Here is a 72,089-nt window from a genome sequence, read left to right as displayed (position 1 = left end):
AAGCAGGCACAGGAATTTAAGACCTCCGTTAAAAAGTGCACCACTTCTTCTTACAGTTCCTCATGCACAGCTGTGAGCGAAGGGGGCTTCGCCCATGCTTCAGTGCACGGACCAGTCATTTCCCCAAACTTCTTTTGCAAAGTAAGTATTAAATTTGGGACAGCTCAACTTCTCCTTTGGCCCCACAGTAAAGTGATCAAGTCCCTCCCCTTCTACCATCAGCACGCTACCTTACAGAGAAAGGCCATGTCACAGCCACATTATTGCGTTGCTGTGGGGTGAGGGTGTGGGGAGAAGATTGGTGAGAGAGACTCAATTTTTTTTTGAACTACTCACAAATCTTTGATAATTAAGAGATACAATGCTCGAAATGGATGTATTGGTAGTTTGAAGGCTACCTCCAGTGTGAAAACTCCTGGTAAAAGCTGTTGAAATGTGGTATTTGAACCACACATGTTCAGTGGGGGCTGGGATTAAAAATGGCAAGAGCACATGAAAAGTGACAGACCGCTCAACAATAAGCGTCAGGGACTGATGGAGATACTAGCATTGGGCTGATGAAGAGAGAGAGAAAAAAAGGACTTGTAGAGAAACAAAGCCTTAATTACATGGAACTTCTGCATAATGAGACTGAAAAGTGCTGCTGGCAGGTGTACATTGCGGCAGGATGTGATTCTGTAACCACTACGGATCAGATTGAGTCTCATATGCACAGCTCCATGGTGGACAGTGGGACCGAGCAGCACTGCACCAGGGAGAATGGCAGGTGGTATGTGGCCTCAAGAATTGCCAACCCTCCAGGATTGTCCTGGAGTCACCAGGAATTAAAGATTTATCTTTAATTAAAGATAATGTCTTGTGATGAAACCTTCAGGAATTCATCCAAAGTTGGCAATCCTATTGGCCTCCCTGGCATGCTGGGGAATATATGCCACACTCCACAGGCAAGATCAGCATACTCTTTCTGCAGCTGGGCAAATTAGTTTATCAGCAGGCGGGGGAAGGGCAGGAGAAAACAGACCAATGGACTTGTTTCCTCTGAGCCCCTTCTGGGCTGCTGCACAATATCTCCCACCCTCGTACAGAGGTTAGGCACAGTCCAGCCCCTGGCAGCTGATTTATTAGAAACACTAAGATCTGCAAATAGTCTGAGTGAAATCATCCATCTACATTTTCTTGTAAAATGCCAAAACCAAGGCCCTCAGCCTTGATTTTAATGATCAAATAGGTCTTTCCATGTATAAAGCAAGTATGAGATACAAATAGGCAAGTGTCTTGGTAGTCTGTGTTTGATTTAACGGCATAGTGTAAAAAACATGCCCAATGACTCCCAGGGGAGAGCAGTAGAGATACATGGAACAGGAAGCACACAGGTCTCTGTTAAACAGTGCTCAGCAGCAGTTCAGCTGTTCAGTTACTAATACCTGTCATCACAATGGGCAATTCTCCTGGACAAGGCTACTCTGCTCCGTGTACAAGTAGGAACATGTGGGTGGCTCCATTTGTTTGTTGTCCAATACATGCTTTGTTTGCTGTGACCCAGGGTAATCACAAAACATCCTAGCCTGAGACAGGGACTGCAGTGGGGAAAGAGGAATATTTTTAAAGCTCTGTACTCTTAAAGGGAATTTTAAATACGAAAGGCTTATTTCTAGGGAAAAGTAAATATTAAGAGGTCAGTTATGCACTATACAGCGAGAGGGGTGAACTAAAAATTGATTATTAAAAGCTACTGTACCGTGTCGTTTGCTACACAGTGACTGAATGTTTGTTTGTGTCATAGCATGGCCCTTGAGAGCTAGAGTAATTTTCTTGCTCTGGCAGTCGTCCTTGTGTTTAGGAGCTCCCCGTAACAGACGCAGAGGCTGAAATGTTCTATACCTAAGGGTATGTCAAAGTACCCGCCGGATTGGCAGGTAGTGATCAATCTATCGGGGATTGATTGTGTTTTGTCTAGATGCGATAAATCGATCCCCAAATGCGCTCCCGTTGACTCCAGAACTCCACCAGGGCAAGAGGCAGAAGCAGAGTCAACGGGGGAGCCACGGCCGTCGATCCTGCACCGTGAGGACGGGAGGTAAGTCGATCTAAGATATGTCGACTTCAGCTACGCTATTCTCATAGCTAAAGTTGTGTATCTTAGATCAATCTCCCCACCCCCTAGTGTAGACCATGCCCATGGAGGCAATATCCACCCCAACCCTACACTTGTTGGGTTCTGATAGTCAGGAGTTGGCCTATCATTTTGTTGCCTCTTCGCTTATGAATAGGAAAACTGAAGACTGTGGGTTTCAGAATTATTTTTACATTAACTCAAACATAGTTGCTTAATGGGAGGTAATTGGAGTTGCTTTTTTTTTTAAATAAAGGAGAAAGATTTTAATTTGTTTGTGTGGGGAGAGTCTGACCAATCTTCCAGGTTTTGGTCTTGCATGATGAGCTCCATGTGGGCAAACCCCTGCATAGCTCACTGCAGGATCACGGCCGCAGAAAGAGAACTAATCAGAACAGGCCCAGAGCCCTCTGAAAGGAAGGCTTAGGCACAGCTAGAGATATCACAAGTATGGCTCCAGTATTGAACTTCAGGCTGCCAGCTTTCCTGATAGGCTGTGATACATTTTAGCAGATTATTACTTTAATTAGGGAGAGGGGAACTGTTTGTTTTGGTGCCATGCCACTTATCTTTAAATAAAGTGATTTTACCTAAGCCTTGCCTGGCTCTTCAATGAGGTATCGGAGTCGCTCACAAATACTAAGCCAAACTGGTTAATAGTATTATGACCATCAATGCTGAATTAAAACAACAACCTGGAAGTAACTCAGTCTTATTTCCGGATTCATTTAGAATAAAAAGCATAATTGGTTTTCCAAGTAACTTCATTAAATGGGGTCAGTTGTTAAAAGTAGGGCTCATACTAGGGATCAGTCATACACAATATGATTTTCTCTGGTCTCCAAAATACAGTACAATTATTGCCAATCCCTGGAAGGAATGCTTCCAGCTCCAGAAAGAGAAGATAGAACTTTGTTCATAGAAAAAATTGGTGTAGATGGGAGATTCCATTTATTTTTATACCAGTAATAAGACATTTGCCTTCTTATCCTTTTGTGCAAGGATAAACATTTCAAAGTATTTTTAAAAACATTAATTCACACGTTATTTCCAAACGTGTATTCTAAGACACTAAGTTGGCTGTTTTGACTTGAGCACCCTTTTTGTTACCTCTACAGTACATGCTTTTGAAATGAATGGGTAGCTGTCAACTCCTGTGTTGTAAAGATTTCAGGAAGAACCATTTACAAAGGTGAGACTGCAGTTTTAACCATTTACAAGCACTAATTAGCCTTCTAAGATGGGAGTCTGAGACTTGTACAGCTTGACCCATGAATGGTTCCTGTTTTATCCCCCTTTCTGCAGAGTGAAGAGTTGTAACACATCCAGCTAAAGCCACACATCTGAGTAAAGCACAGTCTGAAATTTGTAAAGGGTGATGGTGGCTAGTTCTATTTCTGTCACTAGTAAGCAGATGGTTAAACAAAGAAAGGGGATGCATCATGCTCTAAGCATCGGGTTTGAAATACACAGACTCTCTGGAACCACGAGCATGTATCCGTAAAAGGCCAACTCTTTCAGACAGAAGTACTGTCTTCTCTACACATGTCTACCAAACCCATATAATCTTATGTAAAGTAAGTGTTTGCCACAGTAGCCTTAGCCAAAAATTTCATTTCCTGCTGTCTATACAGTTTTGTACCTCGAAAAGCGTATTTCAGTGACAAAGTGATGCTTGTTTGTATCTAATTTGCATATCATTCCAGCATGAAAGATACTATTATAAACACACTCTCAAACATTATGCAGATAAACCTGAAAGAGCACAGTGATCAAAAGGTGACAGCTGCTTTTTACAATCTAGACTAAGAAATGAGAACTTTGTATGATGTATAAAGACATGAAAAGGTTTAGCTCATATTTGTTTGGCTTTTCTAAGGAAAGTGGGAAGGACAGAGAAGACGAGGTGATTGTCAGGCTGATGTCTTAAAACTGGGCTAGATCAGGAGTACCAAGGCCACGTCTCCACTACGGGCACTACAGTGGTACAGTTACAGCACTGCAGCTATGCCACCATAGTGCCTTAGAGTAGGCACTTCCTACAGCAAGAAATGGGATTGTTCCACTGCTGTAAGTAATCCACAACCCCACGTCACAGTAGCTAGGTCAATGGAAGAATTCTTTAGTTGACCTAGCGATATCTAAGTCGGCTTAACTACAACACTCAGGGCGGTGAATTTCTCATACCTCTGAGCATGGTACTTGTGTCAACCTAATTTTTAAGTATAAACCAGGTCCAAGTCTGATTTTTGCTGGAGTAGCTCTTGGGATCTTACAGATGGGTGTCAAACGTGTAACAATGACAACATTTCTCCCAAACACTGACAGGTGTTAAAAATTTCAAATAGTCCAATTAAAAATCCCTTCCTTCTCAGCGCTCAACCTTAAGTCTCTTCTGAAACCACATTTTCACTCTTCGTCTCATCAACATAATGGCTTTTAAAGCAGAAAAGACTTGAATTTAAGTGAATGCAGGTTTTCAAAAAATCATATAGGTCTCCTTTCTACATAATAAAAACCCAAGAAAAATAAGGGGAGTGCATTAAGGAAAAGGGGGCACAAGCTCAATGCTCCCCCTCTGCAACTCACAGTGATCTTAACTCTATAAAAGCAGGTGTCAATTTCAGTGTGGAGTTATTTATTGTTCTTTAAAAGCAAAATGTTAGCCACTAGATGGCAGCAGGAGGCTATTAGTTAAAATAGTCTGCAAGTGTGTGGGATATTTCGACTGCTTTTTTTCCCTTTCTTTCCCCCCCCTCAATTCTGAAGAATATTAGGGGATTATCTTTGTTACAAAAATGACCTGGTGCTTAGCGTGGCAGAATCACTGCTGAACAGAGACAAACAGTTTTTGGAAATAGTGCTGCACGTGGTTTGACCTTGTCTACAGTTGCTGCTAAATAGTCCTCATCATAGGTTCAGCTACACCCATCGTTAACATCCACCATTTGCAATAGGTCATGCTCTGTCAAGCAGACAAACCCTGTTGATGGGGAGCTTCTCTCTTCCAAGTTCCCCCAATTTGAGTTTCCCTTTGAGCAGATGCAGAAGTGCAAGACATGCAATGAACGCAGTCTGAAGGGAAGCAGTAGGGAATGCAGTGTTTTTCTGTGACGAATTCAGAAGTGATGAACAGGACCAGCAAAAAAAATGGCAGTAAGTTCCCATCAATGGGCGAAGGGAAGAACTACGTCTGGAAACAGTCTTCAACTACTCTTTAGCTTTACTCCAACAGCAGCAGAGTGTTTCTGTAAGTGTAGTGAAAAAAACGTCTTTGGGCAGATTCTGGAGGTCTGGGTGTGCTCACCCTTTGCTGCACCAATATAAACACACCCGCATTAACCCCTGTTTAATGGAGTTTCTTTTCCCTAATCTGGCACACACCATGCTGTGTATAAGCAGGAGGTAGAGGGAATTTCTATGGCTCAGTGCCACCTCCAACTCAATCTGATCAAAACAGAGCTCTATTTTCCTACTCAGCCCTCCACTCTTCCTCCTTCAACCATCCACCTCGTCATCTCTCAGGTTTACATTCTGTGCCTTCTCTGACAACTCCTCACCGCCCCTCCAGGCTGTCATGAAATCAAGACACTTCTATGCATTTTGGACATCTGATCTTACCTTTCCACCCCAACATTCAAAACTTGTTCCCAATCTAATCTCCCACCTTGGGTTCTCTTACCACCCCTCTGTTCTCACTCTGATACCGTCCCTCCAAGCTGTCCAAAGTGTCTTAGCCAAAATTATCTTCCCCCCAGTGAGCATTGTTCTGTCTGTTTCCCACAGGGTTAACATTCCTCAGAAGACTGTCCCAGTAGCTGATTCTTGTACAGCACAGAACACAACACGGGTTCTTTAAACAAAAATAAAAAATAAAATTCCCCAGCTATGTTTTCAGATAACTTCTGTGTAGCCAAAATATATGTAAGAAATAAACAATTTATCATGCTGTGCAAATGCCTTGGAAAAACCAAAATTTGAAGACTTCAATAACTCAGACATAGGTTAGGGGGTTGTTATATAAGTGGATGGATAAGATTCTGTGGCCTGCATTGTGCAGAAGGTCAGACTAGATGATCATAATGGTCCCTTCTGACCTTAAAGTCTATGAGTGAGACCACCTACTTTTTCAATAGCAAAGTTTGGATGGATGATCGAGAGCTTTCTGCAAAGCCGATTCATAGATTTTTAAGGCCAAATGGGGACCATTGTGACAGTGCAGTGGGCTTTCTTGCATAATATAGGCCAGTGAACTTTGTTATATAATTCCTGCATCAAGTCCAGTAGTTGTGCTTGCACTAAAGCATTTCTTTAAAAAAAAAAAAAATCTTGATGAAAAAATTTCCAGTGATCTGCCAGAAACCACATCTTCATCTACCTTGCAAGAAAAAATGTGAATTGCAGACCTCACTTGAGTTGTGTACTCTAGACCAGGGGTAGGCAACCTATGGCACGTGTGCTGAAGGCGGCACTTGAGCTGATTTTCAGTGGCACTCACACTGTCCAGGTCCTGGCCACCAGTCCAGGGGGGCTCTGCATTTTAATTTATTTTTAAATTAAGCTTCTTAAACATTTTAAAAACCTTATTTACTTTATATACAACAATAGTTTAGTTATACATTACAGACTCATAGAAAGAGACCTCCTAAAAACATTGAAATTTATTACCGGCACGCGAAACCTTAAATTAGAGTGAATAAATAAAGACTCGGCACACCACTTCTGAAAGGCTGCTGACCCCTGCTCTAGACACGGGGCTGGATTCATTTTTTAAGAGCAGGGGTCCTGGTGAGTATCCATGCTCTCATCCTTTTTAATCATTTCAACCAGAGATCAACCCAATTTTGGGTCCTTGATTGATTTTCCACATTTCTTCCCTTTTGCAGACTGAGGCCTTTGCCCTCTGCAGTTTCCCTGTGTCTTGTGGAGTGGATAAGTCCAAACTACAATACTGATTCAAACATCACATGTTCCCTCTGATATCAACAGCCCCGAGAGGCTCTGTGGGGAGGTGGACAGAGGAACACAAGTATTCTTCCCCCTACCTCTATGGAGCAGCTGGCAGACTGAGGGACACCACCTAGAAAAAAATTAAGCCTCATATGCATCAGAGGGTGCAGGTAAGGGAACTTCCGATAAAAACTAGGGCCTGCTTCTATGAAGTGGGTTTTGAGGCTCCCTTTGACTTCCCTGCCCCGCTCTTCCAGTGACAAGAGAGGCAGGATAGCAGCTCTGGAAGAGGGAGCTCAAAGTGGTTTCACTGAAGCTGACCCTGAGGTCATCAGAAGGAGCACCGATGATATTGCCTCTGCACACAGGCTGCCAGAGGATTTGTAGGGGGGGGGCCCACTGTTCTTATATTTGTGTTAGAAAACAGAGTGACAGGTCATCTCCACAAGAGCAAATAAATTGCTATATTGGTAAATGGTTCATCTACTCCAGCTTTCTGTCTTCAACAGTAGCCAGCTTCTGATAGCCATTGCTACTAAGAGAACTACTAAAGCAGGGTAAAAGACGGTTATTCACCTTTGTGACTGTTGTTCTTCAAGATGTGTTGCTCATATCCATTCCAATTAGGTGTGCGCGTGCCGCGTGCACGCTCATCGGAAGATTTTTACCCTAGCAACACTCGGTGGGTCGGCTGGGTCTCCCCCTAGAGTGGCGCCGTTATGGTGCCGGATATATACCCCTGACGACCCAATGGCCCTTCAGTTCCTTCTTGCCGGTTACTCCGCCAGAGGGGAAGGAGGGCAGGTTTGGAATGGACATGCACAACACATCTCAGAGAACAACAATTACAAAGATGAGTAACCATCTTTTCTTCTTGGAGTGCTTGCTTATATCGATTCTAATTAGGTGATTCCCAAGCCTTACCTAGGCGGTGGGGTCGGAGTGAGATGTTGCAGAATGCAAAACTGCTGAGCCAAATGCTGCATCATCTCTAGACTGTTGCACCAATGCATAATGTGAGGTAAAGATGTGAATCGATGACCAGGTAGCTGCCCGACATATTTCCTGGATGGGAACATGGGCCAAGAAGGTGGCAGATAAAGCTTGAGCCTGAGTAGAATGGGCGGTGAGGTGGCTAGCCAGAACGTGAGCCAAATCATAGCATATACAGATGCAGGATGTTACCTAAGATGAAATTCGTTGGGATGAGACCGGTAGGCCATTCATCCGGTCTGCCACAGCTACAAAAAGAGCTGAGGTGACCTTCGGAAGGGTTTTGTTCTCTCGATATAAAAAGGCGAGAGCCCTGTGAACGTCTAGGATGTGCAGCTGTTGTTCTCGATGCGATGGGTGCGGCTTCGGGAAAAAGACTGGGAGGAAGATGTCTTGATTGACATGAAAGGCGGACACCACCTTAGGGAGGAAGGAGGGGTGTGGTCGTAGCTGTACCTCGTCCTTATGGAATACCGTATACGGGGAGTCCACTGTCAAGCCCCGAAGCTCAGATACTTGTCGTGCCGAAGTAATAGCGACAAGGAAGGCTGTCTTCCAGGAAAGGTACAGCAGCGAGCAGGTGGCCAGTGGTTCGAAAGGAGCACCCATAAGCTTGGCTAGCACCAGGTTGAGATCCCAGGTAGGGGTCGGGCGTCTGACTTGAGGGTACAAACGTTCCAATCCCTTGAGGAACCTTGAAACTATGGGGTGAGAGAAGATTGATCGGCCATTTTCCCCTGGGTGGAAGGCGGAGATGGCTGCCAGATGCACCTTTATGGAAAAGACCGCTAGGCCCTGTTCTTTCAGGGACCAGAGATAGTCCAGGACAGCAGGAACGGACACCTGCCTGGGGACTGAGTTACGCTGAGCGCATCAGCAAGAGAAACGCTTCCATTTGGCCAGATATGTCATCCTAGTGGAAGGCTTCCTATTGCCCAAGAGCACTTGTTGGACCGAGGCAGAGCAATGCAACTCAGACTGGCTCAACCACGGAGCAACCATGCTGTGAGGTGAAAAGACTGCAGGTCCGGGTGGTGAAGCCTGCCGAAGTCCTGTGTTATGAGATCTGGCCAGAGTGGCAGGGGCAACAGGTCTGCCACTGAGAGGTCAAACAACATGGTGGTCCAGTACTGCCTCGGCCACGCTGGAGCAATCAGGATCAGGTGAACGCTGTCCCTGTGGAGCTTGAGTAAGAGTCTGTGGACAAGCGGAAACGGTGGGAAGGCATAGAGTAGGTGCCTCTTCCACGGGATCTGGAATGTGTCTGAGAGGGAGCCCAGGGAGCGTCCCTAGAAGGAGCAGAACACCTGGCATTTCTTGCTCTCTCGGGAGGCAGAGAGGTCTATGTGGGGAAACCCCTATTTCCGGAAAACAGAATGGATGACATCCGCACAAATCGACCACTCAAGAGACAGGAAGGATCTGCTGAGGTGATCCGCCAGACTGTTCTGGACTCCTGGGAGAAAAGATGCTACCAAATTGATCGAGTGGGCTATGCAAAAGTCCCAGAGGTGGAAGGCTTCTTGACAAAGGAGGGAGGAGCGTGCTCAGCCCTGCTTGTTTATGTATAACATGGCCGTTGTGTTGTCCGTGAACACTGATACACAACGGCCTTGGAGATGGTCTCCAAACACCTGGCTTGCTAGACAGAATGCTCTCAGCTCTCGCACGTTGATGTGCAAGGCCAGCTCTTGAGATGACCAGAGGCCTTGAATGCAAAGGCCCTCGAGGTGGGCACCCCAACTCAGAGATGACGCGACCGTTAGGGCCATCGAGGGTTGCAGTGGGTGGAATGGCATCACCGCACAGACTAAAGTGGGGTTTAGCCACCAGGTTAGGGAGCCCAGAACCTTCCAAGGAATAGTGAGCACCGAGTCCAGGCTGTCTCTGTGTGGTTGGTATATTGAAGCAAGCCAGATTTGAAAGGGATGGAGGCGTAGCCTCGCGTGCTTGGTCATGAAGTTGCAGCAGTTCATGTGACCTACTTGGCTGAGGCAGGTGCGCACTGATGTTGTCGAGAAGGTTTGAAGACCTCGAATAACTGAAGCCATTGCTTGAAAACGCGACTGCAGGAGGCAGGCTCTGGCCAGACTGGAGTCCAGAACCACTCCGATGAAGTCTATTCTCTGCGTGGGTGTCAGAGTAGACTTCTCTGTGTTGATCATCAGGCCTAGGCTCCCGAAGAGTTCTTTGACAATGCGCAGGTGCTGCAACACTTGTAACTGGGAAGTCCCTTGAATGAGCCAATCGTCGAGATACGGGTAGACGTGTACCCGACGACGCTGGAGGGAGGCGGTGACTACAGCCATGCATTTTGTGAACACACGCGGAGCCACAGAAAGGCCAAATGGAAGTACAGTGAACTGAAAATGTTGATAGTTGACCACAAAACAGAGGTACTGTCTGTGTGGTGGGTAAATTGCGATGTGGAAATACGCGTCTTTCATATCGAGGGCAGCATACCAGTCTCCCGGATCCAGGGACAGGATAATGGTCCCCAGGGTTACTATGCGGAACTTCAGCTTTATCATGAATTTGTTAAGTTCTCGCAGGTCTAGGATCGGTCGTAGACCTCCCTTTGCCTTGGGGGTTAGGAAGTAGCGGGAATAAAACCCCTTGCCCCTCATGTCTTTTGGCACCTCCTCTATGGCTCCCATGGCTAGGAGCGACTGGACCTCTTGTAAGAGGAATGGCTCATGAGAGGGGTCCCTGAAGAGGGAAGGGGAGGGAGAGTGGGAAGGCGGGGTTGAAACAAACTGGAGGTAGTATCCCACTTCCACCATGCGCAGAACCCAACAATCTGAAGTTAGCTGGGACCAGGCACAGAGGAATTGGGAGAGGCGGTTGAAAAAGGGAGGAGAAGGATCCGGTAGAGCAGCTGGTGGGCCGCCCTGGGGCATCCCATCAAAAGTTCTGCTTAGGCCCTGCTGGTGGTTTAGGGGGCGCCTGATTTTGACCTCCTTGAGGGACAGACTGCCTCCGACGATTCCCTCTACCACGCCTTCTGCTAAAGTCCTGACGCGGCCTAGGCGGGGCGTTAGGGCGGTGTGGCTGGGGCCAGAAGGTCCTGCGTTGGATCACTGGTGTGTGCATACACAGCGAGCGCATTATAACGCAATTGTCCTTCAGACTTTGCAATCTGGGGTCAGTCTTATCAGAGAACAGGCCCTGGCCTTCGAAGGGCAAATCCTGAATAGTTTGTTGTAATTCAGGGGGAAGACCCAATACCTGGAGCCAGGAGATATGCCTCATTGTCACTCATGATGCCAGAGTTCTGACTGCAGAGTCCGCTGCATCCAGAGAGGCTTGGAGGGAGCTTCTTGCTACCTTTTTACCCTTCTCAAGTAGTGCCGTAAATTCTTGACGGGACTCCTGAGGAAGAAGCTCCGTAAAACTTCCCCAAGGACACCCACAAGTTAAAGTTATATCTACTTAGGAGGGCTTGTTGGTTTGCCACCCTAAGTTGGAGGCCCCCGACCGAATATATTTTGCGGCCTAGGAGGTCCATGCGTCTAGCCTCCTTTGACTTAGGAGCAGAGGCTTGCTGGCCATGACACTCCCTCTCGTTCACCGACTGGACCACTAAAGAGCAAGGAGGTGGGTGAATGTAGAGATATCCATACCCCTCTGAGGGGACCATATATTTTCTCTCTACTCCCCTTGCTGTAGGTGGAATCGAGGCTGGGGATTGCCAAATGGTGTCCGCATTAGCCTGCATGGTGCACATAAATGGAAGAGCCACTCTAGTAGATGCATCAGCTGATAGAATGTCCACAACAGGGTCGTCTATTTCAGGGACCTCTTCCACCTGTAAGTTCATATTCTGAGCCACTTGTCTCAAAAGGTCTTGATGGGCCCTGAGATCAATTGGTGGAGGGCCTGAGGAGGATGTTCCCACCACTGCCTCGTCAGGTGAGGAGGAGGAAGAGGAGGAGGGGAGGCCCGGGACCAGGGGATCCTGTGGGGGCTCCTGCATTTGAGGAGCGTCATCTGTATCACGTGGAACCTAGGTGTCTGCAGATGGTATCGGAGTCTTATCCGTGCCTGTAGGGAGGAGGCGGCTTACTGTCGCCTGTGGTACCCGGTGTTCTGACGGGGCCGACTGTGGAGCCACTGATGGAGCACCTTGGGCCTGGTGGTATGCCCATGGTGTCCAGGAGGACCAGTGATGAGGCTCTTGCTCGTGGCTCTGGCTCTCTGGGAATATATGGCTGCGGACATCAGAGTCATGCTCCTGAGGATAGGATGCGCTACCACCCTGCGATGACACCGATGTGCGTCTTGATGGCTCTGGCGATGCCGACAGACCCTGGGAGGGCGCCACTGTTCTGGATGCTCGATGCCGGGGCAGTACCGGAAGCTACAACAGTACTGCGAGCGAGACCGTGACCTTCTACCATAGCAGTGCCGGAAGGTCGACCGGGATCTCGAGTACCTTCGTCTGAAGCGACTGCGGGATACACAGTGCTGATGGCAGTTCCATGAGTCGGATCGGTACCGGGAGTATCCAGCCGGCGAATGTGATGTCGAACGGTGCCACAAGTGCAACCGGTACCACGATGGAGAGCAGTGCCGGGACTGTGAGTGGCGCCGGGAGTGGGAACGGCGTGATCAAGAGCGTCTGTGAGACCGTGATCTTGAACGATGTCTCTCTGCTGGACCAACAGAAGGTGGCCTTACTAGGGCCAGTTTTCCGATGGATTGCATGACCCGCACCGGCGGTTGAGGCCGTGTCGACTCCGTCATAGCGATGAGCTCCCTTACAGTGGAGACTGTCTCCGCTGTAGAAGGGAGGGCAAGCTCAACCACAGCATGTGCCAGGGAGCTATCAGGCACTGCACTCAACAGCCCTTGTGGGACCAGAATCGATGGTGCCACGCTCGGTGGAGCCGCAGTCGACAGTGCCGCGGCAGAGGACGATGCTGGACGAACCTTCTTTGAAGAGCGCTCCTTCTGTGGAGCTGAAGCAGCTGGAGTGCTATGTTGCTTCCTGGGTTTCGGGGGACAGGGAACGGTGCCAAGCAGATGTCGGTGCTGGTAGGGGTCGGTGCTGGGGCTCCTTCTCGGTACTGGAGCTGTCTGGGGCTGAAGGGGTGCTCCTTACAGAAGCAGTCTGTCGGGTGCTTAGTATTGATGCTGCAGGACTAAGTGCCGACTCCATGAGGGGCTGTTTCAATTGAAAGTCCCGCTCCTTCTTCGTCCTTGCTTTAAACAACTTGCAGTTGCGGCACTTATCGGTAAGGTGGGATTCCCCTAGGCACTTGAGACAGGAGTCACGGGGATCCCCTATTGGCATCAGCTTTTGGCACGCCAAGCACGGTTTGAATCCCGGTGCACTGGGCATGGGCCCGTACCGGGGTGGAGGAAAGGGGCTAATCCCCGATCCCCCCTTAAACTATATACACTAACTAACTAATACTAACTACAAGAACTCGAACTATACACACAATAAACAGCAAAGAACTACGAGTAGCTAGGGACGTGGAGATCAGCAAAGCCGCGCTCCACAGTTCCAACGACCATCACGGGCGGTAAGAAGGAACTGAAGGGTCGCTGGGTTGGCAGGGGTATATATCCGGCGCGATAATGGCGCCATTCCGGGGGCGACCCAGCCAACCCATCAAGTGTTGCTAGGGTAAAAATCATCTGACAAACATGCACACGGCACATGCACACCTAATTGGAATCGATATGAACAAGCACTCGAAGAAGAAGGGAGTTTTCTCACTTTAAAAGGAAGTAGAGTCCCACCATCCCTCTTGAAGCCCTCCTGGTCTGCACAGAGTCCCCTCTTTTTCTAGAAAGGTGAATAGAGAATTAAATAGGCACATAAAGGGTTAAACAGCTTGGGTTAAAAAAAATACGCCTTGCCCTTTGTGTAAGGTGAATGTTCTGCTAGCACAGAGGTGGGCAAACTACGGCCTGCAGGCCACATCCAGCCTGCAGGACCCTCCTGCCCAGCCCCTGAGCTCCTCCCTAGGAGGCTTACCCCTGGCCCCTCCCCTGCTGTTCCCACTATCCCACAGCCTCAGCTCACCCCGCCGCCGGCGCAATGCTCTGAGTGGTGAGGCTGCGAGCTCTGGGGCAGCGCTGCTGCAGAGCTGGTGCCTGACCCAGTGCTCTGTGCTGTGCAGTGGATGGCTGTAGTGCCGCCAGCCACCAGTGCTCCAGGCAGCGTGCTAAGGGAGCAGGGAAGGTTGAATAGAGGGCAGGGGAGTTCAGGATGGTGGTCAAGGGGCAGGGATGTGGACAGAGGTTGGGGCAGTCAGGGGATAGGGTGTGGGGGGTGGATGGGGCAGGGATCCCGGGGACAGAACGTCAAGGGGTGAGAAGAGTGGGTGCATATAGGGAAGGGGTCACAACCCCTCCCCTAACCTGCTCTCCATACAAATTTCCAAAACACGATGCGGCCCTCAGGCCAAAAAGTTTGCCCGCCCCTGTGCTAGCAGTTGTGGGAAAGCCTTGTAGAATGTGGCTTAATTGTAAAAACTGGACGTGGAAGGCAAGTGATAAGAGAAAAAGCCTTGCAGAAAGGGAGCCCAGTTGTAAATCTTGTCTACTCCAGGCCTAAGAAAAGGGTCCAGTCTTAAACTTCCCCAAACTGATTCTCAGCTATCGACAATAACAACACTTGTTTGTTAAAAGGTATAAAAGTGTACACTCTGAAAGAGTTCATTACTAGTACCTGCTTCACCCCATCGAGAGCCAGCCAACATCGCTTTGAGCACCCCTGGGTCTAAACCTCTTATAAGTAGTGATCCAATATTTATGTTATGGGGGTAGTAACTGCTTGTTATTATTTAAGCTTTTAGACATGTTTAGCACAACTGTATGCCATTCAGTCTTTAGACTAAATAAAGGAATGTATGGTTAAATTGGTGTAGTGATAATATCCTCGTAATAATTCCAACCGTGAGATTCAGTACAGAAATGTAAAAGTTAAATTTCTTCATGTCCAGCAAAGCTTTAATTCTATCAGAAAACAAGGGGCTCTCTCTCTCAATTCTGCTTTTGCCTGAAAGGTCTTCAATTCCTTCTGGAACAGCTTTTTAAGCTTAATTGGCGTCAAGACTGAGCTTGATAAATGCATGAAGCGGCTGGTATGATGAGACTGCCTACAATAGCATGTAGCCGATCCGTGACTGCAAGCAGCAGTATCTCCAAGGGCCGGTGATGGAACACTAGATGGGGAAGGCTCTGAGTTACTAGAGAATTCTTTCCCAGGTGTCTATCTGGTGGGTCTTGCCCACATGCTCTGGGTCCAAATGATTGTTATATTTGGGGCCAGGAAGGAATTTTGCCCCAGGTCAGTTTGATAGAGACTCTGGGTTTGTTTTGGGTTTTGTTTTTTTTTGCCTTCTTCAACAGCATAGGTATAGGTCACATGCAGACTTAAACTGGTATAAATGGTGGATTCTCTGTAACTTGAGATCTTTAAACCATGATTTGAGGACATGCCAGATGTGGCCTTCAGGAACATCTCCCACACCCCAGCCGAGCATCTCCATCAGATAAGAAAACGCCCAAGACAAAGCAAAGACGACATGTTCCCGGACGTCCTGCAGTGCTCCAATGCAGAAAAAACAGAATGAAAGGAGTGCTGGGAAGGCAAATGGCAGGACAGAAAAGAGAACCAGGCACTTGAGGTCTTTAAACCAGGATTTGAGGACTTCAGTAACTCAGACATAGGTTAGGGGTTTGTTACAGGAGTGGGTGGGTGAGATTCTGTGGCCTGCATTGTGCAGGTCAGACTAGATGATCATAATGGTCCCTTCTGACCTTAAAGTCTATGAGTCTGAGCCTGTTACATGAGTGGGCGGGTGAGGTTCTGTGGCCTGCAATGTGCAGAAATCCAGACAGTCCCTTCTGAACTCACAGTCCATGAGTAATTCCACCATGTGGCGGTGTCAGAGAAGGATCTACATTTTAGCTACAGAAGCCAAATGAGTGGCAGCCCAGAGCTACTGAAGATATTATTCTGCCTTTAACTGTGAAATTATTGGATTCTGAACTACATTAGTTATGTGAGGGGTCAAGCCTGAAGTTTTAACCTTACAGCAGTCATGCAACAGCTGCCCTCTGTGCATCTTTCATGGCTCTGTCCCATGCCAAACCTTAAGGTTAGAGCCCTGTCTGCACACCACTGAAAAAAGACCTAAGGAAACTACAGGGCTCCTCCCTTCCCTGTTTAATGTTTTATTTGGAATCATTTTCTATCCAGTTCATCTTTGTTGTTAAAAATCTCATTACAGACAAGCAGAAGATATCAGTACTATCAATTTCTGAATGCAAATGTGATTATACAGCAATTCATGCTCACAATGTTGCTGTGAGAACTTTGTTCCACAATACTCCATGTGTGACAATGCTGATGGTTAAAGATTCATGGTTTAAACCAGGGGTGTCAAACTTATTCTGTGGTGAGGGCCATTTACCCTTTTGGTTGGATTCCATAGATTAGAGAGAGAAGGTGAGTGAGGTATTGCCAACCTCAGGCATTCAATTACAAATAAAAATAAAAAAATAAAATCAACCTTGGGGCTCATTTTATTTGCCTTCTGAGTCTTTGGGGTGCACTCAGTCCCATTTTTAACCTTTTCTCTGCAACCATGAGAGTTGGAATTTTTGTTTTTTCTAAATGAAAGCTGAGATTCTCACATATGACTGCAGGAGAGGGGCTTTAAGAAAAAATACCCAGGATCACAAGACTCAAAAAAAAAAAATCATGAAAGTTGGCAACACTACAAAGTGCAAATTTAGGACAATGCTATGTTAATTGAATCATGTCAAACACATCACTTTCAGAGCAACCACTACAAGCAACAGACTCAAAATCTCAATTGTAAAGACAACAGCTTTACTGTCTAACAGAAAAACTATACACAGGGAACAGCAATTCTTCCCCTTTCAAGCTTTCCTGGGCTGACAAACTGGTGAACAGATCCTCAGCATTACAAAGGATAGGGTTTAGTTTGTTTAGTGTAAGCCAGGTAGCAGAGATTTTTGTGCCAAACTACAGTATATAGCATTCACACATTTTTGCTTTTGAATAATATAGACTAATTTAAGGAAGAAAATGAATACACTGACAACAAAGTAAGCTATGCAAATCTTTAAAGTTATCCTTTCTTCATAGTTCGAAACACAGTGAACCACAGGTTTTTTAAATGGTGAGAAAATGGGTGCCTTCCAGTATTAGAAATTACCAATATCAAATTGTCCTATTTAGGCTAATGAATGTTTCTCACTTTTCTTCTTCCAAAGCTGAGCAGAAAAGTGTTCGCTATTTTAAAAATAAGATGACAAAATTAAAAGGGCAACTGCTAGTCAAGGAATGAAAATATTTCTAGAAGAGAATTTAGTCAACTATTTCTGCACACAATATTACATTTATATTTGTCTGAATATCTGATTTTGATAGAATGTGACATGCTGAATGCTGTAAGAATGTTAGACAAAATAAAAATGACACACAAAGGTTTTTTTGTTTTGTTTGTTTTTTAATAAAAACTGAATTTTATTTCTTCATTACAAGGTAAACTAGTATTGCAGTTTAAGACCAACAAGGTTGGACAGCAAATTGCTAAATAGTCTTCTAAAGGCTGGAAGAAAGGTAATTAAAAAAAAAAACCAATGAAAAAATGAAAATTAATGTAAAATTCCAAGCATAACGTGAAAAAGGAATGAGTCTTAATAAAAAAATTAATTTAGAACCTTAGGTGCGTCAATTGAAAATGTATTCAGAAATGCACCTTACCTTGCTGAGAAATCTAGGTCTCCAGAAACTCAATACCTTATGACACTCTTTGGCCTGCTGGTATTAGGAAGCAATTACTATTCATAAAAACCTTTTTGAGTCAGGCATTCATACAGACACCAATCAGTTTACAATTTGCAATGCAATAAGTCTGCACTTCTATTAATACAAAAATTTCCAAGGTTACATTTTAAAATTATGTCTTGAACAACTGCACCTTTGAGTAGAATGGAGATCAGGGAGAAGAACAGTACAGGAAGACCACATAACCTTTAAAGGCTGAAGGAGTCATCAGTGCTAGTCACCCTTTGTAAACTTCTCAAAAAAGAATTTATTCTCCTTTCTAACACTACCTATTTTTTTTTCAAGACATCAGTAATAGTAAGCAAACTGAATTTGACATCACATGTATTCAGAATGCATACCCCTTATTTTCTCAGCTTTATAGGACGTCATGGGAATGTTATTAAATAACACAACATGTGGCAACAATATGAACAGTTCAAATCTTTTCTACACAAAATAAACAAGGGGTTGTGGTGTCAACAAGCTCTATTAATTGGTTATATTACAATTCTATTAATGATGAAGTCTATACATTTAAGATGATTGTATATGTTACTATCATGTTTGGTCGGGAAATTTCAAATTAAATTTCTCCTTATTTCAAGGAGATAAACTATAAATTTGACTACTTGCCAGTTAGCACCTGTAACTAAACTAGTTATAACTGGGGGTAAGGAAAGGACTCAAACCTCCAAATCTCAACAGGCCTCAAAGGTTCAAAACCTAGAGGGGCCCTTTATCATGTCTGATCCAACACAGGAAAAATCCTGAGAGAACATATGACCATGGATATTTCCACGAAAAAACAAACTTCGCATTTGTTCAGCCTCTAAGCAGAGACTACAATTGATCTGGATCTAAGATGACCCTTTAGACCATCCCTATTTTAAAAAGATGACATTTTATCAATATTGTAAACATTACAGAATCTTTAATACGGAACTTTTCACCACGAGTTATCCTACTGTAAAAAAGTCTAAATTGTAGGATACTACCAGAGGTTCTGAATAATGCACATTCAGTCTTGCCTTGTATGCTAAAATCATTTCAGTACACTAAAGACATATAATATCACCCACTACCTGAATAATTTTGACCATCCTAAAAATTAATGCTGCTTCTTTCCAAAGTCAAAAGACATACTGCCTCCTACAGGAAATCTGTATATTCTGATCACTACTTTTCTTCTATGAGAATATGAAGTTTTTATTTTTGAAGTTCAACGCAAAGGAATTTAGGGTCTTAAGTCTTTCAAGTATAAATGAAATATTAAATATACTTTTTTCTATAATGCGATATGACACAGTGTACCTTACCTAGCAAAAAGCCAGGGTTTTAAGTCCATAACTTAGTTTACACAAAACACACTGATAAACAGTTTATGCAAGGGGCATAAGATTCCATAAATAAAATTAGTAAAAAAGTCAGTAAATTGTACATTGACAGAAGTAAGAAAAGGAAAAAAAGAAATAAGATATTTCTAAAAAGAATGCCATGTATTTTTACTAGAAACACAAATGACAAATACATACAACATTTAAATCTGCAATTAACCACATGTAGCTAGGGAAAACATTTACAGGGACTTGGGTATGCAACTAAGCATAATCAGATTGAAAAAATACAGCATTAAAAAAAAATGCACAAACCTCAATACTCTCAACAAAGAAACCAAATCAGAACATCCACTCAAATAAGTTAAAGCCTAAATTTAATAAGGTATCTTTTGTCATATACACACAAATGCAATAGCCATTTGAGAGCCGAATTCTATGTAATTTTTTTAAAAAACTGACAAATGTCTGTCTTGTGTAATACAATCTGAATTTAGGTTGTTGGCACATTAAAGAACAGAGAGGGAAAGAGAGCAAAAGGTGCAGGTTTCCCCAATATATTCTACTGTTTTTCAGTCTTTAAAAACACCTTTTTAGAAAGCAGACTAACTTTCTTAGCTAACCTGACTGTAAAAGTAATCTTATTTTTGTTGCTTTAAAAAAAATCCATTATTTCAGGTAACCGTTTAATCCTTTGGACAAGAGCCATGTCATGTTAACTTAAAATGTTACTTATGAATGCCCACATACAAATTATCATGTACTTCCTAACAGACTATTTTGTCCTTTCACAAACAGAAGGAGAATAAATACAATTAGATACCAAGAACACTTCAAGAAAAATTAATGCATCATCCAGGTGCAGCATCACCTGCTGGTAAACTAACAAACTGACATCTCCTGAGAGGGCACAGAAAATTTTCAGTACTGCTTAATAAACTGAAGCATGATACAAATTCCATTGCAGATCTAATTACACACATGAAACGTATAATGGGACATATTCCTTTTTGGCGTCTGTAAGGGTTTTTGGATTATTTTTATACACACATGATCTTTTCACTTTAAACCAGAACAGATTTGACAAAAGTAAACCCACAATGAAGAGATAATCCATCTAGTCACAAGATACATCAGATCGCTATCTAACCACTCAAACTATATACATATTGAGACAAGGTAGAAATTAGGGGCCTCATATATTAGGACCTCACCAACAAGCCACACAGATTTCTATTAAAAGTTTAATATTTCTGTTGGATATTTTGGTGCCTCCATTGCCAGCAATGGAAGTCTCTACAGAAGGATGAGGAAGGAAAAAGAAATGATACCCAATGTGGAAAGAGTAACAGTATCATTCATCAATTTCAGATAACTAACTTGAACAAAACCTTGGTTCCTGCTTAATTTTTTTTAATTTTAGTGATGAAATTAAAAAAATACTTCTTTTCTGGGTTTAAGCTTTCTAGCCATGTGGACACATTACTTACCTGCTGCCCCTTCGGTATTAGCTATTTCCCATGTAAAGGTATATGCAGGTTATTTCTTCCCTTAAACTTATTACAAGTAACAGAAAATAAACAATGTTTGTTAAGAAAGCTAAGAAGTTACATCAGAACTAGTTAAAACCAACCTATTCACATAAACAGGAAAAAGTCATGTGACTTGTTTGATACAATGTTTAGTATACAAAGTTTTAAAAGTCAGTTTTCATTTTTAAACAGGGTTAAAACATCTGAAAGTCAAAAGCAAGTAGTTTGACAAACACCTATAATCCCGTGCATGAGAACCTGAGGTACAGAATTTAAGAAATAAAAATGTGCAGAGGCATGTGGGCAAGTCCAGTAGTATCAGCCTATCTGCAGAAAATCTAGCGGGTTGGTAGATGACAAAAATTAAATTAAGAGTCTCAGTGTTTATATAAAGCTTTTGCAGTTGCACAGGATATAGGCCCCAGTTCAATAAAGCATATAAGCATATGTTTTCCTGAATAGGGCCTTAATATTTAACATAAAATTACGTTATAAAATAAACCAATGATTTGTTTTAAAGACTACCTTTTGAAGCCACTGAGGTCTTGAAACTTAGCTTAAAACATTTAAACGTGCTCTGCAAGCTCTCTGCATAAAGAAGTGAAAACTTCTCAGACTAATCTATTAAAGTGACTCAAACTATATTTTAAGAATGAACATCCACACCACACTGCAAAAGCAAATTGTAAATTTGCCAAGTGTTATACACACTTCCTATTATTCTAATTTTTATCCTTCATAAAATTTAGAACAAATTCTAGTCATTTGAAATTTGCTTTCATTCTTTAGTTCATACTGATATTAAAATGTTTGAATTGCAACTTCCAATAAATTGTTTTTAGACAAGTTTGCAAAACCTCATGACTAAATCTATTTCACTTTTTGTTAAGGCAGTAAGGTATTCCCCACTAGTGCATGAAGGATGTACAAGTGTACCGTCCTCCTTTTACACAGATGTGTGGATAAACCCCAGTTTTAAGAAAATACCAAGCCCACTGGAATCCATATTATCTGAAAAAGTGGAAACATCATGACTGGTTTCATCGGTCACATTTTTCTAATATACAGCTATGTACAGACTGCCTATGGCCTTGGAAAACCTAAACAAACACAAGCATTATTAACATAAAACTGTAAACAACTGCAGCTGTATTTCAAAAAGGCCAGCATTTCCCCAACATTAAGAGTTTAAATGAAAATAATGTAAACCGTAGTGTCTTAGTCCAGCTGCATGTTGTAGGAGACAATTTTCAGTTTACTAAAATCATCAACCTAGGATTTCCTCTCCCCAAAACAATGACAGACTATGTGGATCACAGAATGTCAATCAAACTGCAGTTTTTACAATTTTACATGCCTTTTAGCAAATTCACAGGCCATCTATGTAAAAACTGCTGGAAAAGCAAATTATTAAAGCCTTTCTGTAATCACCTATTTGTATATCAAAATCAAATGTGAAAGACTGGCATTAGTATTTTTAAGTCACTGAATGCAAGATTAGGTTGATGCATATGCAAAAACTGTATTGCAATGCTTTTTAAAGACAGTATAAATGTTTTCATAGAATCATTATCTTTAAATATTGCTGAACACAAGACTTTCCCTGAGGTGTAAACATCAAATAACTTGAACAGCTTTACACATCAGCCCCATTAAAGAGTTTATTACAACACTACATCTACTGTAATCAAAGTGGTGCTGTGTACAGACATTATCATATGAACATTTTTAACAAGAACAAACTACTATAAAAACAAGGATTTACTTGACTTTTTTTTCCAATTGCTTGCACATTATAATTGCCAAATGTATATAACCAGTAATAAAGTTGCAAAAGCTATAAGTTTTAAATCACACAGGTTTCCCTCAAATAAAACAGTTAAGCAACATAAAAAAGTAAAAGAGCTACTGGTTACCATGTATGCAGATTTGCTTTATTCAGATCTATTCCTGTTCATTTTATCCATGAATCCTTACAGGCTCAGTTCAATCACAAGAAGCAAACTGCTGGACAAGCATCTTTCCATGAAGAATGTTTCTTGTCTTTGCAAGGTGTTCCTCTTCCTTCAGCTGTAATGTGTCAAAATTTGTGATGTAGATTTTGCTAGTCCCCATAATACACAGAAAAATGTTGGCTTAACTATACATATACAAGTCGTGCACCTACTTCACCATAATGTAATCTAACACAAATAAAAGCTATCGAAGCAGTAGCTACCTGTTTGTCTGAAAATTCTCAAAGTGTAATTGTTCTATAAAATCTATTTTTACTAAATGTTAATCGTTGTAACAAGAAAGCTGAAAAAATGCAATTTAACAATTAATGTACTAAACCACAAGAAACAAATAGCTACTGTTTCTGTGAATGATGGAAACATTTATAAAGAACATTTCCTGAAGTATTCATACTGCAAGAGTCAATAAGAAAAGTACTTGGATGATGCTGCTACAACCAGATTTGTTCTTTACATTTTTACCCACCCATTTACAGCAATTCTAAACTGGTTCTTTCACAATTAAATACTGCACTAAATGTTTATATTAGTAATATATTTAACAGTGCACAATACTTTCTGCAATTTATCAGCTTGATACCAATGTTACAAAATTTGGAAACTAACAAATTAATAGGGGCTCTGGATTTTAAAAAAAGTACTGTCACAATTACAAAAACCCACTGTTTAAAAAAATACAATACAGATGAGAATTCAGGTTTCCCACACAAGAACAAAACAAAAAACAAAACACCCTACATCCTAGTTAGACTAATTATTTCAGTAATCAATGTATCTAATAAAGGAATCACAACAACTTGTTTAAATATAATTGTAGAGCTCACATAATACTTGGATGGTATAATTCCATTCACTGATGCTTCATTTAAATTCCATTACAAAACACAACTAGTTAACTGTACGTTATCAACAGGTCACAATTTCCACATTCAACAACTTCATAAGAATTTAAATCAAGTTGCTTAAAAGAATCAAACACACTAACTGGTCATTTAAAAAAAAAGACATTTAGAGAAGCAATTTCATGAACACACACCAATGCACAGCTGTCATAAAGATTCTTTTACTACTAAAATGGTTCAAGATAATTAGGAAGCAAACTTGTATTGTATGGATGATAGATAATTAGATGTCCTTCCTTCCCCCACAATCACCACTAATGTTTGATTTAAAAAAAATAAAACAAACAAGAGAGAGTTTATTATCTATATACTACAGTCTGCACACAGCAGAATCACTGAAATTTGAACTAGTGCCTGGAAGACCTTTCCAAATTCATGAACTTTGTATCAGTGGCAAATGTATTGACTAGTGACTTCCTTTGGGGATTCTCTCCTCCAAAAGAGACTAGATCCCCACAGCTGCTTTTAAAATTCGATTTTTCAATAGCAAAGTAGTACTAAAGTGTCACCTGCATGCAAACAAACATTTGCAATTGAAAGCCAAGTTATTAATGCAAACAAGGGATCTCAATGTATCAGAGGAGCAAATAAATAAATGACAGCTGCGAGACTGCATGTCAGAATTTGCTGCTCTTGCAATACAATGCTGTGCAGAAATAGTGGATCTTTCAGCACTGCTACAGTGACAGTTAACAGATCCAAAAGCATCAATTTGATTTACAATACTAACATAAAAAGTTTGAGTCCAATGGGAGAGTTTGCTAGATTTTCTAGAGTTCATAAAGAATCACAGGTACTTTTGAAGAACCTGTACAGGATCACCACTTTTTAATTTAGGGCACTATGCAGATTCTAAGAGACTGTCAAGATTATACTGAAGCTAAATTACAAATTACAAAACATAAAAACACTAAAATTCCCCACTAGTAAAACTAGTATAAATTCTCATTAAAAAAAAATCAAAAAAAAATCAACCTGTCAACATATTCTGGCTAATTAGCAAGCTTAGATTTAATCCTTCCTATAGTAGGAAATAAATCTGTATGCATAATATTTTCAACATTCTACTTTGTAGAAAACTGAAGTACAAAACAGCTTATAAAAAGGGTGAAATCCAAAAGGTTACATATTGATTTTTTTTTTTTAGTCAATGCCTTTTGGCAATACCACTTCTTTCTTTGTCTAAGAACTGCTTATTTCCATACAGTAAAGAGTTTTCCAGTGTTCCTGTTAATAAAACTGATTTTTTTTTCCTCACATTTTAAATATCTTACTTGTAGAATAGCCTGCTTAAGGCTAAATCTTTTGGTCTTGGTCTACATCTCCTCACATCACCTAAAAGTAGTCTCAAACACTTTGCTCACCTCTGATGGTATATTTATGTAATGATTTAATTTGCCAGTGTTGGGCATTTTTTTATTTTTCATATATAGAGTGAGATTATCTTCATTTTCTAATATACATTTTTTAACGTGGCTCAACAGGTTTTTTTTTTTTTTTTAGATGGAGCTTGCAGTAGCAGCTTGAAATTTTTTTTTTAAACCTCTGCATGTCCCATATAAGTATTTTAACAGCTACGAAATGAAAGTCTGACAACTCTCTTCTATTGTTATATTTAAAAGGCTGTATGTGCATATGCCCTTTAAATAAATGCAATACCCTAACCAAATGTATCCATTTCAAGGAAGTTATAGTCTACTATCGTATATTCACATTTGGGGGAGGAGAGGGAAGAGGTAAAAATACAGATTTATTCCACATACTAATAGTTCCTAACGTGTTCATGTACTGCAATAAAGTTCTCCTTTTATCTTATTTTATACAAAAACAAAATCATTAACACACAAAGGTCAAATCTTACAAAAATTCAGTTTCAAGGCTGAAATTCATTCCTCAACTCAACCTAGTGTCTATAATATTACAAACCTCCCAAAAGTGTTATATTTTTCAGTAACACTTACATGCGACAGAGTGAGCAGAGAACAGTTTCAATCATGACTCTAAATTCATTTGCTCTTCTGAATTTAAGTCAGAAGACCTTGTATGAATTCAGCTCTGCTGTTCATTAGTGTAAATGCTACTATTCTTTCACTACTCTTTTACATATTATGCTTCTTCACCTATTACTACTGTACTTACCTTACACCTTTGTTCAACCTTAATGTATACTTTTAAGGTTGACACCAAAACCACCCCTACCCCACAAAAATAACTATTATGAAAGGAAAATATATTCCCAAACTCCAGTTTCATGTCACTTTAAACCTTTTCTATTATCCCAGATTGTCTATTCTTTGAAAATAACTGGTAACTTAGTTCATAAATGTGTTCAGCAGAGAGATTTGCATTTTCTAACCAATTTGCCTAACAAATTAGATTTTTAATGTTGCAGTGTTTTACCCATAATAAAACAGATTACTAAAAACATGACATCAATATACTGAAATATATACCCTTTTACAGAATACAGAAAATTTTCATAAGGATTCATTAAAAAAATAAAATGCAATTTCTCTCTTTGAAAGGAAGAAACTAGGTTTTAGTTTACAAATTAAAAAGCCGTTAGGCAAGTATCTTTCACATTCAGGTATGAGGAAGACACAGAAAGGCAGATCAAGCTGCCACAGAGAAACATAAAAAGGGAACTATGTTGGATTTTTTAAACAAACTTAGTTCTCAAACCACAGTAAGCAAAAGGATAAAATCTAACCCAATTTATTCATTCATTGGACAATACCGTATCCAGCCCACCCTGTAACAGTTTTCAAATGTAAAGCAGCCACCTTAAAGATACATTTCTTGTGGAACTGCTTCACAGTGCAAATTTCAGTCAGACATTGCCTGTACAACTGAAGGGAAAAGAGAATGTAAGGTGTAGGGAAGATGGAAATATAATGAATCCCAGGCAGTAATGTGTGCAGACAAACAAGATATCCGATACCAACAGGACTGAGAAACAGTATACCATTATACATTTGAAAAGAGTTAATAGGCAAGATTTTAGTTTTGCTTTTTAAAAAAAAAATAAAAAAAAAATCAAACATATATTTTATCAGAGCACCCTCAAAGGAGATGATGAAAGTGCAGAAATTGTTCAAAGGCACTGCAAACTTTTAAACGATAGACTACCCACTCCCATAAAGCACTGAGACAGTCGCAAATACAACAAAATAAATCTTATAAAGCAAAAAAGGAAAAGCATACCACTGAGGTACAGCTTCTCTTTTACACTCTCTCCTCCAGAATGAGTTTTGTGAATTCAACCAAATGTACAAAAAGCATGATACCTCTTATGAGGAATGCTGGCTCTACAAAAAAAGGCCTATTAATTTGACAGAAGTAAAGAATTTTCATAGTATAAGGAAATAGAAAGACATAATATTGCACATTCTATAGCTGTTGCTTCTTCAGTTTCCAAATTAACATCATGTTTCCCCAAGTACAATATTTTTTAAAATCAGAAACTAGGTGTATCTGAGAAAAATGGTAGCAATATCTTCAAAATTAACTATCACTGAAACAATGCCAAATTGCTTAGTACAGTTAGGCATTGAACAGTACTACTATATTGTTTGAGATACGCTAATAGCTATTCGTTTTAATAATAAAACAATCAATCTGCAAAATAAATATTTTTCTATTAATTGCAAGCTTCTCAAAAAACAGGCTCATTTATCTGACATTTAACAAGCGACGTGCTTGTCAATCTTATGAACATTCAACTTTATTTTCCATGGAAAACAGGGATCTACCTGTAACAATGTATTATCAAGTACAATATTCTTCTACAGACACAGAAAGGACAAGTTGTGTGAGTTTTTTGTTTTTTTAAAGCGATACTAATACTCAAGTCAGTGGTTCTCAAACTGTGGGTCGGGACCCCCAAGTGGGTCACAACCCCTTTTTAATGGGGTTGCCAGGGATGGCATTAGATTTGCTGAGGCTCAAGGCCGAAGCCTAGGCCCCACAACCCAGGGCCAAAGCCAAAGTTCAAGGGCTTCAGCCCTGGATAGTGGGACTCAGGTCACAGGCCCCTGCCTGGGGCTGAAGCCCTTAGGCTTTGGCCTCCCTGCCCATGGTGGTAGGTTCAGGCTCAGGCTGGGTCCCCCTCTTGGGTCATGTAGTAACTTTTGTTGTCAGAAGGGGATCGCGGTACAATGAAGTTTGAGAACCCCTGCTCAAGATTATTTTACTACAGATGGACATAAGTAGTTTATTTTGGGACCGTATACTCCAGAAGTACACTAGAAGGCTTAAGGATTTTGCTTACAGTGGTCTGAGAACAGGAAGAGAAATAAGTTATGAAAAATGGAGCACAAAGTCTACATACATATTGAATATTACAATGTTTGTGTACTTTTCTCTTTGCAGTTCATTCCAAATTCAGTTTAATTGTGCAAAAAAAATTATACAATTAGAAAACAGCTATCCAAATAACAAAAACATAAAATGAAATAATGTGTAACATTCAGAAGTTATTAAAATCCAGACAGTGAGATTAAGATGGGACAGTAATAGCTGAAATACATAATTGAACCACCAGTTAAACTAAAACCTTTCTAAAAATCAGGGGCTAATGTTGATGAAGTTACATTACTTTTCTGTTTGTACATGTTCATTTTGGTGTTACTCCTCTTCTAAATCAGATTCCTCTGATTATTAAACACATAGGTTCTTGATTTTCTAGATTACTTTACATCAGAAAGTTGTACTTTTTAAAAAAATCAACCACCGTTCTGCACTTTTACATTAATAATTATACCACTATACTAGCAAAAGTTACAAACTTCAGGAAAACATTCAAATTAAGTAACTATTTGCCAAGATTACACTGGCAATGCACATAAGGACCAACTGCTCAACTGAACGCGCATAAGTCAGCTTGACAACTTAGCTTTTGATTTCTAAATGTACAAACAGAAGTGTGAAAATTTGATATGGTACATTTGATTTTTTTTCAATAAAACTGTATAAAACATTATTCAAATTGAAATCCAGCTATATGAATGCAAGTAGATACAAATGACAAAATGAGTAATAAAAAACTGATTAATGTTTCACATTATACAAAACTTTACAATGAACTTTTAAAACCCTTCTAAAATGAGCATGTTTAACATTTTTGTTAAAATATGCCAGTAGGGTATCACAGCACTACTAAATTTACATGGGAATAAAGAGAGGAAAATCACTGTCATTCATATCTTTTAGGCACAGACAAATTCGCATTATTTGGTAAAAAACTAGCATAAAGGGTGATGTTCCTCTCAGTATTTCTATTATTTTCGTAAGTGTCTGGGAACCTTTGGTTACTATTCATAAACAAATCTAATGCAAACCTCCTCCACCCCCAAAAAAAGTATAAAAACCATATATCCTGGTGAAAATGAAACACATGCCAGAAGATTACTGAAATTAAGTACTTAACTACAAAAATTAAGCCCTTCTTTAAAAGGGCAATAACAAGACAAACTGTTTACAATTTATCTTTTAAAATATCAACTTCTCATTTGCATGTAGTTCACTAAATCTGTCCTTTAAATAAAGTTATTGCAGTCTATTTTCCTCTTGATGAAGGGGAATATATCTACTCAACTCCTCTTAATTCTAATGAAAGTCCTGGTACACAACACACAAATTTAAAGGGAGGTTGCATATGTAAATCCCATTGTACTCAGAGTTGAATAAATAATAATTCAGATAATCTCACACAGCATGCTCAAAATGTGCAAGCATATAAATAAATAAATAAAACCGTGTTATGGTAAGTACTAAATGCAACCATGTTCCCTCAGACACTTTGTGGGAGAAAATATATCTATACTTAGTATAGAAGTTCCATGATACAGACACCTGGTCTGAATACACGAAAATATAAGGCTTCAATAATCAATTGCATCCAAAGTAACTTCCCATCTTAATTTTTATTTAGGGAACTTCAAATTAACAATATTTAATATAATTTACTCATCTCCCACTGAAGAAGTGAAAGCCTTGGAAATGCAACTATCATTCAGCTCATCTGGGTTACCTCCTACACAATACTACCTACGTGTACAGCAGAACCTCAGAGTTATGAACATCAGAGTTACGAACTGACCAGTTAACCATACACTTTATTTGGAACCAGAAGTACCAGAGACCACCAAAAAAAGCAGCAGCAAATACAGTATAGTATTGTGTTAAACGACAACTACTAAAAAAAAAAAAAAAAAAGAAAAAAGAAAAAAAGAGAAAGTAGCATTTTTTCCCTGCAAAGTACAGTTTCAAAGCTGTATTAACTCAGTGATCAGTTGCACTTTTCTGGAAGAACCACCACAATGTTTTGTTCAGCGTTACAACCTCCATTCCTGGGGTGTTCATAACTCTGAGGTTCTATTGTACACTTAAAAACAAATTTGTGGTAGCTAAGGAAAATCTGCTTTAATGAAAGAAACCACATTCAATCATGTAAATTTGAAACTTTTTGTTCTGACACTTTATGCTTAGCAACCATGGTGAATTTTTTTTTTTTTTTTTTTTTTTTTAAAAACACAATTCCAGGAAATGTTTGTACTAAAATAGTACACTGTACAAAGTAAAACCGTGGCCACTGTCACTTAAGCAATGAAGGTATATTAAGACTGCCAACTTCACTTCAGCTGCCTCTGATTCCCCTTCCATAGGCCATTACTGTATGGATCAGCCACTAAGGAATGCATGAACCAAGGACAATCAATATTGTCCCAATATTAAGTAAGATCAGATGTTTTAAGGTCAGACTTGGGTCTCTAGTGCATAGAAATGCTACAAGGTGTGCCAAGAAAAACTGACATTCACTTTAAATGGTTTATATAACTCCTTTTACTTAAGGCTTACTAAGATTTTCATGATTCTCAGAATAGTTTTGCTCCAACTATATCAATGCCTTTTGAATGAATTTCTATGACTAAATGCTATATTAAAACTGTTTCTCAAATTTGTAAGGTAAACATAAGAATAAAGTACAGTCAGGAGACATTTCTTCCGAGTGGGACTTTTAACATAGTATATTAAAGAACTGTTCTAAATACGCAAGGATAGGAAAAGATTATGACTTCCAAATGACAAACACAGAAAGGTTTTGGTTTTAATTGTCAAATTCAAGAAAAATCAAGCAATTTCAATTCAAGCTCCTCAAACTGTGTATAGAGCTAAGTTACATAGTCACTGCATATTTACACTGAAATTTTTTCAGTGGCTAGCCGAAGTGCTACTCTACAGCTAATTACAAAGTTGGTTGGTTTTTTAAATAAAGTTTAATCCATAAAAGGACTGTGGATGTCTGAAACATTTAGTGAGTGTAAAATAACCAAAAAAAATCCCCATTCCCGGTGTTTACATTTGTTCATCAATCTTTAGATTATAGGTAGAAATTCTATCACCAATTGTGCAGCACAGAAAACTGAAAGGGGACAACACCTGAATTTCATTCACGGACCAGGAAATATTAAGAGGTCACATTTTATAAAAGAAAGAGCCACATCGTGTTTCAGTCCTTACTTGAGCAAAACTTTCATTGCAACCAACAGAAAATTCACTTGTATAAGAACTTAGCTAGCTCTGTGGGACTTGGGCCTTCGGATTTTATATATGCAAGTACTGCCTACAACGAAACAATCACAATTTAAACATTTCTAAATCTTTAAATGAAACTGCAAAATGTGATTAAGTGTTGTGGGTATCCTAATCTTCAGAGTTTAGATAAGCAAGAACAGACTCCTTTTGATTAGTCTGATTTACTATTGCCTTTTCAGTAACATATTTAATCCTCCTGTCCATAAAAACTGAAAAAGACTGACACCACACCACAGAAATTACATATTCATGCAATTAGCAAAAGAAAAAAACCCACTCAAGTCAAAATAGTTACCTGTCATTACTTACCAAAGTTCTCTTCAGATTCTACAAGAAGGAAAGGATTCAATACATACTGCTGTACAACACTTGTGTGTACATATTTACTGTATAAATAATCCCAAAGCCAAAGTAGTTACTGTTAATTCAAGTACCCATCAACCCTACACAACATAAAACTGAAATGCCCACCTTCTCTAACGATGGCGATACTCTCGTTCTCTGTCACGTTCTCTATCACGATCTCTGTCACGATCACGATGTCTCTCTCGTTCACGGCTTCTTTCCCGGTAATAGTCATCATGGCGATCTCTGCTACGGGACTTGTGACGCCTGCTTTTTTCTCTTGACCTGCTGTGGTCCCTCTCTCTTGACCGTTCACGTCTTCTAAAAGAAATTACTTAATTAATTTTTACTGAAAATATACACACAACAACAGAAAATTAAGGTGTGTTACGTTCTGCCCGTTTAATAAAATGAAAATGCTCAAGCAAGAATGTGAAGAAAAAAAAATGTTTGTTTTGATACAGAAATGCATACGTGTATAGTGTACAGAGGGGGTGAATCTCCTTTTTTATTTCATGCAGCCACCAAATACTTAATAGTGCAGACTTGGTATTCAGAGAATACTGAACATGTACCCTACTCTCACTTTTCCCAATTAAACCGATTTCTTCTTTACTTTTGAGGATTTCAGCAGCAGATGAAGCACAATACTTTCTGTTTCCTGCTCTTACCATTTGAGGAGATGTGCTAGTATTGGGGACTGAAAGGAGAAAGGAAGGAGGTAGAAAAAACTGAGGAGAGGATGACAAGGCAGCTGCTCATGGGAATGCATCCAACCTAAAATGGCTGCTGCAAGTGTGGCAGCCATTTTAGGTATTGAAAGTTTGTGGGGACAGTGGTATTGCATTTGTTTGAATGTGAATATCAGTAAGTTACACTATTAGTATAGTATCTGGACTGACTACAAACTGAATATCTGTCCAAATTCCATAGAAGTTTAATTCTAGAAGAAATATGAATATCTGGTTAGTATTGGGTGAAGCCTGATGGACTTCAATCTGCCGTTTTCCCTCATGTCTTCTCTTAGTAGCCTTAACACATAATTATAATGATAACAGAAGACCATTATCTAATTTTCTTGCCATTTAAAATTATCTAGACAAGAATACAGATAACTATCATAAAAATGAAAACTGATTTTGTATAATTTAGAAATTAATTTTAATAAGTACATTCATTCAGATTATATATCAATCTGTTCCCAAGTCTGTAATTAATTTTGTTTTGATGTTTACATGTTACTATTGCAGCATGTAAAGAAATAACTCTAATTAAAATTACATTTAAAATGACACTACAGAGGTCAGTTTGGGGAGGAAGGATGGCCTTGTGTTTAGGACAATCAATTGGGTTTCAGGAGATCTAAGATCAATTTCTAGCTCTATCACAGACTTCCTGTGTGACTTTAGGCAAGTCACTTAATTACTCTGTGCCTCAGTTCCCCATCTGTAAAAGGAGAATAAAACACCTTTCTCCTATCCTTTATAGGTCGTTTATTTAGAGTACAGCTAGTGAATGAAACAGGAAAGCTTTACCTTGATCCAGAACCATAAGACTTAGACTCAATTCCATGAAGGCAATCCTGCAGAGAGCTAATAAGTACTTTACAACGATCATCAGCAGATACTTTGGATTGTTTAATTAAGGAAATAGCAGTTACTAAGGTTTCTATAGCACTTCCATAGTCCCCTGAAAAGAAGAAAGTAAATTTGATGTTAGTTGATTAAAGAGACTAAAATGTAATAAAAAATCTATCTGTAAAACTATTATCCTTTCACAGCTGGTCTTCTCTGCAACAGCCATTGAAGCCACTTCTGTGGACCAGCTATTAAAAACATAGTCTATGTTTGTACCCAGCAAGTGTCCATATAAATCTAATTTGAGTATAGTTCGTCAGTCACAAGAAATATCTACAATCAGGATGGCACTCTGATTTTTTCTTTTTCTTTCTTTCTTTTTAAACACAAAGTGGCATCACATCTCCAAGATTCCCAGGGGGAAATTATATAAAATTGCTTTCAGTGGGATGGAACAGGAGGGACACTAAAGATTTACTGACCAGCACTGGCATCTGACACAGCTCTTGAAATGGCACTGCTTGAGATAGCCCTATTTCTATTCATGATTTCTTCAAACTCTGCTTCACTTAAAGGTGTTCTTGCAGTATCCATTTCTCTGCAATTAATAAAACTAAAGTTTAAAAAAGTAACACAAAGCTTGTGAAGATAGCATTGCAGTTATCAACAACTCAAGTTTGCAACTTTAAGCAAAGTGACAAACAGGACAGAAAGCAGGTTTCGGGGGGGGGTTTGTTTGTTTTTGTTTTTTAAAAAGTTTTATGGTACAAAACTTGCAGGCAAAAAAAAGTACATTACCATTAGAACATCTGCTGTGTAAATGTGCTTAAGCTATCTTTGATCATCCATTCATACTGAAGATTTAGAAGCAGTTATATTGTGCTTTCCATCTTCAAAATGCTTTACAAAATCCCTATCACACCAGCAGGTATTATCCCTATTGTATAGATGGGGAAACTGAGGCAGAGGAGTCAGGTGATTTGCCCACAGTGAGAGATGGAATTTGTACAAAAAATGGGATTAGAACTCAAATTCCTGGCTCCTAGTCCCCTGCTCTAACAGTAACATCACGACTTTAAGTTATGCAGCAGCAGAAGTAAATTTGGTCTAGCATTATTAATGCTCCACCTCCTGAATAACATTTCAAAGATTTTATTTCTGCTTTAATTTCCAATATTTTTTTGGTCAAGTTCAAAGGTGCTCCAATTTACTGTTTTAACAAGAAATCTTAAGGAGAAAATGTCAAGCTTACACTTAGGGTTGTAAAAGGGAATTTTTGTACTCTCCCTGAATTCTGTAAATAATATTTTATTGATCATGTGTATTTGGTTTCCACAGAAATGGAAATTAACCTATATAAAATGGGGATAAAAAATTTCTCAGCCATTCTGCAGTGTTCTATCAGCCAGTCTCTGTTACATAGAATATCTGGAGGATGATGTTAATGAGACTGTTAAACTGGCTCACTGCTGGATATTATTACTAAAATAGTGTTAGTTATTCTGGTAGAAAGAAAATGCAGAATGATAAGCAATGCTATCCTCTTAAGAGCAAGAAGTGGAACAAGATCCTATAGCCAGTTTAGCATAAGAGGAAATGTCTAAAAATTCATACCTCCCTGAGTTTTGAGTATTATTTTTCGTATGCCTCCAAAACAATGGAATATGTAATTGTTCTCTTATGGACATGTTATTTCCAGTGAAACGCCTATGATATATAATTAATGACAATTTAAATAGTTATGGATTGTAATTTTGAAATTATGATAATGAAAATATTGGACAGCAAGTGATTCTGTCTTGTTCTCCCACCCTTTTCCTCCCCCATCCTTCTACAAACTGTGGACAACCTCAATCTTGGATACCAGAAAAGACCTGGTGTTCATTACGATTATATATAAGGTAATCATGCAAAATGCTCTCAATTTCCAAACAATTTCTATATGAACATAACATTTATAAATAATTGATTTTTACTTATGAATTCCATAATTGGAAGAACCAGAACCAATGTCCAAACAGAAACAGAAAAAATAAAATGACAGAATAAGCATGTCTTCCTCACACTGGAAGTATGACCAATGTAACTCATAAGATCTATATATAAATACAATAAAACTTCATTTTGTACAGTGCCTTTCTTACATACTATCCCCAAATGCTTTACAATGGATAATAAACAACAGCGGAGGTATAAAGAAACTAAAAGGTATAGGCCAGTGGTTCTCAAACTTTTGTACTGGTGACCCCTCCCTTTCACACAGCAAGCCTCTGAATGCAACCCCCCCAATAAATTAAAAACACTTTTTTATAAGTTTAACACCATTATAAATGCTGAAGGCAAAGTGGGGCTTGGGGATGGAGGCTGACAGCTCACGACCCCCCAGGTAATATCCTTACAACCCCCTGAGGGGTCCCGATCCCCAGTTTGAGAACCCCTGGTATAGGCAAAGGAGAAGAGATATTACAGATAAGATTTGAGAATCAGGAAGGCTGTTCCAGATAGCAGGAGTTGCAGAGAAGGATTTTGCACCAACTAGAGTAAGATTGGTACTAGATAAGCAGATGGAGGTGTGAGAGGAAAGAAATTAAAAGTCCCAGCGGTGGAGAAAATTCATGGAGGGTTTTTGTAACAAGGATTCCAATCCTGACAAGAATGGGGGCCAGTGGCATTGCATGAAGATGAGAGTGATATAGTCGTGGTTCTTTGTACTATACTGTACTTACAAACACTGAACTATACAAATGTTAAGAAAAAGGACAGAGCATTTTGCATAGGATGGAGTCTGCAGACCTGGAACTTGGGAAGGCCATGAGAAGATAGCTGCCACATAGAGTAAGAGAAGATGAAGGTGAAGTTTTCTAGAGATATAGCTGAGGCAAAAGCATAAATAAACCATTGCAGACGTAGTGCCAGAAAGAAATAGAAAATGTTGGAGAAGATCAAAAATGATACCAAGATTACAAAAAGTGAAGGCAGACAGAGGTCTAAGTTGAAGGGGGAAAAAGAGGAGAAGGACACTGCATCTGAGGATGCTGCAACACCTAGAAAAACATTCTGACAGATATTTTAATGAAGAAAGTGGAAAAGAAGCTACTTAAAAGCCAAAAAGAATCTGATGTCTCCTACATGGAATAAATGTGCTACCAAGCACGCTACACTAAAAGCACTCACCTGCCAGGTGGACCATAGTCACCCCTGTCATAAGGAGGAGGTCGGCCATATGGATCTGTTGGTGGTGGACCACGACTGTCTGAAGTAGGTATGCCACTATTGGCTGGTGGGGGGAAGAAAGCTGGATTCACGTGTGGAGCAGGTGGGGGAGCACCTGGAGGTGGCCCAGGAAGATGTGGAGGAGGAGCAAGTGTCAGGGGAGGTCCAAGTGGACCAGGTGGACGAGGGGGAAAAGGGCCGGGAGGCGGAGGTGGACCTTGCTGTGGTGGTGGTGGACCTGGAGGGGGGCCATAGCCTGGAACTGGAGGTGGGGGACCAGGAGGAAGTGGACCCAGTGGAGGCTGACCAAAGGGTTGTCCAGGAAACAGAACTGGTGGTGGTGGACGGTCACCACGATTAGGAGGACCAGCTAATGGAGGTGGAAGAACTTGACCAGGAGGTGGAGGACCTGGTGGGCCTGGTGGACCAGGAGGACCTAGAGGTGGACGTGGTGGAGTTTGTCCAGCTGAGAAAAAAAAAGGGAAAATAAAGTTATTTCCATAATTAGATTTTAACCAAACTTCTGCAAGTCTCACTGAACAATTTTGATGTGCATGAGAGATTATGCATTTCCACCTTTGGAAAAAGCAAAATTATCACTTGATAAAGTTCAAACAAGTACTTGACTATTAACATTTAAAGGGACACTATTAATATCTTATTAAAGTCATATTGCTGTCTGGAAATCTAGCAATTATTGATGTAAGTAACACCAAAGGCTACTAATACTGGAAAAGATGTAAGTCAGCTAACCTTGCTGTTTGTGTGGGTCTTTCACGGAGAAAGAAAATATATACATTTAAATAAAGAAAAGTGATTGTAAATCCACAAGTATTGTTAAGCAAAACTAAGGCTGGGTGTAGCACCCAAATCTGCTTTCAGTTCTTTTTTTAAATTAATGATTTTCAGTTTGAGTATTCATTTAAATCTGAATGTTACAGACAACTCATTTCACTGCATGACCATACTTATTAGAGATACTTAAACTTGCCCCACAATGCACAGAGGGTTTCTCTTCACTGCAGTATCAGCTCCCATCCACATACAAAAATCTCTAGTTCAAGTGAAGAGGTGTTTTAAACTCGAGCTAGCTGGTCTGTCAGAGGGCATGAGTTAAAGCTCAAGTGCTGTGACATTCATGCTAATATGCAATAGGAAAAAATAGTTACGAACCTTTCGTAACTGTTGTTCTTCAAAATGTGTTGCTTATGTCCATTTCATGTTAGGTGTGTGTGTGCCGCGTACACCCTTGCCAGAGATTTTTCCTGCATTGGTATTCATTGGGCTGGTTCAAATGTCCTTAAGAGCCGCGAGCTTATGCGCCGGTATAAGGTGTGCCAGCAGACACACCCTTCTGAGTTCCTTCTTGCAGGTTAACTCCAACAGAGGGATAAGGGGGTGGGTCATGGAATGGACATGAGCAACACATCTTGAAGAACAATTACAAAATGTTAGTAACCGTTTTTTCTTCAAGTGCTTGCTCATGTCAATCCATGTTAGATGACTCACAAGCAGTACCCAAGGAGATAGGCTAGGAGTTCACAGACTTGCTGACTGCAACAATGCTGTTCCGAAACTACCACCGTCTTAGGCCCACTGTGTGATGGTGTAGTGCAGGAGTTAGCAACCTTTCAGAAGTGGTGTGCCAAATCTTCATTTATTCACTATAATTTAAGGTTTCGTGTGCCAGTAATATATTTTAATGTGTTGAGACAGTCTCTTTCTATAAGTCTATAATATATGACTAAACTATTGTTGTATGTAAAGTAAATAAGGTTTTAAAAATGTTTAAGAAGCTTCATTTAAAATTAAATTAAAATGCAGAGGCCCCCCCACCCCCAGACTGTGGCCAGGACCCGGGCAGTGTGAGCGCCACTGAAAATCAGCTCGCGTGCCAAAAGCGGCACACGTGCCATAGGTTGCCTACTCCTGGTGTAGTGGGATGCGAAGGTATGCATCAACGAGCAGGCTGCGGCTCTGCAGATGTCCTGGATTGGAACCTGCATGAGAAACACTACTTACGAAGCCTGGGCTCTTGTGGAGTGAGCGGTTAAGGTGGCCAGAGCAAGCCCAAATACAGGTGGTTATACAGGATGAGATCCTCTGAGCTGACACAGGAAGCCCTCTGATCATCCTTTCCGCTATTGCAACAAAGAGTTGTGCGGACCTGAGGAGGGGTTTAGTCCTCTCAACGTAAAAAGCAAGGACACATCTAAAGTCCGACAAGTGAAGCCACCATTCCTCAGAGTTCTTGTGAAGTTTTGGGAAGACGACCATTAGGAAAATGGCTTGGTTGTTATGGAATTGTGACATCACCTTTGGTGGGAAGGTTGGATAGGAGTGCAGTTGGACCTTTTCCTTAAAGAACACCACATAAGGCAGTTCTGACATAAAGGCCTTGATTTCAGAGATCCCTCTGGCCCAGGTGATCGCTACCAGGAAGGCTTCCTTCCAAGAGAAATGTAGCAGGGGGTATGATGCTAAAAAAGCAAAGGAGGGAACCATGAGTCTTGATAGAACCAGGTTTAAATCACAGGGGGGAAGGTGGGGTGGTAGTTCAGGGCTGAGGACAGAGCCTCTCCAGCCCCTGGAGAAACAGTACTGCCACTCTGTGGGAGAACAATGACCTGCTGTTCACTGGAAGGTAGAAGGCTGAGATGGCTGCTAAGTGCACCTTGACAGACGAGAGGGACAGGTCCTGCTGAATTATCTGGAACAAACAGCCCAAGACAGACTGGAGGGAAGATCGAGATGGAAAGAGCACACATTGAGAAGCCCAAATTGAAAAGCACTTCCACTTGGCCAGGTAGGTAGCCCTAGTGGCAGGCCTTCTACTATCTAGCAAGATCTGTCAGACCTGTTCTAAGCAAGCTTGTTCTTCTGGGTTCAGCCATGCAGTATCCATGCAGTTCAGTGCAGGCAGATGAGGTTTGGATGAAGCAACTGTTCGCGGTCTTCTGAAATTAGGTCCAAATGGAGTGGGAGTGAGGGCAGAGTTGCTACTGACATATCCAGGAGCATGCCAAACCCGTGTTGACTTGGCCACTCCGGACTATCAGAATAACTCTCACCTTGTCCCGTTTGATTTTTATGAGGGACATGGGGATTAAGGGAAACCCATAAAATAGGAGATCTGTCCACAGGAGCAGGAAAATGTCAGAGAGGGAGCCAGGGCTGTGCCTGGGCAGGGAACAAAACTGATGGTACTTCCTGTTCTGCCTGGTAGTGAACAGGTCCCCCTGCGGAGCTCCCACCTTTGGAAGATGAACCTGATGACCTCTGGGTGAAGGGACCACTTGTGAGAGAAAAAGGATCAGCAAGTACATTCCATTCTCCAGGGACATGTGACACCTCGAGATGAATAGAGTGCTTAGTGAAGAAGTTCCACAGACAGATGGCCTCCTGACACAGGATCGAAGATCTGGCCACTCCCTGTTTATTGATATAGAAAATGGCCATGGTACTTTCTGTCAGGACTTGCAGCATCTCACCTGAGATCCGGAGACGAACACTTGGCATGCTAAGCATACCGCCCTGAGCTCCCTGATGTTTATATGCAGGAAGAGGTCTTAATGGGGCCAGAGGCCCTGAGTTCTGAGGTGGTAGAGGTGGACTCCACACCCTAGGTCTGACACATCCAAGATTAAAGCTACCGACTGTTGAGGGGTAACAAAGGGCACCCCCATCATTACCAATTTCCACCAGTCCAGGGAGGCGAGGACCACGAGAGGGACCCTGAGCACCAAGTCCAAGTGGTGTCTGCTCGGGGAATATACTGATGCTAGCCACATCTGAAGGGGTCTGAGGGTCCATCTTGCATGCTGGATCACATAAGTACATGCAACCATGTGGCCCCACAGCTGTGGTCCCATACCTGAGGTGGGGGGAGCGGGCAGAGAAGGGGTTTGCCACAGGGCTTTGAGGCAAGCACGAGCAGTCATAACTGGGTGGACCATGACACTAGATATCAGGTCTGACATGGTCTGGAATCAGATTTCGGCAGGAAGGCCGTGGCTTGGGTTGAATCGAAAATCGCCCCAATAAATTCTATTCTCTAAACCAGGACAAAAGTTGACTTCTGCTCATTTATCAGGAGACCAGGTGGCTTAGACCATCCTGATGATGATCTGTACGTGAGCCTGCAACCGACACAACAGCCAGTTGTTGAGGTTCCAGTAGACCTGGACGCCTCGCCGTCTGAAGAAGGCAGCTATTACCGCCATACGCTTCGTGAAAACGCAGAGGGCAATTGTTAGTGGTGTTGACCCACTATAAAACCTGGGAAGTCTTCTGTGAACACGGAAGACAGAAATGTGAAAGTATGGATTCTTTAAGTCAAGGGCAGTATACCAGTCTTCTGGATCCAGGGAGAGAATGATGGAAGACAGAGAAACCATGCGGAAGCTCAGTTTCTTGAGATATCTGTTGCGGTGATGCAGGTCCAAGATGAGCCAGAGGTCCCCTTTGGCCTTTGGAATTAGGAAATACCGGAGTAAAACTCCTTCCCTTTCAAGTTTTGTGAAACCTCCTCTACAACCCCCATTCGTAGGAGGGAGTGTACCTCCTAGACAAGGAGTTGCTCATAAGAAGGGCCCTGAAAAGGGGCAGGGATGGAGGATGGGAGAGATGGGTGGTTAAAACTGCAGAGTATAACAGAGTATAACAGACATTGTACTCAGCACCAATGTTACATATGACCATGCTAGGCCGAAGAGGGATAGATGGTCCAAAAACAAAAAAGGGGAAGATGATCCGAAATGGTGACTAATACAACACCCTCGGGCACACCTTTAAAAGGCTTGGTTGGGCCCTCCAGAGTACCTCTGAAAATCCGAATGGGAGGCTGACAGTAAACGGAAATGGTTAGCATAGTTTTTAACCTCTTTCTTTTCTTTTGTAGGGCTCTTGTCTTCGAGGCACTGAGAACTGACGTGGCTGATAGGGCCTGAAGTGCTCCTTGGAAGCTGACAGAACGTAAAGGTCTAAGCATCTTAGGGTGGCCCTTGCGTCCTTCAGGCCATGAAGTCTCGTGTCAGACAACTCCCAGAAAAGAGAAGCTTTTGAATGGGAGGTCTTGAATAGACTGTTGGACCCCGTGAGGAAGCCTGGAGGACTAGAGTCAAGAACAATGTCTCATGGTGACAGCAGAGGCTATTCTCCTGGCAGCCGAGTCAGCAACATCCAGAGCCACCTGGAGAGAGGTCCTGACCATGTTGCTACCCTCCTCCATGAGAGCAGTGAACTCCTGCCTTGAATCTTAAGGCAGGGATTCCTTAAACTTAGCAAAAGAGTCCCATATATTATAACTGTAACTCCCCAGCAAAGCTTGCTGGTTGGAGATATGTAGTTGAAGGTTACCCGTCAATTAAATCTTTCTTCCGAAAAGGTTCAGTCTTTTAACGTCTTTTTGTTTGGGGGTTGCACTTGACTGGCCTTGTCTGTCCCTCTCATTTGCTGCAGACACCACCAGGGGCAAGAGGTGTGCAAATACAAGTATCTGAACCCACTCGCTGGCACATACTACTTTTTCTTCTGTCCTCTAGGGTGGGGGGCAGAGATGGAGTTTGCCACAGGGCCTTGACCAGTCCCATCACCACTTCATTGATGGCTAAGGCCACCCTGAAGGAAGCTGCTGAAGCCAGGATACCAATAAGGCTGTGTAATATCTCTTTGAACTGCTCAATTTCAAGACTCAGGTTCGCGGCTACCCACTCTGGAAGATCCTGATGGGTCCTGAAAACATTGTGTGGAAGCAGGCTACAGTGTCCCACTACAACCTCATCTGGGGAGAAGGAGGCTTGCACTGTAGGTGGGGCTCCTTCCTCTTCTTCAGCTACATCTGGAGCCATCTCCTGAATGTCGGTACTGGAGTGGGGGTCCAGTGCCAAGTGGGGAGGAGCAGTAGCCAGTCTCTCAGAAACCACCGAATAGGAGCAATGGGAGGGAGGATCTGGTACCATGGGAAACCCCCAGCAGTTCCAGTAAGGCCATTGCATAGGTCAGTGACCCGCTGGCCAGGTGCCGGCACTGAAGTCCAGTGGCACATAGCCCGCCACCAGTACCTAGCCTTTCAGTTGCACGTAAGGCTCCCCTTTAGACTCAGGAGTCTTCTCTTAGAGACCCTGGTCAAGCAGCACTTGCTTCTGCCTCCATGCGGTGCCGGAATTCTTGGGACTGGCAGCGGACCGGAGGTGATCAGGATGACAAGATTAGGGACAGTTTACCCCTAGAAGGTGCTGGGAGAGAACAGTGTTGGGAAGGAGCCTGATGCTCCTTGTTCTCTCCTGCTTCTGGTCACCAGAGCTGATAGGTATCCCACTAGAGTTCAAGGGGCTGGGAGAGAAAGTAGGACCCTAGCCACTTGGAATGCCTCTTGGGTCAATGGAACAGTCAGACCACTGATACTACGGTGGCTTCCAGGTGTCAGGTCCTGAACTGGACTCGACGCTCCAGGCAGAGTTGACAGTGCCATCACGGGCCCAGGAGCGGAAGAGTGGCCCAGCACAGATCTTGCTGTGTTGCCTTCTCCCTGCTCGTATTTTTTCTGCACTGGCGATTGCACTCTGTCAGAGAGCTGCTTTTAGTCCTCCTTCCTCGGAACTGGAGATGCTAAAGGGTGCCAGGAAGAGCTCAGGGGAGGGTTTTGCGTCAACGCTGAAGTGCATGGTGCCAAATCAGAGTGGCTCTGCTCTGAGGTTGGTCTGAAAGCGGCTTCCATGAGGATAGCCTTCAACCTAATGTCTGTGTCTTTTTTTAGGGCGGGATCTGAAGTCCTGACAAATCTGGCAATTGTCCTTCACTTGAGTCTCCCCCAAGCACTTCAAGCAGCTGGAGTTCAGGTCACTCACAGGCACAGGTTTGCCACAGGAGGTACAAGGCTTGAAGCCCAGGGACCGGGGCATGCCCAGCCCTGGGACAAAAGAGGCCCTCGATGACAGAGATATCTATTTATGCTATGTACACGAACACTAATTACAAAAACTATATATACGCACTGAACTATGATCCAAAAACCAAAGGGAAGAAAGCCTTGCTGGAGCAAGAGGGGTCTGTGACAGTATCTCCCATAAGGTTCTATGGAAATGTGCTTAGAATGTGTTTTATGCTACATATGCCATGTAACATATCTCTGTAAAGGTTATGATCTACTGAATGTATTAATCCTATTTGCATGTATGTATCATTTTTGTATTCCAAGTTATGAATGTTGGCTCTGTACTGGTTTGATTTCTAAATAACCTTAGTAGAGCATTTGGTCAGTTCCTGGAAAAAGAAATGTTGAAATTAAGCATCTAATCAAGAAACAGTTAAAGGACAATGGATCTTGGAATGCTCCAATCCACATAAGTCTACTTGAGGACCTTCAAGGTAGCATGTAAACAATGGATGCTACCTGTAAAAACTGTGAGTCATGCATGGACATGTGACATGCCCAGGTGACTCCTAAACTCCATCTTGGAGCTGGACTTTGCATGGGAAAGAAGAAGGGGGTCTCCATCCACAAGAGAAAGTCTATTTAAACCCCTGGGAGACCCCTCCATTTTGTCTTCAGCTGGCTGAAGAGGGAGCCTCTCCAACTCCTGCACCTCAGGATCCTTGAAAGAAACTGGAACAAAGGACAGTAACTACAGGGGGTGTCAGCTGTACTTTCAGCTGTAACTACAGCTGGACCCAGGCTAAAAAGAGATTAGTCTGTAAAAGGGAGCATTCTGGAACTGGCGAGGATCTTATCTGTATTCAGTTTGATTAGACAGATTTGCGCATTCAATTTTATTTTGCTTGGTGACTTATTTTGTTCTGTCTGTTACTACTTGGAACCACTTAAATCCTACTTTCTGTATTTAATAAAATCACTTTTTACTTATTAACTCAGAGTATATTAATACCTGGGGGAGCAAACAACTGTACATATGTCTCTATCAGTTTTATAGAGGGCAAACTATTTATAAAGCTTATACAGGGTAAAACGGATTTATTTGGGTTTAGACCCCACTAGGAGTTGGGCATCTGAGAGTTAAAGACAGGAACACTTCTGTTAGCTGCTTTCAGGTAAACCTGCAGCTCTGGCGCAAGTAATTCAGACTCTGGGTCTTTGTTGGAGCAGATGGGAGTGTCTGGCTCAGACAGGGTGCTGGAGTCCTGAGCTGGCAGAGAAAGCAAGGATGGAAGTAGTCTGGCACATCGGGTGGCAGCTCCCAAGGGGGTTTCTGTGATCCAACCCGTCACAGGGTTGTTCCAGCTACCACCACATGTGGGAAGAAGGGACTGAGAGGGTGCTTGGCAGCAGTGCCCCTTACACTGAAATATAAGCACGCAGTCCAAAGGATACCACCAAGGGAAAAATCTCTGGCAATGGTGCACGCAGTGTGTATACACCTAACATGGAAAGCACATGAGCAAGCATTCGAAGACCACCACTGAACCGTGCTGCTAATACAATCGATCTGTGCTGCTTGAGTGTTGTTTTGCAGTGACTGCTCTTGAACTAATAGATCAGCGAAGTCAAGCCTGCGCAGAATGGTGAGTCAGTGTAACTATTGTTTTAAAATATACATTGTGACACTAAATAAAATTATCTATCACTGTAAGGATTTTTGTTATAATATTGTTATCAAGTTTGTTTATACTCATGCTCCTACTTCTCTGGAGCCTGAAAACACCCCTTTGATATCAGAAGTTGGATTTCCCTATGCTCAACAGTGATATAGAGCTCCCATAGAATACTACATTCCAGTGACAAAGTGAAGACTTATTGTAAACAAGTCCAATTCCCTGGGCCTCTGTAATTCCCAAAACAAATTAGAAAGTGTGCTATATTAATATTTGGCTATATTAAAAACTGAAAGTGGTAAGCTAGGAAATTAAACAAAGGTTTTAGTGTCTTTACCTGGGAAAGGAGGCGGTGGTCCTCCTGGTCCTGCAGGTCCAGGGAATCTGTCCCCACCTGGAATGCCACCTGGAAAACGGCCTCGTCCTCTGTTATTTGGTGGAAATGCTGCACGTGAACCACCTCCTGGAGGACCAGCTTTACCTTCTCCAGACATCTGGCCTGATTGTGTAGCTGCAATGGGGAAGCAAAAGTATATTATCATTCTGTAACATGAAGGATTTTTGTTTTGTTTTTTCCCCCCAATTCGTGACCGAGAGTTCATTTTTGTTTTGTTTTTTTGGGGGGTGAAGAGGTAGCATTGCTGTATGTCTTCAATAGCAATGCTGAGTACTAAGCCTTCATATTTATATAGAACTTTTCATGCACAGTTCTCAAAGTGCTTTATAAAGCCTCCTTCTCCCTATTTTAGGGATAGGGAAACAGTCACAGAGAAGTTAAGTGACTAGTCCAAATTCTTTCCGCAAATCAGTGGAAGATTTTGCAACTGTATTTCAATCTCTTAACCATCTGTCCCATGCTCAGGCCACTAAACCAAAGATGCCTAAATGTGGTCTGCAGACAACTAGGGGTCCACAGACAGAAAAGTGGATGGTCACATGGTGCTATTCTTACGTCTAGCTGCTTTTACAACAGATATCTAGGCTCCTCACTAAATAGATAAAAAGGAAAGGGGGAAAAAAAGCCTAGAAGCCTGCAAAAGGACCTGGAAACATGGAGACGCCTGCCTAACTAACTCTTTTAGGGACTCTGCTGCTACATAATAAAGGAGAAGAGAAAACAGAAGCCATTCTCTGGGCCAGAGCCACAAGTGGATTTGAGCTGTCAGCCACCAGGGAGAGGTAAGTTCAGACCATAAAGAGAATCATACCTGTTTTTATTCTGCCACTATGCTTGGTTCCTTTTTCCCTTTCTTCCTGCATGTGGAGAAGGGAACCAAGCATAGAATCTGAATAAAAAGTACAATACAAAAAAGTTCCTTAATATGTTTACTTACATCAGAAGTTCACTGACGATTTTTAAAAATTTCTTTATTGCATGTAAAACTGTTTCCCATTGTGCAGTTTTAATTTCTTGATAATTTCCTTCCTTTCAAAAGGAGTGAAGTGGATTTAATGGGTCAAATCATGGCCCCTGCTCTGGTTGCATTATATTGGTCCATCAGAACAAAGCCCCAGCAAAGCTCACTTATTCAAGAATTCCCCTGGTGTGATCAGACTGGCATAGTCAGCCACACATCAAACCTTGTTGTTTCCCATTTTCTGTCATAGGGAATTCAGATGAGGAAAGGGTTTGGCTAGAACAAAAGAAGTATTTCATGCTATGGAAGAGCACCTTGGGCCCACTGCATTCAGAAGCCAGTTATACTAGCCCTCAGGCAGCTCAAAGCTAATCCATGGCCCAACTACTGTGCGAAGAACAGAGCAGTGACATCCATCTCATTCCAGGTCCTGCAACAAGCAGAGCTCAGTCAGATATCAGAATCTAGTCCAATTTGTCTGCAAATGTCCAAGTTTTTAATGTATTCATTTTGTTCAATCTGGCTGTATGAATGCTTTCACGCACATAGTATTTCTCAAAGAATTATAGGGAAAAGATCCATAAAGGTATTAGCCCCAGACACCTTTTGATAAGTTTCCATAACCATAAACGTTTCATAACTATTTGGAGCCATACATGTTATCATAGACCTTTGTTTTTTAAATTTACAATGCAACTAAGAAAAGACAACTTACTTTTCCTTGACTGCATTTCAAACTGACTCAAGAACTGCTTATTGCATGGAGTCACAACAGGATTTTGCCCATGCAATTCTCTTTTAGGCAAGAGATCCATCAACTTTTTGGAGGATGCTTCAGATCCCACACCTACAAGAGCAAACCTAAAAAAGAAGGGTGAAAAGCTTCATCAATTTCTTGCATCAGAAAAATCTGATTGCCTTCCAGAGAAAAGATAAATACGTGGCAAGCAAAAGAACATTTGACAAAAATCCTCCCCACAAACTTGGTTAATTCAGTCTTAAAGATACTTGAAAAATCATAACACAAACTCCTGAGTTATGAGAAAAGAATGCTAAATGTAAATATGAACTTAAAAATTACAGTTTTCCCACCATTCAATTTGAAATGCCCATGAAAAGAATGGAGATGGAAAAGTAACTTTTCTTCTGCTCAACCATACAGTATGAACCTGTTTAGCTGGCATGTCCACAAAATTTAGACCTTTTACTTCAATTTCTGAACACGTTTTTAGTGGTTAAAAAGCCTCATTAAGGAAAGAATCACTGCAGAGAGAAACTCAACAAATGGATTAAGGAAAGCTGTCTCTCTCATTGAGACTTTCAAAGCAGCTCAAAATTAAAGAATGAATATTTCCTCCTCTACAAAGTAGGATTTCCTAAGGAAATTTATTTTCGGTTTTAGATAACTAAACTAGACTGTAACAAGCTAAATCAAATTTAGTCAAGCTTGAAGTTTTTTGTTTTGTTTTTTTTAAAAAAATCGGTATTTTACCAAAGGACGTGATCTTCTACCATTAAGCTGTATTTGATAAAACTGACAGTAGGTAACTGATTCTTCTTTTCATTATAAATTAATCAAAGCTGCACTTTGAATGTTAGTTTAGTTTCATCCAGCCCCCCCTCACCCCCCCCAAAAAAGGAGGGTACGGGGGTTAACCTGGCGTTCATGAAGACCTTAAATCAAATAATAGTTTAAATCATAATTGAAATAGTTAGTTTTTCCACAGCACAAAACTCACACAATTGACAATTTATAGTAAACAAAAAACCATTTACTGGACTCCGAGATGTGTTATTAGTAGGGATTGAGAGGCACTGGCAGAGCTGTGCAAAATGGAGAAATAAAAGGCTAACAAATCAAGTTTTAAAAAAAAAGAGATTTGACAAAAGGTAGAATAAGAAGGCATTCACACTGATGAGAGGTAAAAAAAAATTAAGAATACATGCTCTGAAATTTAGGAAAATGAATGTGTAAGGAATGTCAATTTCACAATCCTATTCAGGGAATATTGAAACCTATTGTATTGTCTTTAGGACTTATTTCTGTGATTGAATTAGTAGTCACCAATGAAAAACAATAAGGTACGAAACCCCTGCTAGACATTAGCTGTCCAACAAGAGTAAACAGTTCATTGCTAGCTCCGGAAAACACGGACCACTCACCCTCACTGTAGCAGATCAATGACCAATAGCAGAAAATGTGGATTACAGATTCTTACCCCTTTGACTGGCCATTAGCACGGTTTTCAAAAAATTTTATCTCCAAAATATCATTTACTCCCAGTGAATGCACTGCTTCAGTTAAGTCTTCATCTGTTGTCCACTGCAAAATATTTTTATATTCAAATGTCAAAACACATTAAATGCCAATTTTCACTAAGAATACAGCAGTCTAATCCTGTATGTTTGTACTATTGCTTTTTACTTTATTGTGAAAATGATCAAGTAGTAGTGTATCTCACTGGATGTTTTCTGTGGCTGTTTGTAGAAAAGGCCAGAAAATATTTCAAGGGACACTTTACAGTTACTTCTCAAAAAGATCATTGCTAAAATATATGAATAGACAAATGATGTGTAATACAACACATATGGCACTAACAGCACTTCACATGCATTACCACCCTTAATACGTAATGCACTATCTTAAAGAAAGCTATGTCAGAAGAAGTTTTGTTTTTATGAAAAACAAACACATACTTTCAAGGCTGCAAGGCTTTAATCTGACCAATTTCAATAGTCACTTTTTTTATTTGTCTGTTTTATGCCTCAGGGATTGCAAATTTTTCCTCTTTAAAACAGATTATTACTCAGTTTCTATTAGCCCAAAATCCTATATCTCTGAACAAGGTCAGATTTCAAGACCATTTCAATAGTGTGTTTCACTTTCAGATGTGTTAGCACACTTGTACCCCTTATACATGGTGCTCTATACCATTCCCAAAACTGGTCCAAGTGAAATTTAATTTACTAAAAAGCCTGAACCATGAACTACTGTTTCTTTTGAAGCTTTAGACAGCAAGATTCTAAGAAGTTTTGTTTTACTTACTGATGGCAGAGAAAAAAAAACAGAAAAAGAGTAAGAAAAGCAGAGTTTATCAGCCACTTCAGTGGCCCATGGATATGTGACATCCATTAACATCTAACTGACTCTCCTATAAGCAAACACCTAAGTTGAACATTATCCATTTCTGAAGTTAAACACTCTCACTCTGATTGTAAGTGTGCACTGGTACTGAAGGAGTTGGAGTAAGAAGAAAACCTTTCTCTCCTGAAATTTAGAGGGGTTCTGGAGTTAGAGGGAACTGGGTGTTCAAGTTTTCAAACTCCTTATATACCCCCCACCAGCTCTAGTATAGAACCCTCAACACCCTTCTGGCTCACAGCAAGCAAACTACATTGCTCAATCTCATGCCACTTGGTTTTCTTTTAAAAAAAGAAAAAAAAAATCATTGACAATCCTTAAGATGGTAAAACACAAAATGTTGTAGATAGTTCTGTTTAAGATGCCAAGTCAGTAATAACGATACAGATTTAAAAGTTATATATCGACTTTCAAAAACACTCAGCATTGGCCAATTGGCCATTGACTTCAATGGAAGCAGAGTTAGGCCAACACTGTGTTTTGAAAATCTCATCTCTAGAAATAAGTTTTTAAATGAAGTGTTTGATAAATCAGAATTTCCTTTACTTACCTGGAAAGAGCCTGAAATCAGGATACTGGAACACTTAACGACATCAAACACTTAAAACAAAGTATGAAAGCATTTTCCTGCATGCTTAGCACTAGTATAGCTTTAGCAGAGGAAGCAACCATGAACTCAGAATTTTGCATGGAAAATATTAATTTATTCTGTTCCCTCTCTTCAGAGTTTCCCCTAAGCCCTAATAGAGTGGCAAACCTACCATGCTTTCCCAGAAAGCTTCCCCTTTCACCTTTAACTTATTCTACAAGTAAGACACAACTGAACCTTTATATTGTAAATAACCTCCATTTTAATGAACATCCCAAAACTGTATTCTTCCCCCAAGATTTTCACTAAAATGTTCAGAAAACCTCTGTTCTAAGATATCAGTACATGATTTTTCTTGTATTGTGTGCCAGAAAGTTAAATATTTTAGTAAAATTCGGTCAACTACATGAGTATATTTGATCAGTGTAAGATTACTGCCCATAATAAAAAAGCATGTGTGTAGCTGAATTCCAACACTTACCCAAGTAAGATTTCCAATGTACAATGCAATTCTCTTTCCAGTATACGTATAGACAACATTTGGTGCTGCTCCTTTACCTACGTCATCTCCAACTGATGGTGGGAGAGAGTCCATATAATCACGGTCCTCTGGGGCATCACCGTTATTTGCAGATGGAGAGATGACATCATCATACAAATCTATCTGATCATGTCCACCATATTCAGCTTCCTAAAATACAAAAAGCTATGCTGTAGATTACATATTACCTAAAATACTCTTAATGTTTATTCAAAACAAATACTGCTCTAAATGTCCCAGAGAATTATCACATGAGGTAAGACAGACACATTTGGGCCTGAAGTACAACACTATATCCCTCCCAGTTTACGTCCCAATTTGATCTACATTCGAATGTATATAAATCTGATGTTACTGCCTTCTGATTTCTACTTTTTAAAAAATTCCACTAAACTGACAGAAAATTAACAAAAAGCCTATAGTTACTGCTTAATCCTACAATGATTTTGTTCTACTGATAGAGACAAACAAGAGAACACAAATCCTATTCTCAGAATGTTGCTGACATTAATGATGCTGGTAAGCAAAATAGCAGCATGTAAACTTCAGCTCTTATGCAAAACAAAGTAAATATTTTCCTCTATTAAAAGAAATTGATAGGGGAAGTGGTTTGAGCTTTTATGAGAGTCCTGGCAATGAACACAACATACAGCCAAACTTTTCAGAGATCGCATCCTAAACTTGATCTCTGATTCTACAATAAAGGGTCAAGAAGGGAGCACTTCATACTCTAATGATCCCACTTAATATAAAGGAGAAATACTGACTGTTTCCAAAGAAAGCTATATCCCACTTTCTAGTATCACCGTGTCATCACAATATGAGTTGGAAAGGGAAACGACTAAGATAGGAGCAAAAATAAATCAGTTTCTAATTGACTTATCAGTCCACGTTCTTTTTAAAATTTAGACCTTTTAACATTAAAATGGGCAACATACTCTTCTTTGCAATTAGGGAGCATCATATAAAAAAAATTCCTAGCTATGTCTCTAGTAATAAATGTATTAAAAGATTTAATCCAGAGTATCTTCTCTAAATTGAAGACTCCTCTTGATGCAGTCATTTACATTTTTTAATCTCCACTTACAGTCATATAAATGGACAACTTGGCAAATGAAGTTAACATCTGTCTTATTGGTCCCTCACCCACAAAATCAGAGCGACAAAGCACTGGCATTACCTGTATTACAATTATTATTTTACAGGGACTAGACCATTGCCTTAGGGCCCTGCCATAACAAACTCTCCTCAGACCCTCGCATAACAGGTTTGTTCCCCTTAAACCACTCCCCATGATGCTTTCTCTCACTTCAGGATTCCAGACCACAGGGGAGGAAAAGCTGGGTACATACTCTTTATAAAGAGGAGAGTGTTTCTCGATGCTCTGTGAAGGAGTCAGTTGCGTAACTACTAAAAATACGAAGTTATAACACCCATATTCTCCCTTATGAAATGACCCTCCAAAATTCTCTCGGCAAAACAAACCTCCATCTACCAAAGTTCTGTATTTTATAGCAAGATCTCCCCCACATAAACCCCTTTCTACTATATAAAATTCTGTTGTATCTTAACTTTTGTTTTCAAATTCCTACTTCACCCACACATTGAGTCAGTAAATATGAGTCAGTAAATATATGAAGGCCACACACACCACCACAGTATTTAACAGTCTTACAAATTCTATAAGTCTCTATTTCTTTCCCTCCTGATTGCTATTTTAAATGCAGGAAAGCTAAATCAAAGTGGTGAATTTTGCACTTTGTTCTGAAAATTCGGTTCAAGATCATTTTAATTTCCTGCAGAAACAAGTTTCACACTTCTAGGCCAGCAGCTTTCAGTTCTGTCACCTGAATTTATAAGTCTTCACATGTTTAAGTAGTTCCACAGTTCCTGAGGAATGCAGCTGACATGGGAGTTTATAATTACTGAGAAGCAGCTTTTAAACCAGCTCATGCCAATGTCATGAGGGGCTTTGAGGATAAGAACTGAAACCCCAAGTTTGACTTGGTTCAGTGGGTAGCCGGTGATACACTGTTAGCAACCTATGTTATTAAGTAGGTAAGCTGTTTCATTTTGAACTAATTGGACAATGTGGTACAATCGGAGAGTCAAGAGTTTAAGGCCAGAAGGGACCTCCTGTACATAACATGCCACCTACACTACCCAGAACCTGCACACTAAACACAATTGAAATTAGACCAAAATATTATAGCCCACCGGAAACTAGACTATTATGTGCCACAGGCAGAGATTAGGAGGTACCAACACGCATCAGTGCTCCACAATCAGGTACAGTATGTTGCAACAATAAATGCAGAAGGTCATTAACTCATGGATCATTGTGACCTACTCCAAAACTGACACCATGGGGTGCAGTCTCCTTGGCCAGCTTTAGGCAGAAAAGCTCTTTTCCAGCAGCCATATTTATCTGGGCATCCAGTAACAAAGATGCCAGCTAGCCCCACCCCATAGAGCGTGTTAATGTGGTTCTGAGTTCTATGAAGCATTATCTTCTCTCCACCAGCATCACTCTGTATTGCCCACATTTAGTATCAGTTATCTGCTCTTCGCTAACACTAACGGTATGTCCACACAGCAAAAGCTGTGCACTGACTAACTTACCTGAGCTAGTGCTGTGTATGGTCAGCCTACCCTAGCTAGCTTAAATCCAGCTAGTGTGAGTAACAACAGTGATGAAGACAGTGCAACAATAGCTTCTGAATGGGCTAGCAAGCCAAGTACATACCCAGGATCCATGCCAGACTTGTACTACATGTACTGCAACTCAGAGTGCACTACCATCACTGCTATATTACCCGTGCTAGCTAGATTCAAGCTAGCTCTAATAGGCTGGTCTTTGCACAGCTTTTGCTATGCAGATATACCCTAAAACAGCTAAGGGATGGCACTGTTTGTATCTGACATAATGAAGACATACAGTAGGGTGTTGTTCATGTATTACTGGCATATGAATCTGTGTTGTCTCAAGATCTTACCCAGAAAAAAAGGTTACTTACCTGTATTGTAACTGATGTTCTTTGAGATGTGGTTGCACATATGTATTCCACATTGGAGAGCGCACCCAGTCAGAGCCGGAGTGTTTTCTGTAGCTGTACTTGTCAAGGTGGCACACACACTCTGCACATCCTCATGGCCCATCTCAAGCCTATAGAAGGGCAATGCTGCCCTGATCCCCAAAAGTTCCGTTGCACCAGAATATGGTGACTCGGGACTCCGGTGCAGAGGGGTTACAATATGGGTAAGTAATCATTTTTTCTTCTTTGAATAGGGTGACCAGATGTCCCAATTTTAAAGGAACAGTCCCATTTTTGGGGACTTTTTCTTATATAGGCGCCTATTACCCCTCACTCCCTGTCCTATTTTTTCACAGTCGCTCTCTGGTAACCCTATCTTTGAGTGATTGCACATGTGTGTTGTACTCAGGTGACACGCAACAGTAATATTAGGAGATGGGGCGCAGAGACTATTTAAATAGGAACCGCAATACTGTTTTTCCAAAATTTGCTTTAGATCTTGAAGCAGGCATAAGGAGTGAAGGTATGCACAGAGGACAAAGTAGCAGCCCTACAAATGGGGATCCTATAGAAAAGCTAATAAAGTTGCTTGAGTTGAATGGCCTGTCTTTGTGGAGGAGAAATGTGAGCTACAGAACTGAGAAGGGCCCAGATGAATTCTATTTTCTATGTCAGGATTAATCTGGATTTTCCCTTTTTTCAGGCTGAGTCCCATACAATCAAAGAGACAAAATGATAAACCATGTGGTGTAGAACCCAATGATCAGATCTCCCTCACACTAACAGTTGCCTACATAAGAGAAGACGTGCATCCCTGTTCTCCTCAAGTAGGTCACCACTACTACAATACACTTGGTGAACACATGTAGCACTGACATCATGGGCCAAAGGAAAGTACTGTGTATTCATAGAATCATAGGCCTGCTACTACAAATCTCAGAAACTTCCCATTACTTGGCACTACCATCGCATGGAAGATGAAAGAAAGCAAACCAGTAACTGATCTAGGATTGATGCTACGGAAACCATGTGAAGTCTAATGTACATGATGAACTTTTTGAGATTTCAAAAGTCCAATACGGGTCTCAACCTTTGCTCCCCTTCAACTTGAGGATCAGAAAGCATCATGACTAAAACTTCTTTTCCCAGTGTTGATAGGGAACTTCTTGTATGGCCCTTCAAGAGTCTGAAGCTTTTTGAAGAAACACTAACTCATGAGATGGGTCCCTGAAAAGTTTAGGTGGAGGAAGAGGAAATGGATAGAACATCCCAATTTCGTCGTGCTTAGGATTCAGCTGGTTATCATCATGGCTTCTCAAGCACTGAGAAAATGGGACAATCCTTCCCTAAATGGGGGGGTGAGAAGATAGTAGGAAGATTGCCAACAACTGCATGGCTGTCCTCAAAGGACAAGTCAAATGGGCTGCTTCCACACAGCTGACTGAGGACAAGCTGGCTGACTCAAAGTGAAGTTGAAGGACCTCTGTCTCTGATGTTTGTGCTTCCTTCTCAAAAAATCATGTTGCCTTGGTGAATATCAAGCCTGCACATAAAAACTGACATGGATATTACTGTTGCCAGGCTATATATTGACATAAAGAGTAGCAGAAGAGGCTTTAAATGTAAGTAGCTTCATTAGTCTTGCCTGAAAACAAGAACTGACCATCAAACAGAAGGTCTTCTATGGTTTGTTGGATGTCCAAGGCTATGTAACCGGGGGGTCTCATTGTTATTGCAGAAGCCATCACCCTAGAACAGTGTTTACCAAACTTGGGACGCTGCTAGTTTAGGGAAAGCCCCTAGTGGGCCGGCCTGGTTTGTTTACCTGCCACGTCTGCAGGTTCAGCCGATTGCGGCTCCCATTAGCTTCGGTTTGCTGCTCCAAGCCAATGGAGCCACGATTCGCCAGACCTGCGGACGCAGCAGGTAAATAAACCGGCCCGGCCCGCCAGGGGCTTTCCCTACACAAGCGGCATCCTAAGTTTGCACACACAGTCTTGTTACTTTATGAAGAGGATTTGCGGGTCCTGAAAAATCACAAATAGAAAGATCTGTATAGCCCTGTACTACCAATATAGTGTCATCAATATTTTTTCAAGGGAGGGAATGAACACTCAGATGTTAAAGCTTCTGAAACAGCTTCATGCACTTAAAACTGGTGTATATACACTCAAATAAGCTTTAACAAAAAAAAAAAAAAAAAAAAAAAAGGCCTTTTGATGATACTAAAATCAGTATTGATAACTCCTCTTCAAGGAGAGCCATCAAGAGGTGGACAAGATTTTGTGGATCCTGCAAGACTTGTAGGTCTTGCAGCATACATTATACATTCCAACTGTTTCAGCTCACACTATATATATGGAGAATATTTACTGTACAAAATTGAGAAAGTGGCCAAATTATGTACAAGTGGAATAACTAAGAAAAACGACTTGTAGCTAGAGCACAATGCGATATTATATTTATTGTTTGTATTATGGTAGCATCTATTCTAGATGGCCAACAGGGACCGAGGCCCCTATTGTGATAACTGCAGTACATACACTCAATAACAGGCAGTCTTGCCCAAGACCTTACAGCAAGGGCAAAACCGTACACCCAGTGAACTCCCTGCCAAATTCAAATAAATTATTTTCAATAAGCCATATTTGTTTTACAACAGCGTATCTTAATATTAAAGCAAACGTCTTATCTGTAAACAATCTAAATCCTTAAAAGTGTACAGAATTTACCCCATACCATTTTCTCTATTTCAGTTTCCATTGTTGCCTCTGAGGAAGTAGGAAAGATAACCAGTGCATCCAAAATTTGCAGCAGGTTGCTGGGCAAAGCCATCGTGCACTGTCAATTGATAGCCTAAACAGTTTTAGAAAGAGATTAGAGTGTTTTTTCTTTTTTAAAGTTTATGTTCTGGACTACATACTACGGGACCTGAACTATTTAAATACCAGTGGGCTAGTATTCATAAACTATAGATAGCCTGAATGGTTACGATACAGTAGCTACCTGTTAATTATTTTTATCTATTCAAGACTGTGTTGTAGTCAAGACTATTTTTCCGTTTTTCAAGTTTATCTTCCGCAATACGAGTTTCATCACGTACTTTCTGGCAAAAGACTAGAGTCATCAGCATATGTTCAGACACAAAATGCAAAAACAGTACATATTCACAATGTAACTGTACATATGCCGCCAGGCTCTGCTGTAGAAAAAACTGTGATAGCGACCTGCTGCATCCACCAACCACTGCAGAATCAAGGTCAATGAGAAAATGAGAACACAGACTACTGAAGTTTTCTCCCCTTTCTTTTCCCCTTAACAGTTCCTTCAATGTGAGACACTAAAACACACAAAGACAATCTCACCCTCATGCTCTCCAACTTACCTGGAAATCTCATCTCTGCTATAGGAACGACCATAACTTCCTCTCTTAAAGATTAAACTCAGCTTCCTGCTTTAATTTCATAATTCAGCTTTTGAAAAAAATGTCAGCTGAATAAGAACAAGAATGAATTTAACCTACTGAGAGCGTAAAGAAACTACCACATGCCCACCGTAGTCATAGTTTAGCAAGAACATGTTAAACAATGTTCACACCAACAGCAGTTTACCATTAGTTGGCATCATAAAACATTTTTTATTTAGTAAATATGCAACTCTGATCAGATGTTTAGTGCCCAATTGGTTATTTGTTCTCTCAACCATAGTTGTCCCTTGTTTTATAAGTACTCTCCCTCCCATATAGACCAACACACCGCACCATAGACTTTTCAAGACAGGTTTTAGGATGTAAAAACTCTGAAAAGGGAATCACAGGGGCAGAAGCAAGGTGAAAACATTCAGTAAAGAATGCCAGAAAGTATAAATGAGCGTGTACTTGTTTTCCAAAGTTGCCAGGAAAAAGTGTCCGAATAGAGCATTCTGAAGACAAAGTGATGGCATTCTAGTAAGGCTACTCAAAACTTATTAGAGGAGATTTTACCAAAAAGGTTATGATGATAGCAGCTTTGTCCATGTACAGTAGAACCTCAGAGTTACAAACACCTCAGAAACGGAGGTTGTTCGTAACTCAAACATTCATAACTCTGAACAAAATGTTATGGCTGTTCTTTTAAAAAGTTCATACCTGAACACTGACTTAATACAGCTTTGAAACTTTACTCTGCAGAAGAAAAATGCTGCTTTTATCATCAATTTAAATGAAACAAGTACAAATCTTTTTTAAACTTCCCCTTTTTTTAGTAGTTTATGTTTTAACACAGTACTGTAATGTTTTTGCCTCCCCCCCGCTGCTGCCTGATTGCGCACTTCCAGGTCCAAATGAGGTGTGTGGTTGACCAGTCAGTTCATAACTCTGGTGTTCATAACTCGGAGGTTCTACTGTATACACAAAACTGAAAAAAAAAATAAAAAAAACACATGTACACTCAAAAGAAGTCCCCTTCACTCCCCAAAATATATCTGAATTTTGCAGGAAAGAACATTACAACTGTTCTCACTAACAGTGCAGGTCTCTCCCCACGGCCAGTTTTAACATCAAAAGAAGATAGCGAACCACAGGTTTGCAGGAACGCGGAAGGTCAGATAAGGCTGACTATAAGTAAGACAGTAAGAAAATTGTGGGCTGTGACTGTGTTGCAGAAACTGCAACTTTTAATACTCACTGCAACTTTTAGTGCCCCTCCTCCATCATGGTGAAAGGGCGGCTGGGGCAAATTTGAGTGACTAGTATTGTGACCTTGGTTGACAACCAAGAAAAATTTAGGTGAGTAGCGATGCAACCTAGTGCATGAGATGGAGCTATGGTGATGTATGAGGAAGACAACCTCAAAGACTGTGCCTTCCTCAGCAGCACAATTGTGCTGGGAAGCCCCAGTAAGTGGAGCTAGGTAGGAGCTGGGACTTATGCCTTCCAAAGAGCTTGATGCCAGGACAGGGGAGCCCCAGCAGTGCCAGCCCCTTCACAGGGCTTCTAAGGGTCTCCAAACTGTGGCCAGCTCAGGGCACAGAGGCTCAGGTCCCACACACATCCTGGACTGAAGGCTTAGGGAGAAGGGGGGGTATCCAACCTATGTTGGAGAGTAAAGGACACTACTAACAACTCTCTCCTGATAGCACTGTTACCTTCTAACCCCACCACACGCTACCTTGTGGACACCTCTACAAAAACCTGCATCTGCTCATCAGTAGGGCCAAATTTGAGTGATGTTGCAGCTTGTGCAACAGGTGGCAAAGCCACTCATTCAAATGTGGCCGGAGTTTATGTGTGAGTGTACACCCAGGACTGGACTCCTTGTGGGGGCATTCAGATGAGAGGTCTTTATTCTTCTGTTTGTTTTATTATGCTACTTGAACTGACAGCATCAAAACCACAACTCAAATTGTGGCCACAACTTCTGAACAACAACAACAACAAAAATTCACTACTTTCTTAGAGCCTTTATTAAGTGAGTGCATGCTTCTTGTGACTTACTTTTTATTTTTAATTTAGAGGCAAAGGCTAGAGTTTATAAGCCTTCTTGAAGGATCTGTTTTCAAGAGAAACTTGAAGGTGGATGGGAGTCAGGCACAGAGGATAACATTTAAGAAAATGCACTGAGTTGAAACAAAATGACATGCGTAGGCAGTTTTGGCCAAGTGAAAGGAGAGAAGAGCAGAAAGACTGGTGGGAGCTAGACTACAGTCTATCATACTGATTAATATTATCTTCATTGTTTCCTTGTGGTCCCCCACAATTGGTCTGTTTCCATCTGCTGTCTTGTCTGATATTTAGACTTTAAGCAATTTGGGGTCAGTGATTGTCTTTTCCTTCTGTGTTTGAACAGTGTCTGGCAGTATGGGGTCCTGGGGGGTTCCCAGGCGTAATGATAATAGAAATAAAAAAATATATTGGGAAGAGCCTTAAATGCAAGGGCAGGGAGTTTGAGTATGATGCATATATAGCAAAGGTAAGCAAATAAAGGGATTTGAGAAAAACTGGAAATAATCCAATCAGCAGGTGGAACTAATAAGTGAGTTCTACTAGAACAGAAAAGGGCAGAGTAAAGGGCCTTATTCTCACTAGGGGAAAAGATGTGTTCTTAAATCTTGTTGGCTAACACATGGTAACAGAGGCAAAATGCTACTGAAGACAAGGCAGCTGGTAGTTTTCACACAAGTTGGCAGGTTGAGGTAGAGACTATGTGGGAGTCTTGGGTTTATCTCGACCTGCTACCTTTTGTTAAAACGACAAACTGTCACTGATACAAGTGAGAGGTATGTAATGAAATAACTTGGGTATAAGCAGAGTTGCCCTTTACTTAATGGATTCACAAACCCTGTCAGGACTTCTCGGTTCCCATCCTAAACTTGTGCCTCCTGTAGCACCGGGGTGATCTAAACCAACAGCAGCAGCATAGCACTTACACAACAACAAGCTGTTCCCTTTGCAGTTGGCTCCTGTGTAAAATGCTTGCTACAAAGGAGAACTGATTAATGCTAACCACTTTGAGGCTGCAACAGATTTTCCAGTCATCATCCTGATCACGCCACTTATATGATTTTTGGATCAGACACCATCTCCTATAAATTTCTACAACACCTAGCACAATGAGGACACAATCTCAATTAGGACAACCTAGGGACTACTGTAGTAGAAGTAAGAATTATGATCACAAGTACTTCACATCTGGAAGAACTGAAATGGAAAAGTAAATAAGATAGTGATCAGTATTTTCCTTTGCACCTTTCCAATTTAAAATATTACTGTTCAAGTGCCACCACCTCTCTTATATAAGAAAGGCAGTCTGAAAGATAAAAAAAAAAAAAAAAAAAAAAAAGCAAAGTCTGAGGAAGTAAAATGAGCATTGTGACAAGGTCAAAAAAGGCAAACAAGAATGAATTAAAAGTTGTAATGAGATGAACAAAGCCCCAAAAACGGGGATTAGAGAAAAATGACACAAAGAGGACAATTCAAAGGCCTAGTATTCTGCTAAGTAGTCAATATAAGACAAAATGACTAAACATTGTTGGGGAGAACCTCTTTATTATCTCAATTTCATTTGCTTACCAGATCTTTATCCTTAACAGGATTATCAGCTGGCTAAGGGAGTTATGTGCGTGGGACTGTCTTCGGAAGCTGTGAATTAACAACCTGAACCCCACTACATCTCCAGAATTTAATGTAGGCCCATGAGCAATTGTGCAGCAATGGCTTGTGTGTATTTTTGGAGCAAAGAGAAAACAGACAACCTGGGCCATGTGGTAGCTTGCCAGAAGCCTGAGAGCCACATCTAATTAGTCACAGCAGAAATTTCCAGCATTACTACCACATTAAAAGAAACCTCAGACTTAACAGAGATGGTTGTTTTGTTTTTTAATACATTGCTTTTCATTTGGCAGATTTGTTTGCAGCTAGTGTCTATTAGAGCACTGTTGACTCAATTTAGATGCTAAGAAAGAAAGGCAGTACGCAATTATGTATGTAACCTTTTCCTAACATAAGAGAGGATATGTACACCTCTACCCCAATATAACGCTGTCCTCGGGAGCCAAAAAGTCCTACTGCATTATAGGTAAAACCGCGTTATATCAAACTTGCTTTCATCTGCCGGAGAGCGCAACCAACACCCCTCCCCCGAGCACTGCTTTACCGCGTTGTATCTGAATTCGTGTTATATCATGTCGCATTATATCAGGGTAGAAGTGTACTACTATCCAGAAAAAATAGAATAAAATCAAACAGCATTCTAGACATTTGCCACTTTATTGGGGTCAGAAGCACACAGTGGAAAGGAAGTGGTATTTGTACCATATTTGTAGCCACAGTGTTCCCACTTTGAGGGCTTCTCTACACACAAGCTTGCACTGGCTTAACTAAATTGACTTAGTTAACTAAGTGCAAACCCTGTGTGGACCCTTTGTTTGGCATATGAGTATTTCAGCTCAATTTAAACCAGTTCCAACTTAAACTATACCAAAGAAAGCACTCTTGTGCTGGAATTGGAGTGTTTCTACAGAATTCTGCACAGATTTCATTACATCAGTTGAAATTTACACCTTGTTATATCAGTGCAACTTTTCCATGTAGACAGGGCCTAAGAACAAACCATTTTCTCCATTGCCTGCTTACTTCATCATATGTCACTCCTACATAATATGTAGTCTCACCAAAATGACTAATTGATTTAAAGAAATCGCAAATGTCTAAATGTTTAAACATTTGTGATAATCACTCTTCCGTTCCTTTTCTATCCACCACCCAAATAAACCATAACTTCTTCCCAACATGATCACCTATTTCCCTCTCGCCCCATCATCCCGCATCTTCTCTATTGCTCTCTCTGACCCACATCAACCTCCCCCTGCTAAAAAATGTGCTCAAATGCCAACTGCAGAGCATTAGTAGCTCTGCAAGTCTGGAAGTGTCTGCAGGAGGGTGGCCACTTTATTTAATTTCTCATGCTCTGGGGCAGAAACAATGCAAACTGGGGTATGATGACCTAGGGTAATGCCAGAGCCCATTTGACATAAATACAGATGGTAACTACGTTACAGCAAACCTGTTAAGAACATGACATGAATTTTGGTAAGGGCATATAGACTTTTTGAGATGAATGAAAGGGGAGAAAAAGCAAGAACTATAAGAGTAAACAGCTGAAAATCAACTGTCTGTAATACAGGAAAGAAGCAGATGTGTTTCCACAAAGCTCTATCATTAGGAGGCAAAAAGGGTTGTTAACGTATATACCCCAAGTGTCTCAGCACTGGTCCAACTCTCACTTTCCCGAGACTCACTGGACAAGTTTTGCTTAAGGCAAGTCTCTCTCCTAATATTTATTAATTTTTGCAGTGTGCGAGAAAATGCAGTGCATATTTTACAGTTTCCTTCCCTCTGGATGATAAATTTGCCACATTTTAGTCTCTCCTACTAGAAGACCTTGGATAAGGCAAAAAATCACGCTTGTTTTATGGTTTCTTTATCCACTTGTAGACTAAGAATTTTCATGCATATGTTACAGCATCTCCCCCCCCCGTTTTGGTGCTGGTAGGAATCATGTGTTTTATGGACTTTCAAGGGATAAGTGGATTTCCAATATGGAAATGGGAGAGATTTTGCTGTGTGTTACAGTCTCTCTGGGGGTGAGTGGGTGTCTCTCTCTCTCTCTGGGGATATGGAGATGGGAGTTTTTGCTATGTGTATATTACAGTCTCTCTCAGGTTGAGTTGGTGGGGGTGCTGCTGTCTGTTACAGTCTCTTTCTCTATTCAGATGGGGGGTATTGATCTGTGTGTTACAGTTGGTCTCTCAATAACCCATGGGGGGGTGGGGGAGGGCTGTTGCTCTGCATGTTACAATCACTTTACAGCAGGGGTTCCAAAATTGGGTTGCAGCTTGTTCAGGGTAAGCGCCTGGTGGGCCACGAGACGCTCTGTTTATCTGTGTCCCCGCAGGTACGGCTGCTTGCAGCTTTCAGTGGCCACAGTTCACCATTCCCGGCCAATGGGAGCTGCAGGAAGTAGTGGCCCGTCCCGCTTCTCGCAGCTCCCACTGGCCAGGAACGGCAAACCGTGGCCACTGGGAATTGCCATACCTGCAGACGCTCAGATAAACAAAGTGTCTCGCGGCCCACCAGGGGCTTATGCTGAACAAACCGTGAACCAAGTTTGGGAACCCCTGATCTACAGGAATATGGGGGCATTACTCACTCTGTCTGTTATATCTGTGTTAAAGCTACTCTTTCTGGGGCTATCCGGAGGCCATTGCTCTGTGTGTGTATTACAGTTACGCTCTCTCTCTCTGTGGATACAGAAGGCATTGCTCTGTGTGTGTGTGTTACAACCTCTCTCTATGGGACATTGCTCTGCATCTGTGTTACACCAGCTCTCTTTCCATGGGGATAAAGGAATTGGGTATTACTCTAGAACAAGGGTTCTCAAACTTCATTGCATCATGACCCCCTTCTGAACATAAAAAAAATTCTACGCTACCCGGGGGGCAGGGAGGGGAGGGAAAGGCAGGGGAGGGCTGAAGCCTGAGCCCCACCGCCCCAGGGGCCAAAGCCTGAGCCCTACCGCCCCAGATGCTGTGTGGGTTAGTGTCTCAGGAGATACAGAGACGTAGGGGGCAGAACATTTGTTGCTGGGTATATAGTACAGTCTCTCTCCAAGGATACTGAACAGTTGCTGTGTGTGCACTACAGTCTCTCTGGGCGGATGTAGAGATGGGGGGGTTGTTACGCAGTACACAGTCTTTTTGGGGGGGATACAGAGGTGGGGGCATGTTGCTGGTTGAGTAATAGAGTTTCTCAGGAGGCAGATATGGAGATGAGGGAGGTGTTCCTGGGTGTGTTACGGTCTCTCGGGGACGGGAATGCGAAGATGGCGGGTTGTTGTGGAGTGCATTACAGTCTCTCGGGGAGGGGAATGCAAAGATGGGGGGTTGTTGTGGGGTGCATTACAGTCTCTCGGGGAGGGGAATGCAAAGATGGGGGGGTTGTTGCTGGGAGTGTTATGGTCTCTCGGGGAGGGGGATGCAAAGATAGAGGAGTTGTTACTGGGTGCATTACGGTCTCTCGGGGATGCGGGGCTGTTGCTGGGTGCGTTACCATCTCTCGGGGTGAGGAGATGAGGGGCTGTTGCTGGGAGCGTTACGATCTCTCGGAGATGGGGGGCTGTCGCTGGGGGCGTTACCGTCTCTAACCCGCGCACGCACCCACAAGGCGGAGGGGGGCGTTGCCATGAGGGAGCGGGCCGACTGGCTGCGGGTGGCAGACGCCCAGTGCAGGCCGCTCTCGCTCTCCGGGCTGAGCCCCGTTACCCCCCTCGGAATTAGCAGCGCGACCTCCCCTCTCCCCCGCTGCCGGGCCCCGCGCATGCGGCCTGCGCTAGCGGCCTAGCGTTCCGCGGGAAACCCACGGCCGGGCGCTTACACCAACAATGGCGGCGGCGGCGGCGCCATCACCTCCCCGCCGCGCGGCCCTGCAGGGGCGCAGGGACTGATCCCGCCCGCGCGTACCTGGTTGAACTCCTCGCCCACATCGGCGTAGATGTCTATGTGGTCCACGCCGTCCGCCATGATCCAGCCCGCCCGCTCCTCGGGCCACCGCCTCCGTCACCGCCGCGCCCGGGTCTAGAGCCGCCGCTGCCGCCGCCGCCGGGGGGGGGAGCTAACGTCACTTCCGGGAGGAGACGGGGAACTTCCGGTTAATGCCTCAGCTACCATTGCTGCCCCCACAGATGAGGCTGAGCTCGCGCCAGGCGCGGGGGGTTGTCTCACACAGACCTGTCGGGGAGTTTCTCTCAGCGCCCGCTCCTCCCTCCCTCCCTCCCTCGCAGTCGGGGAGTGTGACACCCCACGCGGGTTCCAGGTTTGCTCACTAACCAGGCTCCCGCACTCTCGGAGGCAGGGCCGGCTTTAGGCCAATTCCACCGAATCGCCCCCCCCTCCCCCCAAGTGAGAATCTTCCCTGGCTAGAGGCACCTTTTTAATTTTTACTCACCTGGTGGCGCTCCAGGTCTTCAGCAGCAATTCGGCAGCTGGTCCTTCAGTGCCACCGAAGACCTGGAGCGAGTGAAGGACCCGCCGCCGAAGTGCCGCCGAAGACTCGAGCACTGCCTAGTGAGTACAAGCCCCATGTGTTTTTTACAGTTTTGTTTTTTTTTAATATATAGTTATCCCTGCCAGGGCCCCATCAAAACTGTTCGAATTGGGCCCCACACTTCCTAAAGCCTGTCCTGCTCGGAGGGGTGGGATTGGTGACCCACCGCATTGTAATCAGAATTCTGCATCATACTACAGTGCTCGCAGGCCCTAGCCTGGCACCCCATTGGGGTGGAGGGCTGCCCAGATTCCAGGTCAGGGACAGATCCTGCCCCAGAGAGCTCTGAATCTAAAGTTCTAATCGTGTAACTGGTTGGGCGCAGGCAGGACCCAGTGTCTGCAAGGAGCCCTGGGCATTAGGGTGGGCATGTGTGAATTCGGTTGCAATAACAGTGCTTACAGTCAAAACACAAGGCGGAGGAGTATGCCAGGGGATGAGAGCAAATGAACCAAATGTGATAGCTATTAGTCTCATCATATCTGGATGGTGCTCAGATACTATAGTGATGAGGCCTGGTACAAGAACCTCCATATGATAGAATAAAATTGTCCATGATCAGGCATTCTAAAATCATAAGCATGGCCATTATGCATCAGACCAATGGTCCAGGTGCTTCAAAGGAATGTAAAGAACAGGGCAATTTTGAGTGATGCGTCCCATCACCGGTCATCCAGTCCCAGCATCTGGCAGTTGGAAATTCAGGAACACCTGGAGCATGGGGTTTGCCTCCCTGACTAGCTTGGCTAAGCCATTGATGGACCTAGCCTCTATAAATTTAACTTACTCTTTTTTGAACCCAGTTACACTTTTGGCCTTGGACTTTTGGTCCCCGGCAATGAATTCCACATTCCACGTAGTGTGAAGTACTTCTTTATGTTTGTTTTAAATCTGATACTTATTAGTTTCATAGGATGACCCCTAGTTCTTATGTGAAGGGCTAAATAACACTTCCCTATTCTCCATACCATCCCCTGTTAATGGTTTCTTTTCTAAGCTAAATAGCCCCAATCTTTTTAATGTCTCCTTGAATGGAAGCTGTTCCATATCCCTCATCATTTTTGCTGCCCGTCTCAGTACCTTTTCCCATTCTAACATAGCATATGTCATTTAAAAAAATCATGAGTTTGTCTTAATAACATAAGATTTTAAAAATAATACATTTTTGCCCAAATCCTCACAGGCATTTAAGTGCCTAAATCCAATGATTTCAGAAGGAATTAGGTGCTTAAATACCTTATTGGATCTGGGCCTTTGTATTCTTTCTGTCTTCTGGTTTTTGAGGCATTAGGATTCCCAGTATTGCCAGCTCTCATGGTTTTATTATCAGTCTTGCTTAATTTAAGCCCTGTGTTCCTGGAGACAAGTGTGATTATGCGAGACTCTCTACTTTCATTAAAAAAGTAAGTTTCTAGCCCTCCTGATTACAAAGAGAGGCATGAAAGTGTGACAAGTGAACAATAAAGGCTCAAAAACAAGGCAAATAAAAAGAACACAAAAATATTTCTTAAAATTTTATTATTACATTTTTTAAAATCACATGATTTTTAAGACAATTTCATAATTTGGGGGGCCAGGCTCATGATTCTTGGATGTTTGTGACTGGCAATACTAAATTCACATTGTCAAGACTTTCTCTGCAACCATAAGAATGAAAAACTTAAAAAAAAACAACTGAGTTTCACTTAACAAGTATCCAGGGGTTGAGGCTTTATGAATAACACCAAATGTACTATGAGACCATAAAACAAGAACAACAACAAAAAAAACAAATGGAAATTGGGCAGCAAAGAGGAGGTTAATGGTGAGTAAAGTAGGAAGTTACCAAAGAAACTATGCAGAACTTACTGGTTTGAAGATATTTAATGTTTTGAATACATATTATTAAAGGAAATTAGAAATAATGGTAAACCTCACTAGTGCTCTGCCTAGTCATCATAATAGGCCTGCCTCCAGGGGTAGCTCTAGACATTTTGCCGCCACAAGCATGCAGCGAGGGGTGCTTGGCCGGTCACCGGTCCCGCGGCTCCGGTGGACCTCCCACAGGCATGCCTGAGAAGGGTCCGCTGGTCCTGCGGCTCCACCGAAGCCACGGGACCAGCGGACCCTCTGCAGGCACGCCTGCAGGAGATCCACTGGAGCCACGGGACCAGCGGACCCTCCGCAGGCATGCCGCCGAGGGCGGCTTGCCTGCCACCCTCCCGGCAACTGACAGAGCGCCCTCTCACAGCATGCCGCCCCAAGCATGCTTGGCCTGCTGGTGCCTGGAGCCACCCCTGCCTGCCTCTTCCCGGCCTCCTCCAATAGGGAATGGGAATTGGCCACAGACCAGTTGCGTCCCTTTTGTGCAAGTGATAGGATCACCTCCTGTGGGTCTCACTCTGAGGTGATTGATTGTCATAGATTCTTCCTCCTGAGAGAAGACAGAATTTCACAATGTTCCAGTTAGACATTACAGTCTTACAGTGTTTCTCGCTCGTTCACATTGTCCCAGCTGCAGCCCCTGGGCTACATAGACAATAGGTTCAAGTGCACAGTGCCATGTGTGGAAATGACACAAAGAAGCCTGCAGTGCTCCATCTTGATCCAGCCTGCCTCCATACTCCGTACTATCATTAGTATAGTTCTCTGCTATGACAGGTTCAAAGTTAATACCACAAAGTAAAGAATTCTCCACTCAAATCAGGATGCAACTTCACATACCAGTAACTGTCATTTTTGCCTAAACCACCTTCATGTTAAAGAGAGCATCCAAGATTTTCAAACCCACCTGCTTAATTTTAGGATCCTAAAACCACATTTAAGCTGCTAGGTTGACTTGGTTTTCAGCTCCTTGCAAATGTATATTATGCTGCATATTAAGACAAAAAAAAAAAAGACTCATTTTTTTCCTTTTCACAATCTTATGAAAAACTCATTGTTGATGTTCCTCAAGCTGCACTACAAATTTTTAAAGACATTGTTGCAAAGATCTTCTATACAGCAGGAGGACATGTATTACTATCAAATTGATTCAAGGAAATGGTTGCAGTGTCAATAGCTATCTTTGGATCATTACTTGCATTAGACTTCAGCTCCTAGAGCTTCATTTCTAGACTGCTATCTGGCTTGTGGAATTTTTATATTAAGTGGAACAGCTAAAATATTTCGAGTCCATCTAAACTATACCAGAGTTTCCTGTTTATAGGAACTTCCAGAAGCACTACCCCGTCCAAGAGCTCAGAACCTCACCTGGAAAAAATTGACAGATATAGCTTTACAGATAGACATAGGTGCCAACTCTGTAGGTGCTCTGGGGCTGGAGCACCCATGGGAAAAAAAATTTGGGTGTTCTGTACCCACCGACTGTCCCCCATCAGCTTCTCCCCCTTCCCCCCAGCACCTCCTGCCCACCGGCAGGCCCTGCTGATCAGCACCCCCCCTCCCTCCCCAACAGGGCCGGCTTCAGGCACTAGCTTATCAAGCAGATGCTTGGGGCGGCAACTCGGGAGTGGGGCGGCACTTTCAGGGATTCGGCGGCAATTCGGCAGAGGGTCCCTCTGTCATAAACAGATAGTTAAGGGTTAATGTCTCTTTTACCTGTAAAGGGTTAACAAACAGGGAACCAAAAACACCTGACCAGAGGACCAATCAGGAAACAAGATACTTTCAAATCTCGGTGGAGGGAAGCCTTTGTTTGTGGTTGTTAGGTTTTGCTTTGTTCTCTCTGAGTCCTGAAAGGGACTAGACGTGCAACCAGGTTTCTTGCCAATCTCCCTGCTACAGTCTCTTATTTATTCAGAATAGTGAGTATTAAGTAGAAAGACGGTAATAGTCTTTTAAATTGTTTTTCTGTATTTGCAAATGTGTAGTTTGCTGGAAGTATTTTAAATTGTTATGACACCCTCACTCCTGCTCAGAGCAAAGGCCCTCCCGCTGAATTGCTGCAGATCACGATGGCTGCTTTTTTTTTTTTGGCTGCTTGGGGCGGCAAAACCCCTGGAGCCGGCCCTGCTCCCAGCACCTCCCGCCCACTGCGGATCAGCTTTTTAATGGCGTGCAGGAAGTGCTGGGGTGAAGGGGAGGAGAAAGGGCAGGGCGCACTTGGGGCAGGGGCAAAAATGGGGTGGGAGAGGCAGGGTGGGAAGGAGCAGGGGTGGGGCGGGGTCTGAAGGGCAGAGCAGGGGGTCAAGAAGAACCCTCTGGGGAAAGGACAAAGTCGACGCCTGTGCAGATAGATAAAGACAATTAGAGACCTAAAAACATGTCCAGTGGACTGCTGAGTAAATTTAGAGGCTAGCAGCGTTATATGTGACCACAGATAAAAATGGCAAATTGAGATCTGCAGTTGCATGAGCCATATTAGAATAAAATTACACAGCAGTGTTGCAGTGACATTCTTAAAATATGTGATGACCAAGTAGCAGGGGCAAAGTGAAGGATTTGCCACATTAGGTTTTAAGAAGCCCTTGAGGTATTAAGATTCAAATGCACTGAAGTAATTTCTTTTTGTTTGATGATGAGCTGGTCTGATATCTGATATTTCATATAAAGAAATAGGTGAAGCACTTCAACTCTTTTTAACACTTTTGCCCATCTGGCCAAATTGGAGAGACTGAAGAAGTAGAGAAAATATACCATTTGCTGAGCTAATGAATTGACAAGAATTCTTCACAGATGCTGTGATTATGTTTAGTGAAGCATTTTGGTATTTTAAGAATTTTATGTACAGTATCGATTTTAATGGGATTTGACTAGAAGAGCAGGGAAATAAATGTGACTGGGAAAGGCACTCTGCTCTCCTCGGGAACCTGGCCCAGAGCCTGAAATGCATTTAGGTGGTTCCCCTCAGTATTGTAACACCCAACGCCAAGGAGGCCCACCAACTAGTGGAATCTTCAACCCCAAGCTGGGCACCCAGGCTCCCCATACAACGAATGGGGAGAGTTGGGTGCCTAGAAAAGAGATCTTCAGAAGACAGCAAGCTGAATGGGAGCAGCCAAACTAGCTGGGGTGAAATTCTGAGGAGAAAGAAGAGAGGGTATAGGCTCCTAGGCAGCTTGCCCGGTGCACTTGGCTGATGGGCCAAAAATAGGCACCTCCCTCCACTCAGGATCCTCAGCTGCAAACCCTCTCCTGGAGTTGGACACCTAAGCCAAGTCAGACTAGCCCTTGCCCAACAATCAAAACCATCTCTTTCTCAGTCTCCTGCTCAGTACTTCTCTCATGCTTGTCCTGTGTTTTCCTGTGCTCCCAGCTCAGCCTTTTGTGCAAGTGCTGTGCTGTCCCCCCTACGTAATGGTGGCCTACATTCCTCCTGCTGCAGGATTTGACAGACATCAGGTCTTAGGCTTGGTCAGAACATGCCTATGGGAACAGGTCCCACTTGCAAAATAGGCAATCCTCTGGCTAGTTTGAGAATCCCACTTAGGGATCTCCTGGGCTTTAGCATGGGCTAAGGGTCAGAGCTGTTCATTACTGTGGGATGGTGTCAGGATTTAGGTGACAGCAAATGCCAACTGGCAGAAACTTAGTCTCCTAGGAGACTGAGGCACCTATGGGATTAGGTGACAGCTGAGTGGCGGTTTTGAAAATGTTAGTGGTGCCTAAACAGTGGGCTTAGGCTCCTAAGGAGACAGATAGGCACCTAAATACTTCTGAGGATCTGTGCCCTTCTGATTGACAGCTGCCACAGTAGCAACTGGAGAGCCCTGAAGAAGGTCTTTGAAGAGTCAGGGAAATGGATCTCCATTCCTTTGGCCTGTGACATAATAAAGGTGTCTTAAGAAGGCTCCTGTCATGATGTGTTTTTATATTCAAGAGAATTTCTCTCTCTTTTGTAATCTTGTAAACCTTTCAAAATTGTTCTAGTGATTAGGCTTACTGCATATAATAGGTATATAGTAGTATGTGTTATGCTTGTTTTGATTCTGGTATAAATAACATTAGGTTGAAAGTTCATACCATAACTTTACTTAATGTGAAAGACTCTACATATTATGCAGGTTGATCTGTTTATTTCCTTCTGCATTCTAAGTTTTTTTCATTAGTAGACTGAAGATTTCTTCCAATTTCTCAAGGTGAGCAATAGCTTTGTAATCAACAATTTTTATTCCTTCAAAGGTTTCTGGTGCTGCTGTGATTTATTATCTTTAAGTGGGACAACTAAATAGTTGATCCATTTTAGTGAAATTTTAGTCTTTGTGATTTATATGGATCATAATAATTTAGACCATATGCTCCTCTCCCACAAAAAGTAGTGCAAAAGGCTTAGGGAGAAGGTGAGATGCAACAGAAACTGTGATGGCATAAAGAAAGGAAACTTGTGCCGCAACATGCCATGGGATAGGAATCTTTAAAGCCATTGTCTGGCTAGTGAAAGATGTAGAATGTGAAGTAGGATTATGTGGCACTTTTCCACCCATTGTATCCAACAGCACCATTCTTACCTACACATACTCATACCACAAACTCTGGACCATCTTAACTTGACCTCCTCAGCAGCTTCTCCTTGGCTCTCGCTATTTTGGTGATGTGTGTTGCACACTGATGTGACTGAGTAGGCCTTTTCCCTCTTCCGCTGTGCTTCTTTCACACACAACTTGTAAAGTTAGTTCTACTGTTCTCATGATTTTCCTGGAGTATCATACAACATATGTCTCCTTGTGACAGACTCCTCCACACTGGTTTCTTACATGCACATCTTCCTACATTGTTTCTCCAGATAAGACCATGCCCTATAGGCATTTGCAACCCCCACAGGGAGATTGCTGCCTCTTTTTCAAATAATTTACTACAGATGTCTTTATTCCACAGCACACACCAATGAGATCATGTGCCTCATTAACAGCCTGTGTGTGGTACAACCAAATATACCAATTTTTTGCAACCATCTTTTTTTACTACATCCATGTTTAAAGAAAT

At 41.9% G+C, this 72,089-nt stretch overlaps 1 protein-coding gene across 9 annotated transcripts; it reads right to left on the bottom strand.

Annotated features, from left to right (window-relative positions):
* Positions 1–17,535: 17,535 nt before the first annotated feature.
* CPSF6 (cleavage and polyadenylation specific factor 6) lies at positions 17,536–64,778 on the bottom strand. 9 transcript variants are annotated; one of them, XM_075066352.1, is made up of 12 exons: positions 64,604–64,768; positions 50,514–50,723; positions 48,521–48,624; positions 47,017–47,162; positions 45,281–45,454; positions 36,355–36,859; positions 34,795–34,887; positions 33,663–33,778; positions 33,139–33,292; positions 31,730–31,924; positions 31,568–31,585; positions 17,536–17,658 (listed from the first exon to the last, which is right to left on the bottom strand). In XM_075066352.1, the coding sequence occupies exons 1-10, from the start codon at positions 64,661–64,663 to the stop codon at positions 31,735–31,737; spliced, it is 1,752 nt and encodes a 583-aa protein (XP_074922453.1). In that variant the 5' UTR covers positions 64,664–64,768; the 3' UTR covers positions 17,536–17,658; positions 31,568–31,585; positions 31,730–31,734. The 9 variants fall into 9 exon arrangements, with proteins under 9 accessions (XP_074922453.1, XP_032652436.1, XP_032652435.1 ...); XM_032796544.2 differs by lacking the exon at positions 17,536–17,658 and adding an exon at positions 19,572–22,815; XM_075066359.1 differs by lacking the exon at positions 17,536–17,658 and adding an exon at positions 19,572–22,815 and having other exon boundaries at positions 31,730–31,921.
* Between the last annotated feature and the right edge of the window lie 7,311 nt (positions 64,779–72,089).

The sequence above is a fragment of the Chelonoidis abingdonii genome, chromosome 1 (genome assembly GCF_003597395.2).
Source record: "Chelonoidis abingdonii isolate Lonesome George chromosome 1, CheloAbing_2.0, whole genome shotgun sequence".
In the NCBI taxonomy this organism is placed as follows: Eukaryota; Metazoa; Chordata; order Testudines; family Testudinidae; genus Chelonoidis; species Chelonoidis abingdonii.
This window is presented reverse-complemented; position numbering and strand designations above follow the sequence as displayed.

Excerpts from the sequence above, each read along its gene's own strand:
- CPSF6 (XM_075066352.1), bottom strand. The coding sequence starts at position 64,663 with ATGGCGGACGGCGTGGACCACATAGACATCTACGCCGATGTGGGCGAG. Across the intron at positions 45,455-47,016 it reads TGAAATGCAGTCAAGGAAAA|CTACACAATCAGGCCAGATG; the intron begins GTAAGTTGTCTT and ends TCCCCATTGCAG. Across the intron at positions 33,779-34,794 it reads AATACTCAAAACTCAGGGAG|AGAAATGGATACTGCAAGAA; the intron begins GTATGAATTTTT and ends TATTAATTGCAG.